General features: G+C 41.6%; 4 protein-coding genes and 1 long non-coding RNA gene across 8 annotated transcripts in view; 3 read left to right on the top strand and 2 right to left on the bottom strand.

Moving 5' to 3' along the window:
* Positions 1-9543, top strand: part of LOC138962400 (protein single-minded-like) — a 71826-nt gene extending 62283 nt beyond the window's left edge. Inside the window, exons 10-11 of the mRNA XM_070334204.1 lie at positions 1153-1300; positions 4393-9543. Coding sequence (XP_070190305.1) covers positions 1153-1300; positions 4393-6559 — 2315 coding nt within the window. The 3' untranslated portion in view covers positions 6560-9543. The remainder of the gene's footprint in view (positions 1-1152; positions 1301-4392) is intronic.
* An 18202-nt stretch (positions 9544-27745) lies between these two features.
* LOC138961197 (filaggrin-2-like) lies at positions 27746-36201 on the top strand. The gene is made up of 3 exons (XM_070332797.1): positions 27746-27919; positions 31963-32779; positions 36185-36201. The coding sequence occupies exons 1-3, from the start codon at positions 27746-27748 to the stop codon at positions 36199-36201; spliced, it is 1008 nt and encodes a 335-aa protein (XP_070188898.1).
* A 7053-nt stretch (positions 36202-43254) lies between these two features.
* On the bottom strand, positions 43255-48251 carry LOC138962398 (uncharacterized). 2 transcript variants are annotated; one of them, XM_070334201.1, is made up of 5 exons: positions 48093-48251; positions 47851-47926; positions 46204-46446; positions 45742-45926; positions 43255-45308 (listed from the first exon to the last, which is right to left on the bottom strand). In XM_070334201.1, the coding sequence occupies exons 1-5, from the start codon at positions 48093-48095 to the stop codon at positions 45246-45248; spliced, it is 570 nt and encodes a 189-aa protein (XP_070190302.1). In that variant the 5' UTR covers positions 48096-48251; the 3' UTR covers positions 43255-45245. The 2 variants fall into 2 exon arrangements, with proteins under 2 accessions (XP_070190302.1, XP_070190304.1); XM_070334203.1 differs by lacking the exons at positions 47851-47926; positions 48093-48251 and adding an exon at positions 46927-47560.
* Positions 48252-48610: 359 nt separating this feature from the next.
* On the top strand, positions 48611-61557 carry LOC138962397 (elongation factor 2-like). The gene is made up of 15 exons (XM_070334200.1): positions 48611-48764; positions 50742-50956; positions 51511-51695; positions 52128-52336; positions 53408-53641; positions 54292-54544; positions 54977-55178; positions 55980-56118; positions 57333-57452; positions 57823-57927; positions 58325-58468; positions 59121-59330; positions 59769-59951; positions 60432-60564; positions 61097-61557. Exons 1-15 carry the CDS (start codon positions 48762-48764, stop codon positions 61288-61290), a joined length of 2529 nt encoding a protein of 842 aa, XP_070190301.1. The 5' UTR covers positions 48611-48761; the 3' UTR covers positions 61291-61557.
* Positions 61558-63790: 2233 nt separating this feature from the next.
* LOC138962396 (uncharacterized) lies at positions 63791-71593 on the bottom strand. Of its 3 annotated transcripts, none has more exons than XR_011454498.1 (7): positions 71044-71593; positions 70531-70706; positions 69692-69866; positions 68877-69083; positions 67952-68060; positions 66938-67049; positions 63791-65540 (listed from the first exon to the last, which is right to left on the bottom strand). It is a non-coding gene; the product is annotated as an uncharacterized lncRNA (long non-coding RNA). The 3 variants fall into 3 exon arrangements; XR_011454497.1 differs by having other exon boundaries at positions 68877-68991; positions 71044-71579; XR_011454499.1 differs by lacking the exon at positions 69692-69866 and having other exon boundaries at positions 68877-68991; positions 71044-71582.
* Positions 71594-72089: the final 496 nt, after the last annotated feature.

Here is a 72089-nt window from a genome sequence, read left to right as displayed (position 1 = left end):
TGCATTATGCAGTTTATTATCAAAAAGACAAATCGTTTGTTATCTATAAGCTTAAGATCTGTTGTATATAGGTAGCACCGAAATGAAATTTAAAACTTGACATGTCAAATATTTGAGGGGAACATGATTCAAAACTGATCACTGCAATTTTCACAAACACCCAAAATGCCTGTGCTGCACTATACAAACGGATAGCGTTGCAAATTTATCTCTAATATTTTTACTTAACTCAGAAATGAACGACATGGTGTACAAAAACACGAAACCATGCATTTGTCCTGTTGCAGGAATTGAGCAAAGTTACACAAATTTCATGAAATGACCAAATATTTCACACACAAAACACATTGCGTACCGGCACGGTTGGCCTAGTGGTAAGGCGTCCGCCCCGTGATCAGGAGGTCGTGGGTTCGAACCCCGGCCGGGTCATACCTAAGACTTTAAAATTGGCAATCTAGTGGCTGCTCCGCCTGGCGTCTGGCATTATGGGGTTAGTGCTAGGACTGGTTGGTCCGGTGTCAGAATAATGTGACTGGGTGAGACATGAAGCCTGTGCTGCGACTTCTGTCTTGTGTGTGGCGCACGGCGTTATATGTCAAAGCAGCACCGCCCTGATATGGCCCTTCGTGGTCGGCTGGGCGGTAAGCAAAACAAACAAAAACAAACACATTGCGTTAAAAAAAACCACCAACCCATTGCCTTATTTCATGAGTTGATCATAGTTTTGCTGACTTCAGTAGTTGAGTAATTTCACACATTTCACACCGACACACAATTGTATATACAACTCAAATATTTCATGTCACAAAAAACATTGTGAAAAATTTGAAGACCCGTCGTTCTCTTTCGTAAAGTGAGCAAAGATTGGCTAATTTCATGATTCAAGCAAATCAGTAGTTTCAAAAATTGAGTATAAAACATACACACCTGTTTGCTTAAGTGTTACTGAGTTGACAAGTTACAACCAAGTATTTTCTGAGTGACATTGTGTATATAACAAAAATCAATAAACAAATGAATAAATACATGAATAAAACCACATTAACTTTCATGTTTACCTTTTACATGAAGATAGCACAGGTGTTTTTCCTAATTTCTCAAAATGAACTGTTTCACAGATTGAGTGTAACATATACATGTGACTGATTTCAGTGTTATTGAAGGGCCAGGTGACGACAAAGTATTACCGGTTCCTGGCCAAGGACGGGGGGTGGGTGTGGATGCAGAGCTACGCCACCATCGTCCACAACAGTCGCTCCTCCAGACCGCACTGTATCGTCAGTGTCAACCACGTTCTCAGGTGAGTGCAGAGTTGGTCTTGACACTGTCCTTATATGATCAAGCGCGTCATTTTTAATTTCCATATAGGGTAAAAGGTGTTATAAAGCTTTGGAAAAACCGGGGAAACCATGTTGCAACTTTCTGAGCATGCGCTTTGGAGAGTTAAACCATTGTGTAATTATCTATATCTAGATACTCTGTGAATTTCAACACACGGGTTGAGTTATGTTTTACGTTCGGTTTGATTTTGTTGGATCTTTTTTTCTCTTTTCATTTTCTTTCTTTTTTTTCTCTGTATTTCCACTTTTAATGTTTTTTTTGTTGTATTTGTTTTTGTGTGTGCTTTGTAGGTTATTTTGTTTTGAATGCGCTATTCTGTCATCGACTTCTGTTAGGGGTTTTGGGGTATGATTTAGAGCTGATTTTGTCAACAACAACAACAACAAAATATTTGGGGGGGGGGGGGGGCTGTTTGTGGTAGTATTTCCGGTATCTTCTACAACTCTGTTAATCAACTGACTAAAATCTGTGGGGGAAGGGGGGTCTCTCCTATTTTGCGTTGACAGTAGCATCCTCTACAAATCTGTACTGTTTTAGTTTTTGTTAATTTTTAAAACGCTTTACATTCCTTTAGATTTAGGCTTCAACTCGAATGTTCACACAACGTTTCATGTTTTACGGTGAAAACTCAGTCTTAAATCGAGTATCTTATTTCTACTGTACGCATGTTTTCCCGGTGTCATCATGAATTATCGAGTAGTTGCTGGGAATTAATATCCTTCAGGGGATCTTCCTTAGCAGCAAACAACTTTCCTGTTGTCCTGGGATCTTCTCAGAATAAAGTATTGTTGTTACCGACATGCAAGCAAAACTACGTAACGTAAGGCAAATATACAAATGTCTTTCAGACATTTACTGAGTGTGATTCCTACTTACGGGCAATTTCCTCAGAAGATGATGGATGAACGGACACTGAAACCAGCCAGACTTTTTTTTTCTCTCAAATTCAAAAAAGAACAAGGAACAATAGTCCATCCCTGCGGCCTTTTCTGTCGACATTTGTTGTTGTTTGCTGTCTTCTTTCAAAATTCTTCTCTTTCCTGAAAAGGCTTTGGAAAAAAGATTAATTGATACCACTACCACACCACACGAGAACACACACATGCACACAAAAAGACCCAGTCCCCCCTTTTCCTTAGTGCCAAACAGGAAAACCAACATCATTAGAACCCTCCAGGCCGCTCGCCTTGCTCCGCGTGCACAAGGACCTGTTTAATGGTGGACGAGAAATCAAGAGATCATCTCGCGAGATGTGTGCACAAGGGGAGTCACTCTGCGATCACCAGCAGCTGTACAAGCCGACGGACAATCGATCACATTTCAGCGGCCGATAGTTCCTCGAATCGTCGCCTTTTTCCTCCTTGCTCCTAGTTTTCTGTTTAGTGTGTTGGCTGGTCGTTAGGTTGGCTTTTGCGTCTTTCGACAGCAGACTGTGTGACCTTTGGAAGAATGTATTTATTGGTTCCGTGTTTATATATCGATGTCTGTTCTTGGAACTATGAATAAACCCTCCCAGGTTTTGTGGCTTCAACTTGTGTTACAACGTCTTTATTTTTATCATCCCCAACTCCTCTCCTCTTCAAGTAAAAATGAACACCTGACTTTTCCTGCGTCTGTCACGCGAAGTATTCCTGGAGAATTTAACTTTTTTATAAGTTAATCAGCCCACGCGCACAAAAATACGGAATTATAATTGTGCCTAGGTGGCATTGGATTATCAAGTGGATTGACATCATTTTAACGACACTTCTCACACACACAAAACAACTTATCGAACTGACACTACAGGGAAACTAGACCCTAATCCGCCCTGAACCATACCTGTCTTTGACTTCGTAATAAATTCCACGAAGGATTCCTTTAGTGTGGCCTCATGTACCCCCTTTACATGGGTACTGAGCCGGGGAAAAAGAAAACTCGGCCATAGCCATTCTACGGCTGATTGGGTGGCCTCTGGTACCCCCTACACAGATGCTGACCTAACCTCCCCACGAGGAAACAGAAAACCCTTGGCCCTGGCCATTCTGCGGCCGATTGTGGGTCGCTTTCAGAAGCCGGACAAGAGTCGACAAACTTGTGTCAAGATCATTTCACCAGGGAATTGATGCCTCCACCGCGGCTGGCCAGGGCCAGCTTTTAAAGAAATCAAGGGGCGGTAAAAAGAAGGGCGAGGGAAGCCAGAGAGAGAAAGAAAAAGGGGGAAGGAGGAGGACGGGAGTAAGGTTGATTGATTCGTGGATTGGTTGCGCAGCTGATGAGTTTCAAGAGACTCTTTTGGGAAGGAGAGGGGAATGGGAGCTTCCTGTTGAAAGGAGCTGTCAATCGCGGGGCCTGGAAACTCTTGTGCAACGATCGCTTCCACAAGTCATTGATTTTTTTTTAACGAAGAAGAAGAGAGGAGAAGAGAAAAATGAAGAAGAGAAAGATTAGAAGAAAGAAAAGGAAGGAAAAGTAGAAGAAGAAAGGAGGAAGTGAGTTTCTTTTCGCTGCCTTCCTGACTTTAGCTTGATGTTGTTCTTTGAGTTTCTTACACTCTTGTTGCGGAAAATTGTTCGTTATTTGTTCAACATTTTGAATCTTTTCTCTTTCACACTCCTTGAAAATCATTCTACTGCCTGCTTCCGTTTTGTTTCTTTCGATTTCAGTTTCTCTTTCCCCTTCGAAACTTCCTGTTCCTTTTTTCTGTGTGTTAACTTTTTGTCAAGTTGGATCTTCCTGGTCTCACATTCACTGTCAGTGTCGTTTACCTACTTGGCGATATTTTGTTTTGGTTTGGTTTGGTTTTTTTGTGGTTGTGTTTTGTTGTGTTGTGTTGTGTTGTGTTTTTTTTAACTATTTGTTTGTTTTGTTTTTATTGTGTGTAGTGTTTTGTTGTGTATTGTTTTTTGGTTTTTTTCCTCTTTTTGTTGTTGTAGGTGGCGTTGTGTTGGTGCTTAATAGGTTGCGATGAAAGAGGTTTAATTGATAATCAAATGACGGCAGTTGTCATCATAGTAAGCTTAGTAAACTGTATCATCACCAACACTAACACCCTATTTTCCCGTGTTGCAGCGAGGTGCTGCACAAGGACTGCCAGATCCAGCTGGAGCAGACCATGTCCTCCAAAGACCTCTCCCCCTACTCTGCCATGTCCGACCGCGCCAAGAACAGCAGCAGTTCTGGAAGCGGAGGCAAATCCAGACCGTGCCGGTCCAAGGCCAGGCGATCCCCATACCCTCAGTACACGTCGGGCACAGACACTCCAGAAGCCGTCAGCCAGGAGTACCCTGCGGAGAAGTCCACCTTCCCGGACTACATGTCGGCCTGCTCTTCCACAGCCGGGGCGGACGTTTCTGCAGGGATGCAGAGCTACCACAGTATGATGTACGGGGCTCACGCTGCTGCCGAGAACATAGACCGCTACAGCGCGCTGTACTCCACGCCTTACCCCCACCCCGGGGTGGCCATGTACCGCGATGCTGCCTGCGTGTACTCCTACCCGACAGCTGCCGCTCAGCGCTACCTCGACGACCGTTCTCCTTACCGGGGCTACGAGGAGCGCTATTACCCGGCCCGGGACCCCGCGGCATATCCCGGGTACCTCTCCTCCAACGCTGCCATCCAGAGCGCGGCAGTGGCAGCCACTAACACCAAACTGTGTCAGGATGCTGCCGCTCTCAGAGAAGCAAGCAGCGCAGGAGGAGGAGGGAGTCAAGGAGGGAGCGGAGTGTTGGTGGGGGGAGGAGGTTCGTACAGCAGTGACTTCAGATCAGTGGGTCAGTGCTCACGGTCCAGTTCCAGAGACAACACCAACAACGCCACCACCGCTACTTCTTCCTCTTCGTCCTCCTACATGGCGCAGGCCTACGCTGCCCCCTACAGCAACCGCTCGGAGTCGTCCGCTTCCGAGGTGGACGTGTGCAGCAGCGAAGAGTACGAGAAGCAGAGACAGTCCGGGGCAGGTCAGAGCTCGGCCTCCACTACTGCTGGCGGGCACCGCTCTACCACTGAACGCGCCTCCACCTCCAGCTCCAAGTACGACTCTCTCGTGGACACTGCAGGGCTGAACAAGGACGCATACAAGAGGAGCGAGAGTGGGAGTGTGGGAGGGAGTGTTCTTCAAGGAGTATCGCCTCCCCATCACCACCATTATCACCAACACCAGCACCAGCAGTCACAACATCAGCAGCAGCAGCAGCATCACCAGCAAGGCACGCAACAACGAGAGTCTGCCGTGCCGCACTCTGTCATAATGAGGCGGCGGTCCTCTACCGCTGCTGCCTCCTATCCTGCCCCCGCCGCCCCCGCCTCCAACGACACCAGCGTCATAACCAATGGCAACAGCATAGGCGGTGGAGGAGGTGGTGGTGGTGGAGGAGGAGGAACAGGCGTGGGAGGAGGAAGCAGCTCCAGCACCATCGTCAACGGAATGAGTGACTACTCCACCGCCAGTACAAACTCCGTCATCAGCCACAACAACAACAACAACAGCAGCAGTACCCTGACGGCGTTCAACCACAAGTCGCCCTCAGGTATGGTCACTACCGGTAGCCTGTCTGCGGGCACCTCCTCCGACTTGAGGGCCGGATCAACGGGCACGCCGGGACAGAACGGGCCCATAAAGCCCTCCGTCCTTACCAGCACACACACACACGCCCACAACTCTACGAGCAACAACAATAACAACATCCACAGCAACAGCAGCGGCAGCAGCGCCAACCTAGCCAACGCCGTGAACGGTACCAACAACCACAGCGTTTGTGTCGGAGGTGTAGCAACAGCAGCAGCAACGGCAGGAACAGATGGTGTTGGTGGTGGTGTGTTAGGGATGAGCAGCCCTACGGGACACGTGGTAGGCGGGATGACAGGTGGAGGAGTGGGTGTAGGTGTTAGCCCGGGTCTGGGCAGTAACACTATGGGCCAGCTGATGCCTGGTGCAGACTCCTCCTCCTATCTCACGGCCAACGACAAGCTGAACAGCATGCGTCTAGGCATGGGCATGGGGATGGGGGTAGGTATGGGCATGGGGATGGGGGGAACGCAGGACTACAGCCAGTGCCTCAAGGCGGCAGCGTACGGTTACGACAACTACTCCAACACCGCCTCCATGTACAGCACGGCCGCTGCAACACTGCAGGCCCACAACCGCTCATACCCCGTCATGCCCCAGGCTAGCTACACCAGCGTCATCGTAGATCCCCAGCAGTATCACGTGGCCAACGGCTACGCTGTGCACTAATTCTGTGTCTCTTTAGGCTGATCTGCTTCTTTGTGTGTTGATAAGGATGACCTGCTTTTGATTTTTATCAACGGGTGTGTTTGTGTACCGGATGTGAATCAATGATTGCCGGACTGAACTGGATTTGGACTGACTATGGAATTCCTCGATTGAATTATTTATGTGGAAAGAAAAAGCTGCAGTGTTGGGTTTCAGTGCGTTTTTAAAATAAAGAGGTTTTCGTTGAAAACTTCGATTGAAGCATTTTGAGAGTCACAGTCGATGACATGATTTTAAAAGCCTCTTCGTGAATGACATGGAAAAAAAACAGAACTTTTGCATGGGCAATCCTCATGTGGTCACAAGCAAGGCATCTCAATAGAAATATTGTTCAAAGTTTGTCATCCGCGACTCGATTCAGTTTCTACACACAAACCTTGTGACGTCTATCTCAGACGGACATCTTGTAGTACTCGTATCACTAACAATATAAATTTTGTTTCTGAAGCGTGTGACAGCCAATAACATTTTTCGAGTGCCATTGTGGATGACCTCGTTCAGTTGTTGCACATGAGTCACGTGGAACATTTTCGTGGTGTCCTCTAAGCTATTGGTGACTTTTTTTCATGCTGCTGTGACCTGTCTTTGCATTGACAGTAGTGGTCACAGATTTTTGGCAGCTTCCTCTGTGAAGACCTTCGTTGTTGTCTGCGCACGCCCGGAGGGGATTGTATTCCCTGCTTTTGTTCTCTGCTTGGACAATACCAGTGCCATTGGTAAGGACACCAGTCTCGGTCACCTAGTCTCGTTGTGGAAGCGAGGTAGGGCGAGAGTATTCAGTCAGTCCTGGCTGGTCGAGACTACATATTTAAAGGACATGAGATCACTCGCGGTTACTGGAGAACGCTCGATAGTCTGTTTTTGTAGGTGCTGTTTACATTTTAATTTTTTTAATTTTTTTGTTATAGAATGTAGTCACTCTGATTTTAAAGAAGAATGTTTACTGTGGTCCTTGAAAAAAAATAGTAAAGGTTTGAGTGTACATGTAACAGCCGAAGAATTGTATTAAAGATATCTGTATATTTTTTGTCTTTATGTAAGATGAATTGTTGCCAGGTTTACTCAGGAAGACTGGAGAAAAGAATTATGACTTAGTGATTATGATAAGAAATCGATGTCCTAAGAATCATTTGTTCAAGAACACTATTCAAGTGAGTTCTGGAGATTCGCATGCAACCTGAAATAATGTGATGGGAAAAGAAGAAAAGAGTACGTTTTACGGAATTTCAGTAAATGTCTTGCATTCGTAATATTGGTGATTTTTTAAGCACCAAAAGCGTATGTCCTTATCATGAGAATTGTTTAGACTTATCTAATATTTTGTTGTGCTCTTTTACTGCTCTGGCTTCTCTATCCTTTCGGTTCTCTTTGTTGAGCGGTGTGTTCTCTTCCTCTCTCTTTATTAATGAGTCTCAGTGCTTTGCAATAAATAATTCAGTAGTGTTTTTATTTAAACGGGGAACAGCAAAAGGGTGAGGAATATTTGGTGGCTTTTTCAATGAAGATTGATGCAAATAAATCCGTGTGCATAAAGCAATCCTTTTTACATTTAGTCAAGTTTTGACTAAATGTTTTAACGTAGAGGGGGGAATCAAGACGAGGGTCGTGGTGTATGTGTGTCTGTGTGTGTGTGCGTGTGTGTGTGTAGAGCGATTCAGAGTAAACTACTGGACCGATCTTTATGAAATTTGACATGAGAGTTCCTGGGTATGATATCCCCGGACTTTTTTATCAGTTTTTTGATAAATGTCTTTGATGACGTTATATCCGGCTTTTTGTAAAAGTTGAGGCGGCACTGTCACACCCTCATTTTTCAATCAAATTGATTGAAATTTTGGCCAAGCAATCTTCGACGAAGGCCGGACTTCGGTATTGCATTTCAGCTTGGTGGCTTAAAAATTAATTAATGACTTTGGTCATTAAAAATCTGAAAATTGTAAAAAATAAAAATAAATTTTTAAACGATCCAAATTTACGTTCATCTTATTCTTCATCATTTTCTGATTCCAAAAACATATAAATATGTTATATTTGGATTAAAAACAAGCTCTGAAAATGTAAAATATAAGAATTATGATCAAAATTAAATTTTCGAAATCAATTTAAAAACACTTTCATCTTATTTCTTGTCGGTTCCTGATTCCAAAAACATATAGATATGATATGTTTGGATTAAAAACACGCTCAGAAAGTTAAAACGAAGAGAGGTACAGAAAAGCGTGCTATCCTTCTCAGCGCAACTACTACCCCGCTCTTCTTGTCAATTTCACTGCCTTTGCCATGAGCGGTGGACTGACGATGCTGCGAGTATACGGTCTTGCTGAAAAATTGCATTGCGTTCAGTTTCATTCTGTGAGTTCGACAGCTTGACTAAATGTTGTATTTTCGCCTTACGCGACTTGTTTTTTTTTAATTATAGTATTTATTTGTTTCTTTCTTTATTTTGTGTTTGTCTTTTTTTTCAATCTTTTTTTGTGGATTGTTTATTTATTAGGTTGCTTTTTTTTTATCAATTTATGGATTTATTTCTTTATCGATTTGAACTTTAAGGTATTGACCGCTTTTAAAGCAGTGATTTGTTTGTCATTTATTTAGACATTTTATTATTTTCCCTAAAGGTGGGGGAGATGTCCACCCAGTGGCAAATATTAAGATGTAAATCATATGACTGAAACGACAATCAAACAAATCTCGTCATACTTATTTATTTTCCGGTGCATGAAGGATTCTTGACTTTGAAGATTCGTGTCGTAAATACAGCCGTTACTTCTCTTTAGGCAGTAAGATTTTCTTTCCATTTACCGTAAGAGATATATAAATGTGTTCAATTAAAAGCGAGTTCACAATTGAAGATGGTTAATGTCTCTCTCTCTCTCTCTCTCTCTCTCTCTCTCTCTCTCTCTCTCTCTCTCTCTCTCTCTCTCTCTCTCTCTCTCCCTCTCTCTCTCTCTTTTCTCTTTCTCTCTCTCTCTTTTCTCTCTATCTCTTTTCTCTCTCTGTCTCTCTGTCTCTCTCTCTCTTTCTCTCTCTCTCTCTCTCTCTCTCTCTCTCTCTCTCTCTCTCTCTCTCTCTCTCTCTCTCTCTCTCTCTCTCTCTCTCTATATATATATTTTTATTTTTAATTTTTTTTAAACGAATTTGGGAGAAGATAACAGAATAGACCCAGAGAATAAAAATCATGTTAACGCGATGGAAGTTATACTCAGAAATTATACGTAAGATGTGCACAATATTTCCGAATGTCACCTTATTTGTATTCAGAGAAAAAAAATGGTATGTTTTGTGCGAAGATGTTTAAATGAAGGAAGTAAAGGTTTTTTTCGGCGTGTGATTTGGTTTTGTTTCGGATTACCAAAGATGTAAAATAAGAACACTATATATCGAGCTGCTTATTTTGCCATTGTTTGTTTGTTTGTGTTCTTTTCAACCTCTGGCATGTTTTGTTTGTGTGTATTTTGTTTTATTCGTCTGTCTATTTTAGTTTATTACTAACGGGGGCAGGGATGGAGGGAAAAAGGGGATGCATGACTGGTGTATGCTATGTGTGCAGTTTTAGTGTGTTCGCTTTTTTTGCTTTACAAATCTTCCACAGTAATAGATCATTATTGCTAGGAAAACCAAAGACAAAAAATGATGACAAAAAAGTGTGTTATATCTCAAGTTCATGTAATTATGGGCTACAGTTTCAATCAATGTACGTATAGGTCTTTATGTCTGTCTTGGCATATTTTTTAATTCTTTCTCAAAGGATAACGTTTTTGTGAGTAGTGCTGGACAAGGTAAAAGTGAAGCTATCACCGACACTTCATTTAGCAAGATTTATTTCGTACTATGACATTAGCTCAAAACTGTGAAAACACGCCGAAACAATATTTTTCAAAACGAGTATCGGCACATGCACGTAAATGACATATGCATAAATAACGCGTGCACATTCACACACACACACACACACACACACACACACACACACACACACACACACACACACACACAAAACCGTCAATAAATTCTGAAAATCCTACTGATAATGTGGATTGTGCGGATAATCTTTCTCTCAGCTTGTTTCTTGAATGAACATTTTTCTCGATTCCTGAAACAAAGCGTGAGGGACTTCCTTCTGTGTTGTTCGCACAAAATAGCTACATGTATGGGGAAAATGAGTGTACACGTGTGTGTATGTGTGTGTGTATTTAATCTTCTTTTTTAAACTTAGCTGCATGAGAAATCATTCACTGTATCGTTTTGCTGGTAATGGTGTGAATGCTGAAAAAAAAATGTCTGGCTGAAATGCAATTTTATTGTCACTCTGATCTGATTGTATTACTTTTGTTCGCATAATGTCAAAATAAAATGAACGAAAAATAGTCTGAGAATAAGGTTTTTCAACTCTTTGTTTTGTGTTTTGTGTTGTTTGGACCGCACACTTTAATCACGAACTCACACACTGACGCACGCGCACAAACACGCACACAAACACACACACACACACACACACACACACACACACACACATACACACACACTGACTGGCGCATAAACACACACACACACACACACACACACACACACACACACACACACACACACGAGACACAGTTTATTTTTTACTTTCACTGCATTAGATAAATGAAATTTGAATAAATAAAATTGAATAAATCAAATTCAAAGGAAACGAAGTAATAACATTTCAAAATAAAGTAAAATACAATAAAAAATATTAAAATTAAAATTAAACAAAATAAGATGTACCTGTTTTACCTGATAGGACAGTGCCTTTTCAAAGTGCATATGGCTCAGAACATGCACTACATTCTAATAACACAGTTTTGTCACTTTCATATGTAGCTTATATTTTAACAGTCAAGGTAACCATACAATAAGAAAAGTCATTCACAAATAAATTTACAAATAATCTAAAAGCGCATATTTCATTCAAATTGCTACTCTGGCGGTCAGAAAGAAAAGAAGACCACCACACTACACGTACAACAGACGTGAGCGAAGAGAGATAACTGTTAAGATCGTCATGCAGCAGGGATGGGAGGCACTGGTCATACCAGGTGGGCTGTGCGGTACCCTTTTGTCCACTACGGGTAGACACGGGTGTTCTCAGTGTCCATAGAGATCCAGGTGCACGGGTAGAATTGTCTGTCGACAAAGGCGTGGTGGCTTAGTCGTTAGGATTTCTTTGCCCCTCATGATCATACTGAAAGTGCGGTCAGGAAATGTGTACACTGATCAACGAGTGGATGTTTTTAAATCTTACATGAATCCTTTTAGTTCAATTTTAAAACTTGTTTTCTTTTTATATGGTTGCGTCTTTCTTCGTGTTCGTTTTCTTCGTTTTTATATTTAGTCAAGTTTTGACTAAATATTTTAACATCGAGGGGGAATCGAAACGAGGGTCGTGGTGTATGTGCGTATGTGTGTGCGTGCGTGCGTGTGTGTGTGTGTGTGTGTGTAGAGCGATTCAGACTAAACTACTGGACCGATCTTTATGAAATTTGACATGAGAGTTCCTGGGTATGAAATCCCCGAATGTTTTTTTCATTTTTTTGATAAATGTCTTTGATGACGTCATATCCGGCTTTTCGTGAAAGTTGAGGCGGCACTGTCACGCCCTCATTTTTCAACCAAATTGGTTGAAATTTTGGTCAAGTACTCTTCAACGAAGCCCGGGGTTCGGTATTGCATTTCAGCTTGGTGGCTTAAAAATTAATTAATGACTTTGGTCATTAAAAATCTGAAAATTGTAAAAAAAAATAAAAATTTATAAAACGATCCAAATTTACGTTTATCTTATTCTCCATCATTTGCTGATTCCAAAAACATATAAATATGTTATATTCGGATTAAAAACAAGCTCTGAAAATTAAATATATAAAAATTATTATCAAATTTTTTTTTTCGAAATCAATTTAAAAACACTTTCATCTTATTCCTTGTCGGTTCCTGATTCCAAAAATATATAGATATGATATGTTTGGATTAAAAACACGCTCAGAAAGTTAAAACAAAGAGAGGTACAGAAAAGCGTGCTATCCTTCTCAGCGCAACGAATACCCCGCTCTTCTTGTCAATTCCACGTGCACTGCCTTTGCCACGGGCGGTGGAGTGACGATGCTACGAGTATACGGTCTTGCTGCGTTGCGTTGCGTTCAGTTTCATTCTGTGAGTTCGACAGCTACTTGACTAAATATTGTATTTTCGCCTTACGCGACTTGTTGTTGTTGTTATTGTAATTCGGTGATCAACGTACTCGAGATTTAAACCGATCAATTGTAATTTCAGAAGTTAATTTAACAAATGTCAAAGCAGATATTCAGTTCAGTCACACGCGTGCACGTGCTTACTGGGCCTTTAAAGTTGACGCCCAAGTATTGTTATTTATAAATAAACCTTGTGTGCATAATGTTAACATTTTATCAGCATCAAAGCATGCAGTGTACAACGCACTGTTCAACCAATGTTCATGCAGCACCTGGAAAATATTAAATGAATTTACTAAATTACTGAGAAAGTAAAATTGACGATGACTTTGGCATCCTTTCAATCAACGACATTCGTGTATGCCTAGTAAGTGTAGTTTAATTACTGTCGTGACAGTTTTCACCCTACAATGTCCGCCAAAGATCATGGAAAACTTCTGTTGCATGTGACGAATGATGAGAAGCACCTTTCGTAATTCAAGAAAACAACTTCTCATTATCTAAAAGTTTCTCGTGCATGTAGTCTGTACATATTTGGCGTTGTAATATATATACATTTAAAACGAAAACACACGAAAATGATTTTTTCATGACAATGTTGACAATGCAGCAGCCTGGAAAGTGCCTTTGGCGCACACTAACATTTCCGACCACTTTCTGATCAATGTAAACCCTTTTCTAGTTTAGATTAAAATGTCTGAACCTTTTCTTGCTCGAATGAGATATTGACCTGGGAACTGTTTGCGAGGAGTTGAAATCGCACCCCCTCCCCCCCCTCCCGCCCTTTCTTTTACATGTACTCTTATCCCTTTGGTTGGTCGCTAGAGAGAAATAGAGTGAGAGAGACAAATTGACAATGACAATGACAAATTCTTTATTTACGAGGGTAGTGGCATAAGCAAACAGGTGCTTTTTTACATCCAGCCCTCGCCCATGGGAGGGTTTAATCTAATGATACGTTTTAAAAATATTGGAATATCAATTAAAGAAGTAATACAAGTCGCGTAAGGCGAAAATACAACATTTAGTCAAGCTGTCGAACTCACAGAATGAAACTGAATGCATCGTCAGTCCACCGCTTATGGTAAAGGCAGTGAAATTGACAAGAAGAGCGGGGTAGTAGTTGCGCTGAGAAGGATAGCACGCTTTTCTGTACCTCTCTTCGTTTTAACTTTCTGAGCGTGTTTTTAATCCAAACATATCATATCTATATGTTTGTGGAATCAGGAACCGACAAGGAATAAGATGAAAGTGTTTTTAGATTGATTTCCAAAAATTAATTTTGATCATAATTTTAATTTTTTTAATTTCAGAGCTTGTTTTTAATCCAAATATAACATATTTACAGGGTGTACCACAAAAAGAGGGACAAAAAGAAACTGTAATAGTTTCTACAAATACAAGAATTTTCGCAAGATTTTTTTCACCAGATGTGGACAACATCTCAAATTTTTATTATACCAAAGCATTTCGAAATCGAAGAACATTTGGTTGCTCTTGTCAGTAATTGATGACATGTTCAATCCAGGCCCCGCGCTGCTGGATGACGTGGGCCACAAAAAGAGGGACAAAATCAAACTCTCATATTTTCTAAGAAAATAATTGTTTCTTTCTGATTTTCAGGTGATATATCCAGAAGACCTGTAAGTTTTATCTGACAGAAGAATGGACCCCTACGATCACTTTTCCGTCGAAGAGAGGACCAAGATTGTGGAACTGTAGTCGCCTACTCTGGTTCAAAGACAGTTTCGACGCGAACACCCTGGAAAGAAAATACCACATCGTCATACTATCACACGCTTGGTTGATAAGTTCAGAAACACTGGTAGTGTGGTTAACAACAACAAAGGACATTCTGGTCAGAAAGAAACAATTATTTTCTTAGAAAATATGAGAGTTTGATTTTGTCCCTCTTTTTGTGGCCCACCCTGTATATGTTTTTGGAATAAGAAAATGATGGAGAATAAGATAAACTTAAATTTGGATCGTTTTATAAAAAAATTATTTTTTTTACAATTTTCCGATTTTTTTATGACCAAAGTCATTAATTAAATTTTAAGCCACCAAGCTGAAATGCAATACCGAAGTCCGGCCTTCGTCGAAGATTGCTTGGCCAAAATTTCGATCAATTTGATTGAAAAATGAGGGTGTGACAGTGCCGCCTCAACTTTTACAAAAAGCCGGATATGACGTCATCAAAGGTATTTATCGAAAAAAAGAAAAAATATCCGGGGATATCATTCCCAGGAACTCTCATGTCAAATTTCATAAAGATCGGTCCAGTAGTTTGGTCTGAATCGCTCTACACACACACACGCACAGACAGACACACACACACACACACACACACACACACACACACACACACACACACACACACACACACACATACACCACGACCCTCGTTTCGATTCCCCCTCGATGTTAAAATATTTAGTCAAAACTTGACTAAATATAAAAAAGCAAACGACGAACAAGCAAACGATTAACAGACTAAACAAACAAACAAAAATATACATACAAACCAACATAACATATTATTGTCAAAGACATAATGAACGTTGTTTCAAGCAAGTAAAACATGTGCAACTTTGAGGGAAGAAAAATTCCGTGAACTGAGGAATCAATGGAACAATTACGTTGCAAGTAATAACGATGTAGCATCGATACATAAGTCATGTTATGAAATTAATTAGGTACATTCATCTACTGAAACGTGTAAACGGTAAAAAATAAGGCATCAACAATATAAGAGAGCGAAAGACAGACAGACAGGCAAACAGACAAATAAGGACAAACAAATAAGGACAGATAGAGAGAACGATAGAAAGACAGAGAGTGTGAGAGAGCTACAGAGAGAAAAGGGGCAAGAAAGACAAACATACAGTGAGAGATAGATATACCGAGACAGGCAGAGTGACAAAGAGAGACACAGACGGCGAAAAAAAAGAGCGAGATAGATAGTGCGAGCGAAGGAGAGAGAATAACGAACAAGAAAGAGCGAGACAGACACAGATTTAGAGACAGAGAGCGAGAGCGTATTCGATCAGCGCAGTGTGTCGTAGGAAGCGAATCATCTGTTACCGCAGAATGATATGATGGTGTCTTAAAACAGCAATTTTTTCACCCATGTATACATGTGCAGCGTGAAAATACCGGAAAAGAAACCGTCAAACAGTCAGTACTACTGGTGTTGATTGTATTTGGTAGTTCTCCGTATCAGCTGTTTCCATTTTACTACACTATATAGTTTGACTAGTTGGTTTGACCAAGCGGTTCGTTTTTTTGGGGATGAATTGTCTTTTTGTCTTGTAGGCGTTAGCGAGTTACAAAATACCTACGCGAAAAGTATGTACATAATAATATGTCATTGCATAATATTTTCTCTCATCTTACAGAAACTCTCAACGTCGTCACTGCGAACGTTATGATGCTATGAAAGAGCCACAAACTATTTGTGTATTTAGTGTTATCGGATTTGTTCAGTAAAACTTGGAAAACAATAACATGAAATTGCATTTCAAGGATTTTCTAGGCCAAAGTGACACACTGGAGGGGTTGAACTCCAACGACCTGACCGGAGAATAAAGAATATTGGCAAACAACAGGTTGCCTGAAATGGAGAGAATTTGATTGTCGAAATATTACTCTCAATTTGAAAACAAATGTTCAAGTCTGTGAATTGTCTTGGTGTTTCAACGTGAATAAAAAAAATAACGAGCTGAAGAAATAGGGGTCATCATGTAAAATCAAAACAGAGTAGGTCACTGCCGTTTTCTTTATTTGAAAAAGAATGTCTAATATGAGAGAAACTTTCAATCAGGACTGAAATGAAAACAATAAACAAATTAACAGCTGCAAAGAATACTATTTCTTAACGTCGATATGGGCTCAGTCATCCCATGTGTCACAAACTTAAATACTCGTATAACTTCAGACGCAATAATCTCCTAAATACGAATAATAGCACATTTCTCGCCTCAGTGCCCCAAACGGTTAAATACCGTTTTAATTATACAGCAAAGGAAGAAAATTCCAAGGAAAGATTGTCGTCTGCCACACCAACCTGTTGATTCAAGCCAATGAAACTACGTCCACAAACTGGGCAAAGGATTGCCAATCGTAGTTTTCACTGAAAAGGAAAGAAATTCGCCTTGAAGATGCTTTAAATGGACTCTGGTGCCAGCATGTAGAAGCTGGCAGCTGCTGTCGTTTTGAAAAGACGGTTGCGCTCCTGTGCTCAAGAAATCCAGTTCATCATATTCAACCAAAACAGAATATGTTGATTGCACGCAAAAAAAGTGGCAATGCTGAAAGAAAAATGTCAATCAGGACTAAAATGAAAACATTGAACAAATTGACAGCTGTTTTCTGCTAAGGACACCATCGATAAGGGCACAGTCTTCTCCCTTGTCACACTGACACTGAAATACTCGATTAATTTCAAACAAATAGTCTCCCAATTTCAAAGAACGGAACGGGAACGTCATACCCCTTAATTAGTCCCGAAAAATTAAATACCGTTAAAAGTTGCCTGCCACTGCGACCTGTTGATTCGAGGCAACGAAATAACGTGCGGAAACTAGGGTAAGGGTTGTGAATCGCACCTTTCTCTCAGTAATTAAAAACATTCTTCTTGAAGATGCCTTTAATGGACTACCGTGCCAGCATGAAGAAGTTGGCAGCTGTTGTGGTATTGAAAAGCGTGTTGGGGTCCTGTGACAGAGTGTTTTGTTCCCACCCTTGACTCCTTCCCGCATGTAACGTGACTGGTTTGCGTGTGCCCCTGATTTCGGCGTCGGGCTTCACCGCAGTTTTTTTCTATGCCTTGGCCTATTTCGCCTTTTGCATTTTCAGTGCTGACGCTCTGCTCTCTCACCCCGTCTTTCACATTTTCTATACCTTTGGCGTTTTTCTGCTTTAGTGCTAAATCTCCGCCTCTGTTACCTGTCGTTCGTTACCTGTCTTTCCTGACAAACGACACTCATTTTTTCTCTGCATCTGTTTCCCTCCGTGACAGAAGTTGGTGCTTGATAGCGGTAATCCTACTGGTCTAATTGTTTATTAGTATTGTATCTTAGGAACTGAAGAACAAAGTTTCAATCATTTGAAAGCTAGAGGATCCGCTATTTTGAATTAATTAATTCGCTAAGTTATGCATGTACAGACTTTTTGTTGTACTCAATAAAATTGAAGAATTATGCATGAGATCTTTCGGGTTTCTTACACTAACTTAGCCTAATGATCTTTGGAGTTCTTGTCCACGAGAAAGAGAGGGGAGAGAGAGAGAGACGGGGCCGACTTATCGTCTTTTTATTACTTCCCTTGCCCGCATGGCTTAACCTGTGTCAGTTGGTCTGCAATGTATCAAAATCACATTTTTGAGGCTTTGAAAATGGTCTCCCCGAAAATGGAAGAAAAGAAAAAGAAAATGAAAGAAAGATCTGACACTCAGCAGGGGCCACAGCCGACCATGACACAATTGACTAAAGAAGACGTCATCCCTCAAAGAAGAGACAAGAGAGGTAACGCCGCCTGTCTGAAACAGAAAAGGGAGTCGCGTCCTTTTGTTAGGCTACTTCACGCTCTGAAGGGGTTGCGTCCCTTAATTTGAAGTTAATGTCCTGTGAACACGAAAAGGCCATCTCCCGCCGCTAGGAGGTGCTTGTTTCCCCGAAGGCTGCTCTCCAGATCCGCTATGGTGCTCGCTAGAACCCTTCTGCCTCATGCTAAGAAGTCATCTTGGACTTTGTGTGGTTGCTGATAACGTAGGTGGCCAGAAGGCTGGCTGACTGGCTAGTTGGCCTGCTGGCTCCCTCTCTCTATGGTTCTCTGTCTCTATCCCACTGTCTACGTTTGTACGTCTGTCCGTCCGTCCGTCCGTCCGTCTCTCTCTCTCTCTCTCTCTCTCTCTCTCTCTCTCTCTCTCTCCCTCTCTCTCTCTCTCTGTGTCTCTCTCCTTAGTTAATAGTAGTATTTATAATCGAATTCCCATTTATCGTTGTTGTCAACAGATTTTTGTTTTTTTCTTTCTTGTCAACCAAAGACCGAATGAAAAAAAGCAGTATTTGTTGTATGTTCCGTAATCGTTTCACAAGAAAAGAAACTTTCTCTCTCTCTCTCTCTCTCTCTCTCTCTCTCTCTCTCTCTCTCTCTCTCTCTCTCTCTCTCTCTCTCTCTCTCTCTCTCTCTCTCTCATTAGTTAATAGTAGTATTTATAATCGAACTCCCATTTATCGTTGTTGTCAACAGATTTGTGTTTTTTTCTTTCTTGTCAACCAAAGACCGAATGAAAAAAAGCAGTATTAATTTTGTTGTATTTTCCGTAATCGTTTCACAAGAAAAGAAACTTCATCTCTCTCTCTCTCTCTCTCTCTCTCTCTCTCTCTCTCTCTCTCTCTCTCTCTCCTCTCTCTCTCTCTCTCTCTCTTCTCTCTCTCTCTCCGTCTCTCTCTCTCTCGCTCTCTCTCTCCCTCTCCCTCTCTCTTTCTCTCTCTCTCTCTTTCTCTCTCTCTCTCTCTCTCTCTCTCTCTCTAGCTCTCTCTCTCTCTCTCTCTCTCTAGCTCTCTCTCTCTCATTCTCTCTCTCTCTCTCTCTCTCTCTCTCTCTCTCTCTCTCTCATCGTTCATGTCCCTATCCCTCCTTGACCTTTTTTCTTCTCCCCCTTTTGCTGCAGTTGTCTTCCCGAACGCGTCGGGCCTAATCTCCAACCCCGACTTCCGGTTTCAGTCGCTGTTATCGACCCTAGAGTGCTCTCCCTCCATCTCCTTTTTTGCGTCGTTTGTTTGGTGGAAAGAATAGGGTTCCACGACGTGAAACAGATAGACCCCAAATGGGCGACTGACGACGACAAAGAAGTATCGTTTTTGTCTGATTTGTAATTAATTAATTGAAAGTGAATTCTGAACTTTTCTGATTTGTAATTAATTAATTGAAAGTGAATTCTGAACTTTGTAAGAGAATAGGAGAAGATGAGCATCGTATCTCTGTTGCAGTCTTTTGGTCTGTCATAAATAACACACACTTTTTTCAAGTTGTTTTTTTTCAACAAAAAGACGCAATTGATCAATGCCTATCAGACTGAGTCCTTCCTTATCAAAACTTGTCAAAAGGAGTTACACGTTGGCCCACACATATACACCCACTCTGTTACAGTTTAAAAATAATCAAGATGAGCGTTAACCAGCTTCAGCGTATATATATAGCGCATGGCTGGCTGGCCTATCCATTTCACTTCTTAATGAGCTGAATAATTGAATACATTTTGAATAACTTGGTAGTGGGTTCAGCGTGTCAGAAAAAGGCCGTGCGTCCGTAACTAATGGAATTATAGTTGCGGTTTCTTACCGGATAGTGACGACGCATTGCATACACCTATTATCGCGATTCATATATGACTTACACAGCGAAGGGCTCAGTGCTCAAGCTTCTTGTCCTTTAACGTATATGTGTTTAGGGTAACAGGAAGAAACTCGCTTCTAACTAATTGGCTGATCGGCTGACCTTCTGGGTTGGCTTGCTGTCTTTCCGTCTGTCTGTTTGCTCGTGCCTGTATGCCTTTCTGTCTGTCTGTCTGTCTGTCTGTCTGTCTGTCTGTCTGCCTGTAGACGTGTGCGCGTGTATTGCACCAAAATTGAAACGTCTTACAATCCGTGCGCCCTTGATAATGTTTTCTCTCTTTATTTCTCACATTGGACGCGACATCTTCACTGATAAATATTTAATATTGCGAAAGCATATCATATCTACATTTAAAACTATGCAATAAGGACAATGTGACTAAAACAAACAGTGCTTAAATTGGGAGCATCTCGTTACTCCCCCGTATCGTTACTCCCCCGGCTCGTTACTCCCCTGGCTTGTTACTAACCCTAACCCTAACCCTAACTCTAACCCTAACCCTAAGGGGGAGTAACGAGCCGGGGGAGTAACGAGCCGGGGGAGTAACGAGCTGATCCCCTTAAATTTGTGAAAGTCACAGTTTATATTCTCAGATCCTCTCTCTAATAGTGTAAGGCAAAGAGCAGTGGATAAAAATAAACAATACTAAGTCCAACTGCACGGTCTTCAACACATCACCCGCACACTGAAGTGACTAGGAGAAGTGAACTGCGCCATTTTGGTGAGGGACAGGGCCCCGGATGCAAGGGGCAACAACGCCAATAAACTTCCTATTAGGCCCCCCTGCCACGCTCCAGCGGTGCCCAACGATGCCAAAAAAGATCATTAAATCGCCACTCATTTGGCGGCTGTGTTTCAGCCCTCATTATGGCCCATCTTGGAAACGCCTCGCTCTTCTGCCCTGCTGGTCAGGGGCACAAGTTATTGGATTGGAATTGTCTCCCTTTGCCCCGAGATGGTTTGTCGCTAATAGAGCCAAGTTCTCTGGCAAATGGTCGTCTCTGCTGGGTGCTGCTGTGACCAAGTCGTTGTCATGAGGAAAGGGGGTTGAGGGGTATTTTAGAAGGGTGATGTTCTGTTCGAAAGTTTGAGATGGTTTGCCGCTAATAGAGCGAAATAACGAATGGCCTTCTCTGCTGGGTGTTGTGTCGAAATCCTCGCTGTGAGGTTTGTGGAATGGTAATGTTTTTGAAGGGTTTTCTGTTTGAATGTTTGTTTTAAGTGTGTTGTTGTTGTTGTTGTTGTTGTTGTTGTTGTTGTTGTTGTTGTTGTTGTTGTTGTTGTTGTTCCTTTATTTTCTACATTTCTTTGAGATAAATGGAACACAAAGACAATCTACATTGCGTTTAGAGCAAACCTTACCAAAGATTTGTCCACCTTCTGAACCAGAAATGAAAGCGCCAAGTACTTTCATCATACGATTAAAAAAAAAATTCAAAATAAACATCTGCATTGGACGCGATAAACGTCGACATTTACAACACACACAAAAACACAAAAACACAAAAACAGAAAATAGAACACGGCCCAGATTTCATTAAAGTTATTGAGACATTGCTGCAAAACAGCCATTATTATTCTTGAAGATGCCTTCCTTGTTATGTCATTCATCTTGCAATTCAAACCACCTCATATCCGTCCAGACTTATAACTATACGGGCATCCTTCAACTTGGACACATACCAAAAACAATGAACATCCGTGGATGCATTGATTTCGCAGATGACATAGGCGTCAGTTACCAAATTAATCCAGCACACAAAAGTTCTCCACTCTGCAAAGAAAGCAGTATGGCTTGTAACTGAGCTTACACTGAAAAGTCTGGGCAGATCTGTGGCTATTTATAAGTCGGTTTACTACATGGAAAGAAAAATATCTTGACATAATGCAAGAGGTTCCTCCCAGAAGACTCATTTTAAGAATAAAAACATTACTGACGTAGCTAAACTGTGCTGATATTGATAGCAGTCTGGGTCCTGTCAGAAGAACTCTGCAGCATTACTCACACACACACACACACACACACACACACACACACACACACACACACACACACACACACACACACACACACACAAACCATGAGAACAACGTTTTCTTTCAGCTGTTAGTGCTATATTTACTTCAATATGAATAAGGCCAAACACAAATATATGTAGGTTTATTTTCCCGCCGACCCTAAAACTTTTTTTTCTGAACGAACAAAAAACTGTTGGCACATTTTGCGAACCATACCGAGACTAAGGGAAGTAACCTCCTTTAAAATCGACTAAATTTAAAAAATAACAAGAAATTCCTCCGAGGTAGGAAAAACACCCCCGTCCTTACCATTCTCACTGCCACCAACTGAGAAGGTTATTTCCCTTTGACCATTAATATGTCCCTCTATAAGTCCTTGTAGAATCTTAATCCACCAATAACTCCCTAACCGTGTGTTTGACTGGTCCCAATTTTTGTAAGGACCGTCTCAGGAATGTATAGAACCTGTTCACCAAGTTTGGTGACGATCGGTCCGTTCATTCTTGAGATCTATATGCGAACACAAACAAACAAACACATCGACCGAATCCTATACACACCCCTATACCGGGGGTGTAAAAATAAATTTTTAAAAAGCCGACCTACAGACCCTATCTTTTTTGGGTCCCGTTACCCTAAACCAACATATATTTTTGTTTGGCCTAATAACAATAACCACAATTTTAAAACAATCAAGATCAGATTTAACCATGCAGTTTTAGAGTGTAGGGCAATGGTTAGTTGGTCCAGCTAAACTTTGCTGACAGTATAGCAATCTCGTTCTTGTCAGACACACACACACACATACACACACACTCACACACACACAAGAAAGAGTTGCGACCGATGTCTTCAAGTAAAAAACAAAATCCTCCCACGCGAACTATAGTGAAGATTTCAGTAAGACTTGGCAAACAATATTTTCTTTATAAAAACAATAACTAAGCGCAACTACCGATTTCTGCAAGTTTAAAAAAAACAAATCCAGCGACGCCAGCTAATAGCAAAGACTTCAGTCAAAATTACCACACAAGAAAAAAGGACTACGACCGCTGTCTTCAAATAAAAAACAAAATCATCCGAAGTCAGCTTTAGCGAAGATTGCTGTGAAACTTACCAAACAACATTTTGTTTATAAAACAAAAAAGAAGTACTACGACCGCTATCTTCAAGAAAAGAATACCTACAAAATCTTGCGACACCAGAGACATAGCAACTTTTTTAGTCAAAATTACCATACAATAAAGAAAGTGCTTCGATTGCTGTCAAGTTGAAATAAAATCGTCCGACGCCAGCTAGCCAGAGCGAAGATTTGAGTTTGCCGTTCAGTCACATTATCGCTTCACTCAGGCACAAGAAGCCGTCACAGCAAACCCAGCCCGGGTCTCGGCGCACACAATGACGACAGGAAGTCACTTCCAGCTACTTATGCAGATGCGGGATCAAGACCCAGGACTGGACCGGAAATACGGAGCAGGGCTGCGAGGGCGCGTTTGGGGCATTATGGGAACGATATTGGCGCTTCCGGTGGCGCTGCGCGTCGTTCTCTTATTGCTTCCGGTGACAGGAAGCGAGGCCTGTCAAAGAGTTTTAGGCGCCATCTTGTCTTCAAATCGCCCACTCGAGCGCAAAGGAATCACATTGGAAAGTAGGGCCGTGTCATTTTTAACTTGCAAGATTTCAGTTTTTGCCAGAGCCGCCAGGTTAGATGACTTCGTGTGTGTGCTTATTCCCGTTCTGAATCTGGGTCGACTTTCTAATGGTCTAGACATTTTGACCAGAACATCTTTGCAACACACTGATGTTGAAACGTTCGAGAACACAGACACATGCACGCGCGCGTGCACACACACATACACTGAAATATCACACACACGTACACACACGAACACACACACACACACACACACACACACACACACACACACACACATACGCACACACACACACACATACGCACACACACGCACACACACACACATACACACACAAATACACAAATATATACACACACACACACACACACACACACACAAACACACACGCACACACGCACACACACACACAGAGATTAGTATCAAAACAGTCATTTTTCCACACAATCAATCCCGTTCTAATAACACCAGCTTTATCGTCGAAGCCGGACTGCGCTCACGCTACAATAGCCACTCCTTCACACGTAATTAAACAATGATGCAGATGATGACTGGCAAACTGTATTTCTGGCGACTCACACACAAAAAAGACATGCACTCTATGCTTGACTGAACCCAGCCAAGTCGACAATTCATGGGCCTGGGATCAACCCAGTGAGGCAGAATGGAACCCCAGGAGAAGCAGATATAACTGCTCACACTCGGATGCCCTGTCCGTTTGTTGGTCGGTCATTCCATGGCCATAAGGCCCGCTGCTTGCCACAGTTCAACGGTAATTGATCAATCTGCTTTTTACGCCTCCCAGGGAATTCCTGCTTGTCTTTTTTTTAATTTTTTTTATCGTCATAGGGTTTGGGATCTTTGAACGAGGCCAATAGTGTGGTGCCAGCATTTTCATGCTTCTATTATCACCTTGTCTGTCTCCGGGTTTGTGTCTTATTGGTTTGGGGGGTATCTATTCCTTTGATTGGGGGGGGGGGGTGAGTGTGTGTGCATGCGTGTGTGCGAGCGTGTCACTCGGTGGGCCCTGCCTGCTTGTGTGAGTGTGTTTAGATATTTACCAAACGTACTTCTCTAGCTTTATGTTCTTTGTAGGTTTCTTCGTGCATGCGCTATCTGTTTGCTTAGACTATGGTGGACTGACATCAAAGGGTGAATGTTCAACCTTCTATTGCATATTGCCTTTCTATGTTTTCGATTTCCTGCTGTAACTGAAATACTGCATGTCTGTTTCCTTATGGCGTCAACGGTCCGGAGGGTGTGGGGGGCGTAAGTTACAAAAATTCCATCGGAAAATGTAGAGATTGAGCTTCACAAAAAGACGGCAGAAGTAGCGCCCAGCTATACAGCAATAATTTTATCTAATGAAATGAAAATATCTGTTTGTGTCTGTGCGTATATCTGGTTGCGTATATCCGTGTGTCTGCCTGTCTGTTCGTCCGTGTCGACACAGTAATGAAGTAAATAACGCATTGAGTCAACATTAAATCGCTACCTACCTCGAACACTTGAATATCGATCCATGAAAATTGGTTTCACTGTTGATTTAACTTCACTTACAAATTAAGGCGAAGGAATCAAATTAATTGTGTGTGATTACTCGTGGCACTGTGGCAGAAGATCAAGTGATTGCGGTGCATGGAAAATCTCACTCGGCAAGGATATGGCTTCCCTTAGTCGTCGATTATTGTGCGAGAGCATACTCGGCAAATACTCTCGGTTTTAAGGATTAAAGGGCGAAATCAAATGGCAAACAAAGGAGCATCCCCAAAACAAATACGACATGAAAGAAATGGGATCAGGGGTGTAAATGGAAGTGGGGTTCCATCGGTCCAAATATTGGTGCCGTGAAGATTGGATTCGGTCCATGTTTTGTTATTGTATTATCTGGTGATGATGACAGCGATCAAATTTGTAAAGGCTTTTGTTTTACATATCATTCTCTCTCTCTCCCTCTCTCTCTCTCTCTCTCTCTCTCTCTCTCTCTCTCTCTCTCTCTCTCTCTCGCTCGCTCTCTCTCTCTCTCTCTCGCTCTCTCGCTCTCTGTCTCTCTCCTCTTGCTCTCTCTTTCTTTCTCTCTCTCTCGCTCTCTCTCTCTCTCTCTCTATCTATTTCTCTCTATCTCTCTCGCACACACACACACACACACACACACACACACACACACACACACACACACACACACACACACACACACACACACTTACACACACTGTGACACACACGTAATGAGAGGATAATACGAAAATGACTAGAGAGGCGGACTTTCACAATTAATTTCCTTCTCCCTTTGTGCAATTAAGTCTATCTTTAATAGAAACCCACATTGCAGGAATGGGGCATTGTCGGTGAGTCACGTGCCAGCCTGTTGTCTGACTCACGGCTTTCACGTCGTCCTGATTTCAGACAAATTCCGCTTGTTTCGGATGTCTTATTCTGCCCGATGGATACACATTTTTGGACACCCATTTTGGGGCAGCTTGCCAGACCTAGCTTAACAGATAGATAACCATAACCATCATCGATATTAATTAGAAATTCGCATGCCATGATCGCTGTCGGGCAGTAAGGTTGCTTCATGATACAAATACTTCCTTTAAGTCTGGTACCAACGCACCAAAGCGTTTCCAGAGCGAGCTGTAAGACAACATTGTTAAAATATAAAGTAATCACCCAATTTTGCTGACAATCCTTTCGTCGATAGATTGCGAATGGGTTTTTTTAACAGGCTGAGTTAAACACGAGACAGTACGACGTATCTTTTATTTTACAGTTACGTCGAGATTCGAGACTGCCCTTTCAAAAGACGCCTGATTTTAAGACGAGGGAAAAAAAACCGCAAGGTCCCTCAACGCACATCACAAGGGTATCACCCATGCCGCCCACAATAGGCAACAGAAGGGGAGCTCAAACACACCCCTGCAGCACCCCTCTTTCCGTCAAAGACAATGACCATTACGCGAACAAAAGCTCGGGCTAAACAAGCCGTGTCATCGTCTGGCACCAAAGGTTCATCATAAAGTGTTCCAGACCTTCATTTGGGCGTATTCATAACGCGTGTTTGACTTGTTCCCATTGAGCAAAGCTTTGTCGAAGGCGCAATGAATGTTAATCAGCAATTTTCCCACCAGACTCTTCTCTCTTCCCGGCCCCGGGGCCAGAGAGTGGAACACATGGTCCTCGCTTCTTCCTCGGCCAGGGTTGTGCATGGTGGCAGGCGGTGCAAGATTCCGGTTCGAACAAAACTTTAATTCCCCTGCAATATCGTGACATATATATTGTAACCGAGTGCCGTAACACTACGATCACCTCGGGAGGCGAAGTGCAATCAAACAGGATTGAAAATGTTAGGGCTAATAAAAAACTTTAATATACAAGGAATGAGGTTCTTGTAGAGCAACTTATGGCGGGGAAAAAGCAAGGCCATATGGGAGGGGAAATTCCGGAGACGGATATTCGCGAGGTGGCGATTCGGAACGTCACCAGGGCACCTATTTTTCACAAAGAACAAGATCAGAAACTATCACCAGAAGAAAGTTCTCTTGTTAGCAAGTCAACCAGTATGCCTTCGAGTAAAGCTCTCCTCTTCAAGACTTCTCAGAACTGAGTGAGCTTCTGCGATATCAGACTGAAAGTTTCGTCTTTGAATTCAATGAAACCTCTTCCGCATTCACCCAAACTCCCTCCTTACAGTCCCCCCGCCTCCCCCCCCCCCTCCCCCTCACCAACGCCCCCATTCTCAACTCCAACCCGAAAAGTCGAGAGGCTCTCAATGTCTCCCGCTTGCAGCAATGTGTGTCAGCAATAACCAATAATCAAGGAAGGCAAATAACGAACCTCAAATACGTTTTAATGAAAAAATGACGAGCGGTGACGCCAGAAGCAAGCGGCCGAAAAAAAGGATTCTTCTAAAAGACGAGGGCGGAGGCATCGTCGTTGCAATGGAACTGTTGGTGGAATACCCCAGATTCCAGTGTTTGCCCATAGTGTGGGCACTCCGGGGGGAGCCCATTGTGGGGCGGTGTGGTGAAGAGGTGGGTAAGTATCAATTAATCACTCGGGATGCGGCGTTGCCTGTGCCACTTCAAGCGTCTGACTTTTTGTAAGCAAGCACTGCTCGGACTTTTTTCTCTCTTTCTCTGAATTCTCAGTTTCTCGAGGCTATGAAATCTGAAGATGTTCTTCGCTGGGTTGTTTTTTTTTCGCCTTTCGCTCTTTTCTTTTCATTCGGGTTGGGGTTTTGTAGAAGTGCCTCACGTATTGGAACTGCAGCAGGTTCTCTCTCTCTCTCTCTCTCTCTCTCTCTCTCTCTCTCTCTCTCTCTCTCTCTCTCTCTCTCTCTCTCTCTCTCTCTTTCTCTCTCTCTCTCCTCTCTGTCTCTCTCCCTCTCTCTCTCTCTCTCTCTCTCTCTTCTCTCTCTCTCTCTCTCTCTCTCTTCTCTCTCTCTCTCTTCTCTCTCTCTCTCTCTCTCTCTCTCTCTCTCTCTCTCTCTCTCTCTCTCTCTCTCTCTCTCTCTCTCTCTCTCTCTCTCAGTATACTCGGATATAAGAGAAACTTACTTGGAAAATGTCTTTGAAATTGGTCAACTCGAAAACTCGTCAATGCAGATACTACTAACACAAAACAAAAGTAGGTTGTGGGCACTCTCCCGGTATACATTTTATGCATTCAGGCATCGACAGCAACTGCTAGGCTAAAATGAATGTGTGTACATGATTTCCGATCGATATGTTTCAACCCTTAGCACTGTATATGCACTTGTTCTTACTTGTTTCTGAGAGAGTATACATTGAAATGGAAACTCTACTCCCCCCTTGTACAAACACAACAGTGTGGTTTACAATAAAAATTCTGAGTTCTGAGTTCTGAGTTCTCTCTCTCTCTCTCTCTCTCTCTCTCTCTCTCTCTCTCTCTCTCTCTCTCTCTCTCTCTCTCTCTCTCTCTCTCTCTCTCTCTCTCTTCCGCATCCACCCACACCCCCTCCTTATTTGTCAGGTTTTCATTAAAACGTATTTGAGGTTCGTTATTTGACTTCCTTGATTATTGTTTGCTGGTTTGTTCGATTGTTTGTTTGCTGGTTTGTTCGATTGTTTGTTTGCTGGTTTGTTCGATTGTTTGTTTGCTGGTTTGTTCGATTGTTTGTTTGCTGGTTTGTTCGTTTAATTTGTTTATTTTTCAGGTTGTTTTATTTGTTTATCATTTATTAGACATTTGTATTAGAAGTAAGGACCGGTTGTAAGAAAAGACGTAACCTTAAACCTCTATCCTTGAAAAATACAATTCCATCATCATCATCTCTCTCTCTCTCTCCATTGAAAACCTGGGGCTTCATATTCCACAAGCAGGACAGTGAAGAGGACGTCAGTCGGGTGACAGGTTACGGACTTGGTCATTGGTGGGCGTTGTTGTACAGATCTAGCTCATTAACTGAATGAATGTTGCAGTACAAAAACACAGACGGGCTGAATAGCCTTGTGGTTTAGTACTTGCAGCCCACGAACGAAGATGAAGTATAAAAACTTGATGACAAACACCCTTGTGCAGATGTACAGTCCTAAAACAAATTATGAAACAGCTACGTCATAAATGAATTTAAAAAATTACAATTACATACATAATTAAATTAAACCGGCGCTGGTAAACTTTCATCACGGCTTCAACAACGTCAGTCTGGATCAAAACTCTGATCCCACGTCCAGGTTTAAAACTCCTTGGACACCTAATTCTACTGAATTCACTGTTTGATAATTATTTACAGACGTTGCCGCACACAGCCGACACAATCACTAGTTTTGTGTGGAATGTTTCGAGCACTGCACACAAACGATACACACACACAGACATAGAGAGAAAACGAAGAGACCTCGCATGACCTTACGCGACCATTCTCACCTCCCTTGACAATGCTGGCTCCGACTTGTCTGCCCTTCACTGGGTCTCCGCCCCGTGTCCGCCATCTTGTTGAATGGCGCACAGGCGTGTATTCATACGCGGCGCTTTTTGGGAAAGAGAGCTAGGTAAGAGATCGTAGGGACGATTATGTTTGACTAACGTTGTTTTCTCTGCTACTCCTTCTTGTTTGCTCGGGATATGTCTTTGCTTTTCCATGTCCTTTTCGATGAGCGGGAATAGAATGGCAGTTTACTGTAGGCCCAAAGCGGCCGGCGTCCGGGATCATCTTGTACTCTCTCTCTCTCTCTCTCTCTCTCTCTCTCTCTCTCTCTCTCTCTCTCTCTCTCTCTCTCTCTCTCTCTCTCTCTCTCTCTCTGTCTCTCTCTCTCTCTCTTCTCTCTCTCTCTGTCCGTGTCTCTCTGTCTTCCTCTCACTGTCTTTTCCTCTCTCTGTCTGTCTCTCTCTCTTTTTTCCCCTCTCTCTCTCTCTCTTTCTCTCTCTCTCTCTCTTTCTCTCTCTCTCTCTCTCTCTCTCTCTCTCTCAAACCGGATTTGTCTTGGAATTCTGCTTTTTGTTTTTCTCTGTTTTGTTCTTTCTCAGTGTCTTACTGTTTGTTTGTATTTTGCTTCTTTGTTTCTTCATGTTTGTTGGGGTATGGTTTGGTGACCTACACAAAACTCACACTGATATGTCTCTCTTCGGCTGTTGGCTGGTTGTCATTACAAAAAAAAAATGAAATAATTGAAACCCCTCATAAGACATGTTCACATTAGTTTGAATCGGATTTTTCTTGCCCAAAATGACCAGTAAGGTACACATTTTTATTACACATTTGCATCTGCAACTCAAACGCGGGTTCTTGTTCATTCGACAAAAGATGTTGAAGAAAATAAATGTTATTACAGAAGTGTAGATACTTAGGTATGTGCCTGGGTTTCTCCCGATTGTCGCAATATGATGACCTTTAGAAAGACTGCACGAAAAAGTTATTTGCTCAGTTGACACTAGCAGGAAGGAAAAATGCCGAGCTTGAGCAAACAAAACAACTGCAATTAAAAAAAACTTCGTCGCAAAAAAAAACAAATAATAAGAGGATAAAACATCCCAATTTTCCCCAAACGACCACCAAAAATACCAGGAGATCGTGACAGCTGGGTGCGGAGACAGAGATGACCGAATAAAACAACCATATATAGGAGGAGGAACTAAAAACGGAGAAGGGAAAACCCAAAAGAAAAGAACATTGAATAGAGCTAGGTAGAACAAACCCGGCCTACCCCATCCTCTTCCCTTTTATCGACTGAATGGGTTAAAAGAAATTACAAAATGGTAAAAGAAATTATTAAATAAAAAAAAAGAAACACACAACCCCACTGCTGTGCAACAGGATCGCCAGCGGAATATGTGTGCAATATCCTCAAAGGAAAAATCGCCCAAAAACATTTGTCCCAAAAACTATTAAGATTACCACACAACAACATCAAAAATTATAGACAAGCACCACTCACGGTGAGAGTAATATCCCCCTCGAACAAAATGTGTCCATTTAAACAACAACCTCTAGTCACTGCAAGGCAAGACAAAGTCTTGAGGCAAGCAACGGGTTTTTTCAGAACCTCTAGATTTCTCAAAGACTCTGTCCACCCAAGCAGACAGAACCGACAAGAAATCCAGTCGAAGACCGCCAGAAACACGGTCAACACAGCATGGTTGCGGCAGCTTCCGGGAGACAAACAGCGCCGCACGGCAACACAAGCTGCAGCAGGAGGGTGCCGCAGGCCTGCTGCGCAGCACCTTTTGTCCGCATCACACCTCCGCCGGCGGCCAATTTTTAGCTGGACCATGGTACCCGGCCGCTGGAATTCAGCTAGATCTCTCTGACTCTGACAATCTGGGTCTTTTTCTGACTCTGACACTCTTTGGGGTTTTGCTTGGGTTTGTCCATGTGGCAGTGTATTGAGTATTTTTGGGTTTACTGACGTGCCTGACCCCCGAATCTAGCAGGCTCTTTAGGGGTTTGCCTGGGTTTGCCTATGTGTATTCTCCTTCTCGGTTCACAATCCAAGGCTTTTACAAGATATAAGTCCATCCCCACACTTGGTCATATACCAAAATTCAACTCACTGACTGCTTGCTGTGGCTTTTACAAAATTAATTCATGTAAAAATTCCATCTGTGCACACAGAGCACACACAGAGCACACAGAGAGCACACAGAGAGCACACGGGGAGCACACGGAGAGCACACGGAGAGCACACGGAGAGCACACAGAGAGCACATAGAGAGCACACGGAGAGCACACAGAGAGCACACAGAGAGCACACAGAGCAAACGGAGAGCACACGGAGAGCACACGGAGAGCACGCAGAGAGCACACAGAGAGCACACAGAGAGCACACAGAGAGCACACGGAGAGCACACAGAGAGCACACAGAGAGCACACAGAGAGCACACAGAGAGCACACGGAGAGCACACGGAGAGCACACGGAGAGCACACAGAGAGCACACGGAGAGCACACGGAGAGCACACAGAGAGCACACAGAGAGCACACAGAGAGCACACGGATAGCACACGGAGAGCACACGGAGAGCAGACAGAGAGCACACAGAGAGCACACACGCACAGAGAGCACACAGAGAGCACATAGAGAGCACACAGAGAGCACACAGAGCACACACAGAGCACACACAGAGCACACACAGAGCACACAGAGAGCACATAGAGAGCACACAGAGAGCACACGGAGAGCAAACGGAGAGCAAACGGAGAGCACACGGAGAGCACACAGAGAGCACACAGAGAGCACACGGAGAGCACACGGAGAGCACACAGAGAGCACACAGAGAGCACACAGAGAGCACACGGAGAGCAAACGGAGAGCAAACGGAGAGCACACGGAGAGCACACAGAGAGCACACAGAGAGCACACGGAGAGCACACGGAGAGCACACAGAGAGCACACGGAGAGCACACGGAGAGCACACAGAGAGCACCCAGGCTGTAAATATTTAGTATGTGAATTAAAAAAATTAGAAAATGGAAGGTTATTTGAACGTTTTATTTATGACAAAACAAAACGTAACATTCACCAGAACTTCGACCCAATGTTCTTTAAAAGTAGATAGACAGATAAACACTAATGATACAAATAATGAACTTAGCTTGGAAAATCTTCTATGTCGCTTGCCAGTCAAATATCAATGACCAAATGAATGACATAGAAAGGAAATGTCATTAAATGATCTTTCTTCTTTGTACAAAAAAACACAAAAAACTCATTGCATAATGGGTGTAAAAAAAATGGGAACATATAGCTATGCGTCAAGTTCTGACCAATGGGATGACAAACGTGATGGAGACACGTTTCTTTTATTCTTTATTTCATTAGTTTTTCTTTCTGTCTGTCTTTTTTTGTCTGGCTTTCTTTCTTTCTATCTTCTTCTGTTTGTATATTTGTTGCATGCCTGTTTGCTTGTTTGTTTGTTGAAATAAATTACTTTATTGGTGTCAGAGGTCCCTTCGAAGCACGATGGGGAAAGGTGATGGCTGTGAGGGCTATGCATGCACTGTGCGGTTCTATACCAAAATCACGACTAAAGGGCTTAAATGTGAAAAGCCGTTAGCTCGCAAATTGACGGCAGAGTTAAGTTCTCAAGGCGTATAAAAGACGCAGGGTGTGTCATTTCTTCAGGTGTATTCACGCCTTTCACTCACCCCCCCCCCCCCCCTCCCCCCACCTCCTCCTGCCCTCAAACGGGACACTGAGAGAACACCTGTGTGATTATCCCTCTAAGTCCAGTTTACTCATAAACTCCCACCCTTCATATCCCCTCCGCGCTTCCCACCAGCACACCCATCCCCACAACTCCATCATTCTACTCATAAACCTACTCACTTCAACAACCAACTTTCAGCAAGTATATTGCTCCATCGAATCTTACAATCTAAACCTGAGAGGCTAATAATGAAATATATACAGCAGCACGAATATCCCGTCAAGGGCTAAACTTTTATATTGCCCTAACTTTCCGGCCGTTAGATTTGTGATTGTGTCTCCGTGCCACAAGTCTCTGGGTGTCTGGGAACTTCGACTAGGGTGGCCCGTCCCCCATCTTGTTCTCTCCACACAGGCGTCTAGTTCATATTCTGCTGGCTGAATGGACACGGGCAATCGTGCCACCACCGCCCCCCTTTACCTTTCTCTTTGTGGGATTCTTTTTTGCGAAGAGTTGACTCCTTGCGTTTTGTACGGGCAGAGAGTTTTTCATTCAACCTCCCCGCTTGGTTTATTATACGACCTTTTCATTCATTTTCCCTTACGGGCCATTTTACTTGGACTGTGCGCTGAGCTACAGGTGTTTGCTTCTTTGCTTTGAGGTGTGGGTATGAGTGTATATGTGGGGGGGGGGGGGGGTTGGGGGGCGGGGCAGCACGGGATTATTTCTCTTTTCTTTTTTTAGGGGCGGAGTGGGTGGTGGGGGGGTGGGGGGGGCTATTCTGAACATATGTCTGATGTGCATTGCGGGGTGTCAATAGATTCTCGTTTCTTTGAAATGATTTAATCGTCTACTCGGGTATAATGATATTACACGGCGGTTTGACATGTCCCACCCTTGAAAGACAGGACGGTCAGTCTAAAAGAAACGAATGGCTGTGAATAAAGACAACAGTGAGAATAATGCAGAACCAATCTCCTGGCACCAAAGAGAGTACAATGCAGTGGAACGGGCAAATGACTTCATTTAAAACTCAGGATGGTCCGTTGTGAACTGAAGCCGGGTTAAATAAGTCCGACCCGAGAGAAGGTCACTGCCAATTAATGGCAAATTACTTCAACAAAATCAGTTAACGAACATGTAGCAATTGTCATCACAAACACTTGTTGTTTTGACCACTGGGTTAATGAAACATAAAAACCAAAGACGATAAAGACCTACCTGCAAGATCAACGTTATGTTGCCGGAAAACTGGAATCAAAGGGCAGGGGCGGAACCAGGGGTTTTTTTCGGGGTTTCCGCACCCCCCCCCCCCCCACCTCTCTCCCACCCCAGCCTAAAAATAAATAAAAATAAAAGAGAGAAAAAATGAAAAGAAGAAAAAGATAAATTTGAAATTAAAGAGAAACTGATGGCTCAGATTGCACCAGAATGCTCCATTTTCCTTGATTTTTATCAAATTTTTTCTGCGGGGGCATACCCCCGGACCCCCCTGGGATACGGCCTTTGTCTTCTAAGTGACGGTTTTGGAAAGTAGTTGGGTAATTTGTTGGCTCAGGTTGCACCAGATCAGTCAATTGTCCTTGTTTTGATCCAAATTAGTCTTCTTACATTTACTTTTTGGAAGGTGTATTAGGGGAAGTTTCTTTGCTCAGATTACACCAGATTGCTCCATTTTCCTTCCTTTTATCAACATTTTCCGGGGGTGGGGGTGGGGGCAAGACCTGGGACCCCCCTTGGAGGTTCGAACGCTTCGCGCCCTCAACTTAACGCTTCGCGTTGTCGAATTATCCCTAAAAGAAATTTGGAAACCCCCCCTTGAAAATGATGTGATCCGCCCCTGAAAGGCTTAGTGTTGCTGGCAAGACATGAGTACTTTTCTTGTGTGTTTTTTCTTGGTTACTGATATTTTTAGGATTAAGGTGTGGGAGTTTTACGAGTCTTTAAAAGGGGTAGGGGTTGGGGTATCCACTGTATATCACATTAAACTGTACAAACAATGGCATACATTATAAAGTTGACTGAAGCCTGTTTGTTGTATCGTGTGCCTGGGGTGTGAATGGTTTGTCAAAGTGTCTCACGGTGACGGCGTGTCTAATGGACGGGGTGTATGGGCCATCACGCAAGGGGCGGTCATGTCTTGTTGCTTAGGACAAACACTTCTCCTTACCGTGGATTTCCTACCCGGTGCCCAGTCTCACTCTTCTCCAGGCACACACACGCACACATAAACAAACATACATGCACACACACACGCACACATTATTAAACATACATATACGAACACACACACACAAACACACACACACACACACACACACACACACACACACACACACGCGCGCGAGGTGTGGCTTGACTTGGGTCTGCTTCATAGGACACAGTTCTGAAGACATATTCTCATATTACACACTGCTCCGACGAAGAGATTTGGATTGCTGTATTCTGCAATTTCTGATTTATCTTCAGTTTCAAGCAATTCATGCACATATTTGTCGTGCAATACAAGCACACGTTTCAAAATTGGGTACCTGGACTACCAACTATCATGTATAGGGAGGGGGTCTTTGGTCGCCTCAGAGGAACTTTAGAGCATCCGAAGACCAGGAGGTTTTCGTAAAATTGCTTGGGGAAAGATCTGGCAAAACATGTTCTTAAAGCAGCATAATGCAGGACCCGCTGTTTTCAGGCTTAGTGCTTCCCTGAACCCCCTCCGTGATTTTTTTAATGCGGTTTGTTTGTTGTTGTTTTTGTTGTTGTTGTTGTTGTTGTTGTTGTTGTTGTTGTTGTTGTTGTTGTTTGCTTCGATGGTGTGTACAGGACGCAGGGACGCACAGTGTGTGGAGCCCCGATAGTATGTGCGATGTCTTACCGGTGTTGGCAGGGATTAAAAAAAAAAGCGAAAATAGACCGAAGGGAGTTCTCCACCTTTCACCGTCTTCAAAACAAAGTCCATGTGATCACCAACTGATTCAAAGCAGGTCAGATTACCGCCGTTGTTTACAATCCCCGCGCGGCATTGTGTTGTGTTCTTTCCGGCGAGGGAATGAGAAAAACAAACAAGGTGAAGAAAGGGAGGGGATCAGTTACAGCTTCTGTGAACCAATTACAAGACAGCTTGCAGACATAACTCTCCAATGATGACCTGTATGATCCATCGTGCAAAAGACGAGGTGGATTAGTGGTTCGAACTATTGTTGTGCAGTCGAACCTGTTCATAACGACCACCCGAGTGACCGACCAAAAGGGTCGTTATGGACAGGTGGTCGCCATGGAAAGGTGTGTACATGTGAAGGTGTGTGGGAAATATTTGTAATGTGATTACTCGGCTGTGAAACCCAACTCCTGTGATATGAGAGGGTAAATTTACATAGTGCAATATCATATTTGATTGTATCCCTTTTATGTTTTATGTTTTATGTGTGTCGTCCTATACAATTGTTGTTATAATCGTTTACAGGCAGACAGGGTGTGCCGAAGAAAAATTTCCATTTTTATGTAATATTTTAATGGACAATAAAGTGCTGTTATTGTTATTATTGTTATTGTTAATATATATATATGTTACAGTAAATTCATCAAACCAGTCAATTTGTAAATTAACTCCGTAAATTTACAAATTTACTGAAAAATTCAGGAAATTTACAAATTTACTGAGTTTGACACCCAGGAAATTTTTAAATTTACTGAAAATTTCAGTAAATTTACAAATTTACTGGTTTGATGAATTTACTGTAACATATATACGAAAACAACTTGTCGAGGATCCTTTGAGGTGGTCGTAATGGACAAGAATTCGTTTTTAAGAGGTGGTCGCCAGGTCAGATTCCTTTTCTGGATTGTTTATGAGTCAGTTAATGTTGTGATTTTAGATTGGTTTTGAAGAAATTGTTTTATGTTGAAGTTTATAACTTTTTTCCACATGCCCCAGGACGCTCCGAGATTGAATAAAAACCTGTTACCTATATAAGAAGCTTAATCAGAAGATTTTAGTCACCTCACGGGCCTAGTTCAGGAACTGAAGACACGCCGATTCTGCTTTTTTAAACAAAATATGTCAAATGGCCTGCGACGCGATTAGCAACTTTCAAGACTTTAACGACGCATGCATTGCAGCAATTATAGGCAGTCCATTCGTAGGTCATACATGGACTTCGACTGATTCCAAGTGAGTGCAAGGATTCGAGGATTCGTTCTAGACGAGCTTTACTTGGCTAGCTTATCTCACCGCTACCTTTTCTTGACAAATCCGGGTGACTTCGTATCAACGATGTCGGAAAAGCATGAGCCTTTTCAGCCCTCCGTTGTTCATGTAGAATGGTGACTGGCTTTATGCTGTCGAAAGTCAGTCTTCGACATTTCAGCGTCAGTGTAACAGACACATCTTTCTTTTGCTTGAGTTCGTGTCCTAGTTGCATACTGTCAATTGTTTCATGTCATGGACTTTGATTAACATTGAATAACACATCTGTCTTAAATCACTGGGAAAAGAAGGACGCAGAATTTAAACATCCAACCAACGATCCATCAGTCAGAAGAACTATGTGTCGGAAGACTGGTTGTGGGCACGGTCAGCAAGTCACGAGCCGAGGAAACTCCTTCCCTCTTGCCTCCGCCCTCCACACCCGCCTCAATCACTTATGCAAATGATGCAGGTAAGGCAAGACGCCTTGGTCGCCCGCTAAAGACAACAACAGCGCGCACCCGCTTCGACAATCGGCGTTCAGATCGATCTTGATCAAGCGCGAGTAACCCTTGCTCTTGTTTCATTAGTGGCTGAAGTCTTCTTGATTACTTGATTACTTTGCTCGATCAAACAACAAATGGATGGTTCGTTAGAGCGGGGTACAATAACAAATGGAAATTTGCTCTTTGATTATTAAACAACAGTAAGTGGGGTTCTTATTCAACTATTCTGTTGTATTATTTTTCTCGATCGCGACCTTTATGTCTATGTATATACGGTTCTTTTCACTGACAGCAACTAGAACAAGGGAATATAAAATCTGTTGTCAAATGCTCTTTCTGTGCCTCCAGACAAAAGCTATAGAATCCGGCCGTTATACAATATCTAACGCCAAATAATATTTAAAATCACAAAACTTAGAACACTGAGAACACCTATAAAGAAGCTAGCGTGAAAGAGCACGCCAGCTTTGCGCCGAAACAGGAATTTGTGTTGGCAGATCCTTAGCCGTCGTCGGAAAGCCCAGGAATCTCCAACCCTTGATTCTCTTGCTCCAAAAACTTCTCACACAAGACAGATTCCCCGCACTAACAAGTCCACAGCTCTGACGATTTGCAAACAATTTCCAGGTCAAATTACGGAAGAACGTCATAATTCCCCCCGCAGATCAGTGTGGTCACAATTTGCAGAGCAGGGATTATTTCGTCGAAGAGGACGCCGGGATTGTGACGAAGGTGGTTCCGGACCTTCCGGGACACGCAGCGAAGGATGGTGGGTTGTTTTTGTTAGACCCAGAAACGACAAAATGGTCAGAGGGCGGCGTTACAATGAGAACGCTTCAACCATCGTCCTGTAACAGGCTGCTGAAACAATAGCCGCGTGTTTTTGATTGGACCTAGCAATGTGTGAACCCCAAACCTGAAAACAAAAATAAAGATTATCCATTTTATCTAAATTCAGACACCTCTCATATAGCTCATTCAAACATGTCTCAGAAGCATCATATTTAAATTTATTCCCCCCTCTGCTTCTTTACCTCTGTAAACTTGTAGAGCTAGTTATTTTTCGTTATTCCCCCCTCTGCTTCTTTACCTCTGTAAACTTGTAGAGCTAGTTATTTTTCGATAATGACCCAGCAACCAAACAAATAACGAGCCAGCAACAGCCTGAATCCTCGATAGTGCAATGGGTTGAGAAGCTGTTCTGTTTTGGTACTACTTTTGCGACTGAAAAGTTCCGAACGCTCTATACGTACGAAATATACATCTCTGGAGCAAACAATACACACATACTGCATTTAAATTAACAACTACAGGCCTGAACACATGAATCTCCATATAAAATCCATGAGTTAGGTTGTTTTCTGAATCTAGATCTGCCGTGCACACACCGTTCATCACAAGCAAATTCCCAAGGCAAGTAACTCATACTCTTGCCGACAAGAGTAGTTCCCCTTCTTTTAACGCAGTTTCTTCGACAACACTGATTGCAATCCGACGGTCAGTTTTCAACAATATTTCATTTTATAAACAGATCACACGCAACCAAATGCACACATCTCATCAATTTAAACAACATAAAGCGGTTTCATACACTATTTTCCCCAAAACAATGAACTTCATACAGTAATTAACGTTGGAACACGGGTGCAAAAGTTCGTCTGCTAGTCCCATTTGACGAAAGAACATTATCCTAAACTATACTAAAACATAAACAGAACACACAATATCTGCCTTTACCGCCACAGCAGAATAACAGCATATCTGTGTACTTGATTTTAGTCTAAAACAGGGAAACTGACAAGAAGTGTTAACAGAATGGAATGATTTGCACGGAACTATACAACCGCGCATTAATCGATCGCCTGCGCAGGTTGACTGGTTGAGTGATTCGGATTCGATCAAACTTTCGCACAAAAACTCCTGTTTTCTTTGAATAACTGAAGAAAGGAGGAATAAAGAGGTTACACACCTCGTCTCAGTGATTATTAAAAATAATGGTCTCAGTTCGCGGTCATGAAAAAGCTCGCTGAAGCTCGCATTTTTCATGATCCGCCAACTTCGACCATTATTTTTAATAATCACTGAGACTCGGCATGTAACCTCTACATAATGACCCAGCAACCAAACAAATAACGAGCCAGCAACAGCCTGAATCCTCGATAGCGCAATGGGTTGAGAAGCTGTTCTGTTTTGGTACTACTTTTGCGACTGAAAAGTTCCGAACGCTCTATACGTACGAAATATACATCTCTGGAGCAAACAATACAAACATACCGCATTTAAATTAACAACTACAGGCCTGAACACATGAATCTCCATATAAAATCCATGAGTTAGGTTGTTTTCTGAATCTAGATCTGCCGTGCACACACCGTTCATCACAAGCAAATTCCCAAGGCAAGTAACTCATACTCTTGCCGACAAGAGTAGTTCCCCTTCTTTTAACGCAGTTTCTTCGACAACACTGACTGCAATCCGACGGTCAGTTTTCAACAATATTTCATTTTATAAAAAGATCACACGCAACAAAATGCACACATCTCATCAATTTAAACAACATAAAGCGGTTTCATACACTATTTTCCCCAGAAAACTGAACTTCATACAGTAATTAACGTTCGAACACGGGTGCAAAAGTTCGTCTGCTAGTCCCATTTGACGAAAGAACATTATCCTAACACGATACTAAAACATAAACAGAACACACAATATCTGCCTTTACCGCCACAGCAGAATAACAGCATATCTGTGTACTTGATTTTAGTCTAAAACAGGGAAACTGACAAGAAGTGTTAACAGAATGGAATGATTTGCACGGAACTATACAACCGCGCATTAATCGATCGCCTGCGCAGGTTGACTGGTTGAGTGATTCGGATTCGATCAAACTTTCGCACAAAAACTCCTGTTTTCTTTGAATAACTGAAGAAAGGAGGAATAAAGAGGTTACACACCTCGTCTCAGTGATTATTAAAAATAATGGTCTCAGTTCGCGGTCATGAAAAAGCTCGCTGAAGCTCGCATTTTTCATGATCCGCCAACTTCGACCATTATTTTTAATCATCACTGAGACTCGGCATGTAACCTCTACAAATCATCCCATGCATCTGGACGCAGCTCTCCAGTGTCCAGAATATCATATTGTCTAGTTGTTCCTAAATTCACCGTTTCTTGCTGTATTTTACTTTTTTTAGAACCCAAAGCCGAATGTTATTTGAGTTTTCGAGAAGATTGCAAATAGCGGTTCGAAGAATACTAAGTTTTAAAAAGCATCAGCCAGTCGCCACTGGCTACCGGCGCTGCATGCAACTGAGCATTTTATATGTGCTTCAATGTTTTTTGTTTTTTTTTAAGTCTTTGCAGCGGTGTACGTGTCATAATACATATACAATTTCAACGAGCAAAGTCAACCACATGCAACAGGAATCCATTAAATGAGGCGCTCGGGGTTCATGATAGGCTACACATGTGTCATAAGCAGTGTGGTTATTTCAAATGTGTGTTTTTTTTAACTCATTATTGCCTTTCATTGACTGTCAATAATTTTGTTTTCAAGCATATTCCTCTTTAACGGATAGCGCTAATTATTATTACATTTGTTTTCTTTTCACTCGGTGTCTATGTTTTCTTGGTGCTGTTATGCAGTGCAGCCGGCTGTTACTACTGAGACAAGAGTGAATGAAATCGTTCCAACGACAGTTCTGTTTCCATACTTCTTGCACGCAACTTTACCAAGGTTCATATGGCCATCTCATCAGTCATCACAGTTTTAATTAATCACAGAAAACCAATACTCACACCAACCTCACGAGAACAAAGACAGCAAGCACAGAAGAACTGGAATAGGCGGACTACTTCCAGCAATCCAATTAAGGGGAGGGAACAGCGCAGTACACGAGCAGACGGCATGCTCAGAAGCCGGAACATTCTGGAAGCTTGGAGAAGCAACATGACGGAATCTTGCACCAACACGCAAGAGCAGGATCGAGGCACGTCTCAACATCACCGGATACCTCCGCAGCAAATTTCTTTTCAGTGTCCCCGATGGAGCATCATCATAAAGTCCATGCAAGAGTGTCTTCGCTGTCATGTAGAGTGAAACCCATCTTTCAAACAAATCTGAGAGAAAAAAAAGCCAGGTCGTAAAATGGAGGGAGTCTTAAAATAGATGTAAATGTTTAGAGGGATGGACAGAAAATCTGAGAAAGCGGTCCCACTGTACTGCAATAAAAAAAAAGTTAAATAGAGTGCGGCAATATAATATTCCTTTGCAAGAGAACGCTTTGCTTGGGAAGAGATCTTCCAACCTCGTGAGGCCGCGGAGTCGCGGTCGATGCAGCTGCAATGGATAGCAACATCTTGCTGTGATGACTTCACAAAAACGTGACTGGATCTGTAAGGCCTATTCGGACAAAAGTCTCCCCCGAAAGCGGCGTACGGATGCCTGAATGGCGGGGTAAAAATCGGTCCTACACGTAAAAACCCACTCTTGCAAAAATATGAGTGAACGTGGGAGTTTCAGCCCATGAACAAAGAAGAAGAAGAAGAAGAAGAAGAAGAAGGACTAAAGTCAAAACCGTAGTCCCCATCCTTCCTTGCGATTTCTAAATTTGAAAGTTCTTATCTCCCTTCCTTCGCAGCTTTCGACGGTTCTGACTTCGCTCGGGAGAAAGTATCAGGAATATGTTCACACAATAAAGACTCTTTTGTTGGGACAGCTGAATACGAACAACCATGGAGAATGACAGTAGGGTTTGCTTTCAAGTTGTTGACAAGATAAGTCTATTGTCGGCGATTCTCGTGCGTGCATACATGCTTGCATTCCTGTGAGCCGTGTTTTATGCTTTGATATTGTATTTATCTTGTTCTTTTCGTCTCTTTTTTTTCCCGTTGGTTGTTTGTTTGCTTTTATTTATTTGTTTTGTATGAAGGGGACTGGGTGGTCTCTCTCTCTCTCTCTCTCTCTCTCTCTCTCTCTCTCTCTCTCACACACACACACACACACACACACACACACACACAACCACACACACACACACAGTGACACACACACATACACACACCGGCAGCAACCTTCCGTTGACAAATTGTTTACTTTCTTTTGCAAAACAGCCCATTTGCATCCAAGACAGATCCTAAGTCAAGAAATCGCCAACGTTATGTTGGAGCAGTTAAACATTCTCCAATGTTTTAAACAGAAAAAAATATCACTTCTGTTTACTACACCGAAGAACGTATACATCTTCAAAGAAATGACAAAGAGAAGATGTGATTATCACACAACTGCAACTGACAGAAGTCTTCATCTTCATTAAAATCTACATATCATATTGTGTTTATAGATCATATGTTATATGACTGGCGAGGCTGTCTTTGATTCCACACAATTGCATTTGGTAGTAGTGATTAGCAGAAGAAAAGTCCACAGAACTAGCGACAGAAAGCACACTGCAAGGGAAATAATTCATCCAAAAAGGAGAGCTTAGAACAGGGTTGTAAATGTGCTTATTCTCTCCCCTCCATCGCCGCAAGCCGTCCTGTTTTTACATTTAGTTAAGTTATGACTAAATGTTTTAACATCGAGGGGGGAATCGAGACGAGGGTCCTGGTGTATGTGTGTGTGTGTGTGTGTGTGTGCGTGCGTGTAGAGCGATTCAGACCAAACTACTGGACCGATCTTTATGAAATTTGACATGAAAGTTCCTGGGTATGATATCCCCATACCTTTTTTTCATTTTTTTGATAAATGTCTGATGACGTCATATCCGGCTTTTCGTGAAAGTTGAGGCGGCACTGTCACGCCCTCATTTTCAACCAAATTGGTTGAAATTTTGGTCAAGTATTGTTCGACGAAGCCCGGACTTCGGTATTGCATTTCAGCGTGGTGGCTTAAAAATTAATTAATGACTTTGGTCATTACAAATCTGAAAATTGTAAAAAAAATATTTCTTTTATAAAACGATCCAAATTTACGTTCATCTTATTCTCCATCATTTGCTGATTCCAAAAACATATAAATATGTTATATTTGGATTAAAAACAAGCTCTGAAAATTAAATATATAAAAATTATTATCAAAATTAAATTGTCGAAATCAATTTAAAAACACTTTCATCTTATTCCTTGTCGGTTCCTGATTCCAAAAACATATAGATATGATATGTTTGGATTAAAAACACGCTCAGAAAGTTAAAACGAAGAGAGGTACAGAAAAGCGTGCTATCGTTCTCAGCGCAACGAATACCCCGCTCTTCTTGTCAATTTCACTGCCTTTGTCGTGAGCGGTGGACTGACGATGTTACGAGTATACGGTCTTGCTGCGTTGCATTGCGTTTAGTTTCATTCTGTGAGTTCGACAGCTACTTGACTAAATGTTGTATTTTCGCCTTACGCGACTTGTTACTACTTTTGTGTGCTTGTGGTGCTGATATTTGCGAGTATTTATGTACCTGCAAAATAAGTACAAGATTTAATACTAACTTATTGATCGGGTTTTTTCTAATAAAAATGAGTGCCTCACATAGTTTAAGTAGAATGCTGTTTTGTTTTCCCTTTCAGCTACTCTTAGCATGGGTAACAGAAAGGTGTACTAAAAACCAAGCACAGTGTGACAGGCAAAATAGATTCATACAAAGTGTAACGTAGTTCCAAATTTTATTTGTATGGGTTGGAAGACATGATACATGAAAAAAATAAATTACTGTCTGATATTGTTTTCCTGTGGTAATGAATTAAACAGTCATGAAAGCAAGCAATTTTATAGTGAACATTATGTTAATACTTGTCAGTCTTTGTTTCATTTCATGTTGTTAAGCTAGCATGGTATAAGAAAGAAGCATAGGTATTGACAACTCTCTCTCTCTCTCTCTCTCTCTCTCTCTCTCTCTCTCTCTCTCTCTCTCTCTCTCTCTCTCTCTCTCTCTCTCTCTCTCTCTCTCTCTCTCTCTCTCTCTCTCTCTCTCTCTCTCTCTCTCTCTCTCTCTCTCTCTTACACACACACACACACACACACGCACGCGCGGGTACCCTCCCTCCCTTTCACCCCCAAATCAGGATCAGGGTCAAGTTTTTCCTAGTAAAAAGTCCACAGTCAGTCTTGCTGTTATTTCATTGTCTGGTACCATCTGCACAGAGAAAAAAACTTGATCAAGTGACAAGTGAAAGTATCTTCACAGGAAAAATATGTTTTTAACTGAAAGAAGCTAATTTAACTCATTTGAATCATTAAAATACATAATACATAGCACAAATAAAACACACGCACACATACACGCACGCACACACACACGCACACACACACACACACACATATATATATATATATATACATACATACAGGCAGACCTACATTATGCAAGCATGCATGTGCGCACACATGCATAAGTATGCAAGCATACACACATAGACACACAAAAGCATGCATGCACACAAACAGACTCTACTCTCTCCCTCTCTCTCTCTCTGAGTCTCTCTATTTATTTCTCTTTCTCTGTTTATCTCTCTCTCTCTCCCCCTCCCTCTGATGCAGGCATACACCATGATACACACAGTACACACCCTGAAGAACTCATCTTGACTGATCTCTCCAGGCCTGTTGAGGTCAGGATGCTGTAAGGCTCGGTACGTGAGATCCAGTATGTGATCATCAGTAATAGCACTGCCAAACAACAGCTTGTACACGCGAAACATCTCATCATGAGTAAGAAGCCCCATTTCATACACGTCTACAAGTTGGAACAGATCTGAAATACAAAAAGAACAGACTTATTTGTGTAAAATTGTAAGTAAATGTAACATATTGGTAAAATATACAGATGCTGATGTGTCTCAACACAGATGTAAATGCTTGAGAGCGCAAGCTCTCTCTCTCTCTCTCTCTCTCTCTCTCTCTCTCTCTCTCTCTCTCTCTCTCTCTCTCTCTCTCTCTCTCTCTCTCTCTCTCTCTCTCTCTCTCTCTCTCTCTCTCTCTCTCTCTCTCCGAACACTCCCACATTAGTTGATAATTCTCCTGAAACTTACAATTTTTCTTTACTTCCGCTGGAGTTTTTGAACTGAGGAGAGACAGCACACTGAAGAAAGTCTTGGGGTGAATGCGCTGCGTTCCTTCATCCAGGTGAGCTTCAAGGATGCTGGCAGCGAACTTGTTCCCCGTGAACTCGGACATGGTCAGACAGTCTGCTAGTGTGATGCCTTCCTCTCCTTTGTATGAGCTGTCGTAGGCTGAGTAGCGTTTCATCAGGACCTGAATCTCCTTCTGGTTGACTTGTAAGACACAACATTGCAATACATTGAATCAATCTCTTGTCAATAAGAGAATGCATGCGTGTTTTTCTAGATATTTCAAATCACATTGCTTACTCATTAAACTCAGTGCACACACAGACACCGGTAACACTGATTTTACCTCATGAAGCAGACTATAGCAGGCATGGCATACTACAAGAAATTTTTCGCATAATATGTACAATTTAATATGTGGAGTCCAGCTATAACGAACCTGGGTATAACGAAATCCCTCTTTTAACAAACTGCCATTGATTTCCCGGCAGACAGCCTTCTATTTCTTACTTGTTACTTTCCGGCTACATCGAACCTTTTGAACTCATTTGCATAACGAACCCCTCTTTTAACAAACACGTTTTCATCGCCCCAGAGCCGTTTTGTCTCTAAAAGTCACAAGGCTACTACGAACTGATGTCAATAATTGTCTCCAAAGACAAAAATACACAAAAATACACAAACACAAGTGCACATCGCGTGATGAACGAACTCTGAACACACTAACAGCGGGAGGTGCACGGAACAGATCGAACCAAAACCGAAAGTTGTGGTGACGTCATGACATTTTGCGATGTACGTCAGCGAAGCTCGTGCACATGTGGTCTGTCTTGCTAAAAACAATGGCTGACGAACATGGTTTCGAAATCTGGAACTGTTTTTTTGTTTTCTCCGATCCGTGACCGAGTGACGCGATATAGAACCACGCGTTCGTTTGAATCAATACTCTCATCAGGCAGTGAAGTCTCCTAAATTGCTCAACGCCGTGGACAGTCCGGAGTGCAGTTATGTCCCGTGAATCAGTGAGCGAGTCAAAGTTTTATCGTGAAAACTGACGCTTTTCATGCACCTCCCGCTGTTAGTTTGCCTCTCTCTATGGATTATATTATGAAGCTGTTGAAAACATGCAGAGATTGTACTCTCCAAGGAAAGATCGATGGGACGATCATTTGAAGGTGATTGGGAAAACTTGTCTTGAGGCCATTTAGGGTTGAAAACTCTACAGCGAATTACTGATATAACGAACTAAAATGTATCTCCCTTGAGATTCGTTGTACCCGGACTCCACTGTACTTGTCTTTGGTGAATTTCTGCATGGATATTCGGGTTTTATATTTAAAAGTACAGCGACAGTCTTTCTCAGTCAAAGTTTTGTTCAAGGATTTTCGCCCTTAGACATGTAGCGATTTCTAATGTTTGTATTCACGCACACACATAAGGACACACACGCACACACACACGCACGCACACACACAAATACAGAGACTGAGAGAGACAGAGACAAAGTAAACAAGAATTCGTACACACACACACACACACACAGCTACTGAGGGAGGGGAGATCGAGAGAGGGAGATCGAGAGAGGGAGTCCATTATCAGTCAACTTACAAGGTGTGTTTGACGTTAACGCGTTTGCATCACCCGAGGGTACGGCATTAGCCTTAGCAGATCCTGCACCATTCCCCTGAAAGATATCAACACGCTAAATACTGTAATATATTACTTGCACATCGTTGAGAGAATGTGATAGTCACCTCTTCAAAAACTAAAGTCTAAAGACGTGATCAAACGTGTCGATTTCTTACAACTTTTAGACGGCTAAACGTACAGATAAGTAAAAACAGCCTTACCATGATAAACCAAAACTGTCCAGCAAATGTTCTAGAAACAATTATTAGGAATTGTATGTGCAAAACACAACACAACTGTTACAACTGCCGATAAAAGTCGCGAGCGAGAAATTGTTTACATGTTGGCAAGTTCGCGTGAAGTTTTGCAAGGGACATTACTCGAAGTTTTCTTCAAGAATTCTCTCCCTTAGACCGTCAGCTCCGAGAACCCATCTGAGTGTGCTAAGAAATCCAGATAAAGTTGTGTTTATTTCTCGGTCAACTCTTACTCTGTACGTTTGTGCGTGTCATTGAACGGTACGTTTAGACTGTATCACTCGTTCGAGCAAAACTCTGGTATTAGCAAGAAAAGTCGTCTGACCTTTTGCCAACCACTACCTCATTTCCAAAAATAGCGCATGGTTATTTTAAAAATAATTTTTGGCGTATGCAGCTTTTTTTTTATTCATGTATTATCTTGAGATTGCACCACCAGCAGAAAGCGGCTAATTATCATATTCAAATTTTGCCAACCTTTTGCAGGTATATAAGCCAGGACGATGCCTTGTTACAGCACAACAAAATGTGAACGACTTCCATTCGCGCTAGAAGCGCCTGTTATTCACTTTTCCAAGAGGCAGGCCCGGAGGGGAACAGTCCCAAGCAGACCAAGACCCAAGCACCGTCAAAATGGTAAATTTTCTCTGAAAAAGAAAGAAAGTAAATTTAAATGTTCCAGTACAATTGTGATTTTGCATTGTGACAGAAAATTACGCACTTGTCAAATCGCAGCATGTGAATCTACTGATTGCACAACAGTGCAGCAAGAATACCATACAGGAATAATAACATTTTTTAACAATTTTGGTGAAGAGTTTCAGCATGATTTTTAAAGTTGTTTGAACATTTGTGACTTCCTAATAGGTGTTGTTTGTTATTTTTTCTTTTCTTACTTGTTTCTTTCTTTTTTACATTTAGTCAAGTTTTGACTAAATGTTTTAACATAGAGGGGGGAATCGAGACGAGGGTCGTGGTGTATGTGTGTGTGTGTGTGTAGAGCGATTCAGACTAAACCACTGGGCCGATCTTTATGAAATTTGACATGAGAGTTCCTGGGTATATCCCCGGACGTTTTTTTCATTTTTTCGATGTCATATCCGGCTTTTTGTAAAAGTTGAGGCGACACTGTCACACCCTCATTTTTCAATTAAATTGATTGAAATTTTGGCAAAGCAATCTTCGACGAAGGCCGGGGTTTGGTATTGCATTTCAGCTTGGTGGCTTAAAAACTAATGAGTGAGTTTGGTCATTAAAAATCGGAAACTTCTAATTAAAATTATTTTTTTATTAAACGATCCAAAAACAATTTCATCTTATTCTTCGTAATTTTCTGATTCCAAAAACATATACATATGTTATATTTGGATTAAAAACAAGCTCTGAAAATTAAAAATATAAAAATTATGATCAAAATTAAATTTCCGAAATCGTTTTAAAAACTATTTCGTCTTATTCCTTGTCGGTTCCTGATTCCAAAAACATATAGATATGATATGTTTGGATTAAAAACACGCTCAGAAAGTTAAAACGAAGAGAGGTACAGTAAAGCGTGCTATGAAGCACAGCGCAACCGAGCTAAACAGGCTCGTCACTTTCACTGCCTTTTGCTCTAGTGGCGGACTACGTTCAGTTTCATTCTGTGAGTTCCACAGCTTGACTAAATGTAGTAATTTCGCCTTACGCGACTTGTTCTTTCTTCTTATTATTTTGTTTATTAAAAGTTAGGGGGTGAATGCAAAGGATACCGGCCTCCAGTCAATGCACCCTGTGTCAATTTCGGAAGGGGGGGAGGGAGAATTACAACTTACAAGGTGCTCAACACTTTGACAACATACGCTGATGTACTCACCAGAACCCTCATGCAGTGGTTGATAACCATTTTTTGTTATCATTTTCACATATCGTCGCTGTAATTCACAAACCTCGTATCTCAATTTTTGCTGTTTTGAGAAAAAGGAAAAAAACTGATTTGATAAACCACCGCTTCACATATAACTTCAATTCATGGGTTAATATTTTCTTTAAAACAGTGCACTACCTGTCTTAAATGTGTGTTGATGTCAGTTATTAATGATACAGGTATATTCAATTGAACAAATATTGAGATATAGGAGCTTTTTATTCAAAGGAGTCATCCGGAAGTGGTATATATGTTACAGTTAATCTGTGAAACCAGGGAATACGTGTATTAACTAGGTAATACATGAATTAACTGACGGAAAAAACCCAGTTTATTCATGTATTACCTAAAATAGTTTAGTTAATACACGAATTCCCTGGGTTCACAGATTAACTGTAACATATATACCACTTCCGGATGACTCCTTTGAATAAAAAGCTCCTATATCTCAATATTTGTTCAATTGAATATACCTGTATCATTAAATATAGCTAAAAATACAACAGCATGAACCCCGTATCTTTCATATTATGACCTACTTTCCGTCAAAGTGTTGCACGAAAACTTGTAACTTTAACTTTAGCGGGATTATTTGCCGCTGACTTCAAAGAAATGAAAATACGAGTTTTCTTATCAAGAACTTTTCTTCACTTTAGAAAGCAGTAATAGAGCTACTGGAGCTACAGTAATATCATTCATTTTGACTACAGGTGAACTTCACAGTGGAGAGGATGCAGGAGGTGATGCGACAGCGGAAGAACATCCGCAACATGGCGGTCATCGCCCACGTTGACCACGGCAAGACCACGCTGACCGACTCACTGCTGGCCAAGGCCGGCATGATCGCGTCCAACCAGGCGGGCGACAAGCGGGCCACCGACACTCGCAAGGACGAGCAGGAAAAAGGCATCACCATCAAGTCCACGTGAGTTTAGTGCTTCTTCAATAATGGTGGTATGTGTTGTTAATGGAGTATCAAGTGTAAATTAAAACACTGGTTTGACTGGGAAGCTATTGCTATTAGTATTACATGGGGTTTTTTCAGATACAGTGGAACTCCTGTTTTATTGACCTCCAAACATCTGAGAAAAATCAGGTCTTAAGAAGACTTTAAAACCACAGACCTGTTGTTTGTCCATGAATAATACAAATGCCTAAATACCAAACGAATCTGTTTTCGTACTTTTGCATGCCAGTTCATCTTTGCCAGTGCACATAAGGCTGTTAACATGATACGTGAAGATATAAAATTAAGACATGCACGGTTCTTAAAAAGGAATGTTAATGTGTCTGTCAATCCTGCAAAAGAATTAAGACCAGACTGGAATTGTGTACTTTATGAAAATTCGAGTTTCCATGTTCAGTGAAGATGAAAGCCTGTGCTCATTTAATCATAGAATAAATTCATGACTGACAATGCACTGCGTGTTACTGTTCATTTTCATTGCCTTAATCATGCCCATTATCTCTCTTTTCCAGGGTCGTGTCGATGTGCTTTGACATGGACAAGGAGGTGCTTCCCCTCATCGAGGATGGAGAGGTTAAGAGTTCAGAGTTCATGGTCAACCTGGTGGACAGCCCCGGCCACGTGGATTTCTCCCCAGAGGTGACGGCCGCTCTGCGAGTCAGTGATGGCGCAATGGTGGTGGTGGACGCTATCAGTGGTAGGTGTGACCTCCATCTTTATGGACCAAAAATGGTGCAGTACAGTTGTGCTTGTAAAGCAGTCAGAAGTTTATTTATGCAGTGATAAGGTTACATTTGCAGAATAGACCCTGTGAAATAAACTACCACCTTGTGGGTCTGACTAGTTGCTAACTTTGATTTTAAATTTATTATTTTTAGAATTCAACTGGTTGAACATTTGAGGTAATTAGTTAACACTGCCTTTGAACAAGAGTTATCATAGTGCACCAATAATAACAATTAGAACATTTTATCATTCCTTTTTAGGAATTTCAAACAAACGTCAATTGCAAATTATCACAGGCTGCAAAAATCATTCAAATCAACAGGAAACAGGTGATAATTAATGTAAGAGTGTCTGTTGACCCCCCCCCCCCCCCCCTTCCCCTGTTTCCTGTCTCTCTCTTCAGGTGTGTGCGTCCAGACAGAGACGGTGTTGCGTCAGGCTCTGTCGGAGCGCATCAAGCCGGTGTTGGTGATCAACAAGGTGGACCGTGCGGTGTTCGAGAAACAGCTGGGCCCTGAGGAGCTGTACCGGTCACTGCGCGCTGTGGTTGACAAGGTCAACGCTGTCGTGTCCATTTATGCTGAGGAGGAATCTCCCATGGGCAGTCTGACAGTGAGTGTTGTTGTTGGGGGTTGTGGTGGTGATTGGTTTTGGTGGTGATGTGTACTGTTTTTGAGTCACTTGAGAAAAAGTGACTCTATGTAATCGGTCAGTGTTAGTCTGTCCGGCCGGCCGGCCGGCCATTCGGCCGGCCGGCCGTAGACACCACCTTAACGTTGGACTTTTCTCGGAAACTATCAAAGCGATCGGGCTCATATTTTGTTTAGTCGTGACCTCCAATGACCTCTACACTTTAACGATGGTTTTGTTGATCTTTGACCTTTTTCAAGGTCACAGGTCAGCGTCAAAGGAAAAATTAGACATTTTATATCTTTGACAAAGTTCATCGGATGTGATTGAAACTTTGTAGGATTATTCTTTACATCAAAGTATTTACATCTGTAGCCTTTTACGAACGTTATCAGAAAAACAAGGGAGATAACTAGCCTTTTCTGTTCGGCAACACACAACTTAACGTTGGGCTTTTCTCGGAAACTATAAAAGTGACCGGGCTCAAATTTTATGTGAACGTGACTCATTGTGTTGTGAATAGCAATTTCTTCCTGTCCATCTGATGCCTCATATAATATTCAGAACTGCGAAAGTGACTCGATCGAGCGTTTGCTCTTCTTGTTGTTTTCTTGTTTGGTCCCTCATTTTGGAGATGGAGCAGAGATTTTAAACATAGTTAAGTTCATTAAGACTGCTGATTTTTGCTTAAATGTGAAATGTTTTCATGAATATCATTGCGACTTGATGTCAGGTGCACAGAAGTTTCTGAGATACTGCTGTGGGAAAATAGAAATTCTTCTTGAAAACTTGATTTTTTTTTTGGATTGTACCTGCTCTTGTTGCACCTGGTCTTTGTCTTTTGGTTATGAAATGTTACTCCCATCTTTTTCCTTGAACACACACACACACACACACACACACACACACACACACACACACACACACACACACACACACACACACACACACACACACACACAATTTTGATGTTAGCAAAACATATATATTGTAAATTTGCTGAAAGTGGGTGAGCCTTTTAATTTTCAAACAAAAAGTACATTTATTTTTCAGTTGGACCCCTCTCTTGGCAACGTCGTCTTTGCCTCTGGACTGCACGGATGGGCTTTCAGCCTGCGGCAGTTTGCTCGCATGTACGCCACCAAGTTGAAGGTCACAGAGGAGAAGATGATGAAGAGGCTGTGGGGCGATAACTTCTACGACGCCAGCACCAAGAAGTGGACTCACACCCAGACGGAAAACAGCGAGAGGGGCTTCAACAAGTTTATCCTGGAGCCTCTGATGAAAGTGAGTGTGTTTCATTGTTGGTTTCTTTTTGTTATTTCACTGGTAAGTTGTTAGAGAAATGGTGTGGTAGGTCTTGAATAGTTGTTTGAGCCCTCTCACTATCAGTTGTTTGGTGCCAAAGTTTGTTTATTTCTTGCCTGGGTTTATTTAATTCTTACTTGTTTTTGTTTTCATTGGTTAGTTGGTGAGATGGTCAACCAATTACTCGGTAGGTTTGTTGGTTGGTCAGTTTTTGAGAAAAGAGTAGTAGGTCACCTGTTGTACACAAAAAAAGATATGCTGAATTGTGCTAGGAGATAATCGTAAAAAAAAACCAGCCACGAGGCTTAAAAATACTCAGTTGAGCCAAAGCAATTATCTACATTTGCTCACTCTCAACATCCTCAATACCTGAGCCACTTCCGCAAATAGGACCTGAGTAACTATAAGTCATAGCATCCACCTTTCGCGTCTCTTCCCTGCAAGCAACTGAACATTTTGTCAGATAAGTTTTCTGTATAATTAGTATTGGTCTGTATGTGCACTTAAAAGACCACTGGGTCGATATATCTGTGAACGTAACGTTTTGTTTTGTCAATAATTAAACGTTCCAACAACATACCTTTCTTGGTTTTTTTATTCTAAAACCCTAGCCTATTTCCCTTTCTCAGATGCTGAGAGCATCCAAAGACGGAGATGTGGAGACCACCATCAAGCTCCTGGTCAAGCTGGGCCTCAAGCTCAGTGCCGAAGAGCAGGAGAAGGCGGGCAAGGACTTGATGCGAACGGCCATGAAACGCTGGCTGCCCGCGGCCGACGCCATGGTGGAGATGATCGTCACCCACCTGCCCTCGCCTGTCAGGGCCCAAGCCTACCGCACCGCCTGTCTGTACGAAGGGCCCCTGGATGACGAGGCTGCCATGGGTGAGCCCTCTCTTGCTCTCGTCCTCTATCGTTCTGTCTCTCTCTCTCTCTCTCTCTCTCTCTCTCTCTCTCTCTCTCTCTCTCTCTCTCTCTCTCTCTCTCTCTCTCTCTCTCTCTCTTCCTTTATTTCTCTCAGGCTCTCTTTCTCTATCCCTCTCTCGTTATATCTCTATCTCTCTCTTTCCTGCTCTTCCTTTCTAGGGCAAGGGCTGGTTGAAAAAGCTTGCTTGAATACTTATTTTTGTTGTCTGCACCAAAACATCAGCACCAACATACACATACACACATGTTTGCTTGCACACACACCATCTGTCAAAAGTGCTGGTCTATGCAATGCATTAGTTTTGAGGCTGAATGGTGAATGGGTGTTATTAGTCAGTGAATTCTTGTGATGAAAGCAAATGCCATAATGTATACATATATCTTTTCCAGCCATGAAAAACTGTGATCCTGAGGGGCCGGTGATGATGTACATCTCCAAGATGGTACCGGCCGCAGACAAGGGACGATTTTACGCTGTGGGTCGCGTCTTCTCAGGCACCGTCGCTTCGGGTCTGCCTGTCAGGATTATGGGCCCTGGCTACAAGCCTGACGCTGCCAAGAAGAAGGACATCTACTTCAAGAAACTTTCTGGGTAAGAATTTGTCCTTGTGAGGCTTGATGAGGAAAAAAATATAAATACCTTTTTGTTTTGTATCCAATCCTCTGTTGTCTCACCCAGGTACATTAGCTTAAATCTTTGCGTGAACATGCAAGCTAGAGATGTGTTACATTTGTTTTGCGCAAGTTTTAGACACTGGAGAAAATCAGTGCAGCTATACATTTTTATATTTCGTGGTGCTCATTATAGAGCGCTTTATCCTTTTCCCAGTAACCCAGTACTTATTGTAAAGCTGAAATCATTGAATTGAGTGCATGCAAGCCTTTTTTCAAATCTTTAGAGCTTTTTGATTTTCAGTGTAGTCTTCAAAGTTACAGAGCTTCTTAAAATTACTGGTTTCTTCAGCTCTTAAATCAATTTAATACACTGACATCTGCTTGTTACTGATTTACAAAATTAAACAATGATCAAGTTTTTTAGGTTCCTTTTCCAAGGGAATTTGACACCATGTATCTCCTGCTGGTAGCTCAGTTGATAGAGCACTGGACTTGTGATCCTAGGGTGACGGGTTCGAATCCCGGCCGGGACGAACACGGGTCAACTTTATGTGCAGACTCAGAGACGGTATCCGTGTTCCACCCCAGTGTGGCACGTAAAAGACCTTGGTCATTCTGCCATAAGTGCAGGTGGCTGATTAAACACGCAGACACCTGGGTAGCGCAACTCTGTTGCTGCTAGCTTACCACTGGGAGGAAGCGACCCGCATTTCCCAGCGATGGGACAATAAAGTAATGAACATGAAATAATGTTGATATTGTTGTGTTTATTTCGCAGAGTGAAGCTGATGATGGGGGGCAGCGTTGCGTCACTGGAGGAGGCCCCGTGCGGCAACATTGTGGGTCTGGTGGGCCTTGACAAGTACCTGCTCAAGACTGGAACCATCTCCACTTTCGAGAATGCACACAACATCAAGGTAGGCAGGTTCTGCTGTGCTGATCAAAACGCACACATGATTTTTCGGGGTGTTCATGTTAAAAAAAAGCCCAAATATGCTGATTCCCATTGATAAAAAAAAAGTATGCAACTTATTTTCCCAGTATTTTACCCTTTACTCTACTTTTTACATTTAGTCAAGTTTTGACTAAATGTTTTAACATAGAGGGGGAATAGAGACGAGGGTCGTGGTGTGTGTGTGTGTGTGTGTGTCTGTGTGTGTGTGTAGAGCGATTCAGACTAAACTACTGAACCGATCTTTATGAAATTTGACATGAGAGTTCCTGGGAATGATATCCCCGGACATTTTTTAAATTTTTTTGATAAATACCTTTGATGACGTCATATCCAGCTTTTTGTAAAAGTGTAGGCGGCACTGTCACACCCTCATTTTTCAATCAAATTTATTGAAATTTTGGCCAAGCAATCTTCGACGAAGGCCGGACTTTGGTATTGCATTTCAGCTTGGTGGCTTAAAAAATAATTAATGAATTTGGTCATTAAAAATCGGAAACTTTTTTTTTGTAAACGATCCAAAAACAATTTCATCTTATTCTTCGTCATTTTCTGATTCCAAAAACATATACATATGTTATATTTGAATTACAAACAAGCTCTGAAAATTAAAAATATGAAAATTATGATTAAAATTAATTGTCCGAAATCGATTTAGAAACAATTTCATCTTATTCCTTGTCGGTCCCTGATTCCAAAAACATATAGATATGATATGTTTGGATTAAAAACAAACTCAGTACGCTAAAAAGAATAGCGATACAAAAAAGCGTGTTATCCTGCTCAGCGCGACATTACCGCACTATTCTGGCTTGTCGATTTCACTGGCTTTGCCACGAACGGTGGACTGAACGAAACTACAAGCATGCAGTCTTGGTGAAAAAATGCAGTGCGTTCAGTTTCATTCTGTGAGTTCGACAGCTTGACTAAATGTTGTTATTTCACCTTACACGACTTGTTTCCAGTTGTGATCAGTCTTATTTGAAGAAGAGACTCATTAAACAAAGGGAAGTAACCATGCTTAACACATACCACACTCACCTCAGGTGCAGTTTTGTTGAACTTCATGTATTTTACAGTACTTCCAGTTGTCTTTTCTTCCGCTGTAAGAATCGTTTTTCAATACTGAATAATCCAACAGACAAAAATCTGAACATGTTTGCATTGTTTTTGACACAGGTGCTGAAGTTTTCTGTGAGCCCAGTGGTGCGTGTGGCGGTGGATGTGGTCAAGCCCTCCGATCTTCGCCAGCTGATCGAGGGCATGAAGAGACTGTCCAAATCTGACCCCATGGTGCAGGTTGGTACACTTTTCCTCTTTGTTTCTCTGTCTTTCTGTGTTTGTTATCTTGTACAATGTAATTTCATGTGCATAAAAACCACAGTATCTACTTTGCATTGGTTCAGAAAAGTCCAGGAGGTAATATAGTATTTCACATATTATTTATTCATCACATGATGGTTTACATTTTACTTCAGTGTTAAAAAATTCTTTTTTCTCAGATACAAACTGGAAGTAAAACTGTTTTTTAACTTTGTTTTTAATATTCTGAACTGTATTTCTTCGTTTTATTTTTTTAAAGAGAAATTTTAAGTCTTACGCCCTCACGGCAAAGCCATTGGGAGGATTTTTTTGGGTTTTTTAAATTGATGAGCGTGTGTGTTTTCAGTGTACGACTGACGGAGGTCAGTACATCGTGGCGGGAGCGGGAGAGCTTCACCTGGAGATCTGTCTGAAGGACCTGGAGACCATGCATGCAGGTGTTCCCATCAAGGTGTGTAGTCTACCTGAAGTCAGTGCCGAACTGTATGATGTCATGCAGAAATTCAGACAAAAACACAAAAATAATAGGTTGCTTTTCATTCTTTGCTTTGTTCATCATAGTTTGGATGATCATTGATGGGAATCAAATGCTGAACTTTAAGAAAATTTAGAACAGAGCTTTTAAGTTGTTTGCAATTGATTTAAGTGGTCACTTTGATTTTATAACGAGTGACATATAATGTTTCTTGAATGTAATAAGTGTCACTGTGGCTGCTATGTCCTTACATGTTAAAAATGCTCCACTATTTTACAAAAGCAATGCTTGGGGTAAAAGGTACTATTGATCATTTTGGACATGTGTTGACCCAGTCTGAATAAATAAAACCTATACTTTTCTGTGTCAACAGAAATCTGAGCCTGTTGTGCGGTACTGTGAGACGGTGACAGCGGTCTCAGAGCAAGTGTGCCTGGCCAAGTCTGGCAACAAACTGAACCGACTCTTCATGACAGCACAGCCTCTGCCCCAAGGCCTGCCTGAAGCCATTGATGAGGTAAGAAACCACCAGTTACAGCGGAATCCCCCTTTAAGACCTTAAACATTTCTGAGAGAAAAAATCAGGTCTTAAAAAGAAGCGAGTGTTAAACCGGGGATAAACTTACAGAGGTCATGAACAGAAAGTCTGAAAAACTGGAGGCCTTAAAATGGGGTCCACTGTATTACGTACACTGGAAGTTCCATTTGATGAGACCTCCATAAGGTTACAAGTCACAGTGCATGTTGCCGTGCTTGCTTTGACAGTGCTAAGGTGCACGGGGGGGGGGGGGGGGGGGGGGGGGGGGGGGGGGGGGGGTCAAAGCGGATGGGGAAAGGGAATTTGAAACCATTGACAGCAGTATTTTGTTTTCAAGACTGTGTTCTGTTCTGAATGCGTTTTGCTTTTCTTCTGTTCTGTCAAATGGCTATCAAACTTACCCACCGTAGGAAATATTTATTGAGATAGCTTCTTTTTTTTGTGTGTGTGCATATGGCAGCAATTCATTTTTGTATAGTTACTGACTTGTTTTGCTTCATACATCAGTCCTGTTTTGGTATTGTTTTTATATCTAGTTCAGCATACTTGGCTGTTTCCCCTCTTAAATCTGCTTGTACATCTCTTTTCTTTGGAAGATTGCTTGCTTAAAAGTTATGCCTTTTACAAACAGGGTACAATATCAGCAACACAAAACGTCAAGGAGAGGGCGAGAAACTTGAGTGACACTTTTGGTTTCGACGTCAACCAAGCCCACAAGATCTGGTGTTTCGGGCCAGAGGGCAGCGGCCCTAACATGCTTGTGGACACTTCTTTCGCTGTCCAGCATCTCCAGGACATCAGGGACACCGTAGTCGCTGGATTCCAGTGGGCTTCTTCTGAGGTAAGAATACGCTGTTTGGTTGTTTGTTTGTTTGTTTGTTTTCTGTCTTTGTGGTGATGTTGTGTTTCTGTGGTACATTTGGGCAATGAAGACAAAGGATTTAAGATTTTCCAATCATTGTCCTCAATCATTTTCAGAGATAAAAAAAGTTTTTGTTGTTGCTGTTGTTTTTTTGTTTGTTTGTTTGTTTGTTTGTTGTTATTGGGTGGGTTTGGTTTTTTTTTTTTGGGGGGGGGGTCTCACATTTTAAGACAAAAGTGTGTGTAAAACATATTCTATGCTCCTTATTAATAGTCTTCATATAGGGGTCACCAGGGCTCAGTCTCTCAGCTAATGCTTGATCATGACTGCACATGGTCGTTAAGTTTATTTTGTTTCTTTTTCTCCCCTGTTGGTCCTTTTCTCCCAGCTTCAGTTAAAATGTGAATATTTTTCCAGGGCGTATTATGCGAGGAAACACTGAGAGGTGTGCGCTTCAACGTGACTGATGCCACCATCCACTCCGACCCTGCCCACCGCGGTGGGGGTCAGATCATCCCAACAACCCGCCGTGCCATGAGGGCGGCCATGTTGACCGCTCAGCCACGACTGCTTGAGCCCGTCTTCTTGGTGGAGGTGCAGGTAAGATCGCTTTGCCGTGGGGTGTTTTGGAAACATGTATAAATGAGTGCGTTTCCTAGCCAGGCTTCGTATCCGTCTGTGAGTGTGTTGGTTGGTCGGTCTCTCTGTGGGTTGGTCGGCCAGTCAGGATGTCTCTATGTCTTATTTCTTTTCTTCTCTTTCCATTATTATTCTTCCTTCGTTATCATCTTTTGTTCTTCTGTCTCAGTCAGTGTTGCATGTGGAATAAAATTCAGCATTTTTTGTCTAAAAAGGAAAGGTTGATGTAAAAAAGTTATTTGTACAAGTCTGGTTGGATGATGAGAATAGGGGCACGAAGCAATGAGTCCCAAGTGTTTAAACAATCTCAATGAATTTTGAACATTAGTGAGCTGCTTTAGAACATACAAATTGTCATCAAGACACAAGTTTAACATTTAGGCAAGATGCTGAGTGTGGACATTCGAATTTCATTGTAACGATGTTGTGACTGTGTTTCAGTGCACAGATGATGTGATAGGAGGAGTGATGGGAGTGCTGGCTAAAAGGCGAGGAAACATTGTTGAAGAGATCCACTCACCTGACTCACCGCTCTGTGTCATCAGGGCTCACATGCCTGTCAATGAAGGATTTGGTGAGCACACATTCATTTCCTACATTTTTGGCCGTGTTTTTTTCTTGCGGGGGTAGTTTTGGCGACGTGAATAATTTGTCAAATGGGATCTCTTCTGTCTACTGGCCTATCTCAGTATCTGTTATTGACAGGAGTCGGCAGTCTTCACATTCTGGTGTGATAAAGGTAGACTAGCAAAATGTGTATGCTACGGTTCATTCTCTATGCATTCTGGGTGATCAGAATAGGGTTGTACATTAGATAAACATTATATGATGGATATTATATCTGTAGCAAGAGAAATTGAGAACATTGTTTACAAGTGTTAAGTTCAGTCTCTTGACCCTGGGGATGGTTTTAGGAACACACATAATGAACCAGCTACAGCCGTCTTCTAGTTGTCTTTGGTGTGCAATCTTCTAGAGTTTAGCCAGAAAAATGGTTAAACTAAATAATCTACACACACTACTATCAGATGAAGGGTCAGTATAATAACTTTACACTTCCAGTCATAATACCCATTATCATTTCCTTTTTCTTCTATCATTTGCAGGTTTCACAGAAGAGCTGCGCGGCAGCACAGGAGGCAAGGCATTCCCTCAGTGTGTATTTGACCACTGGCAGGTGTTGCCAGGCAACCCGCTGGATCCTGCATCACTGTCCGGCGCTGTTGTCACACAAGTGCGCCAACGCAAAGGCCTGCCTGCCACTGTACCAGGCCTGGAGAACTATCTGGACAAACTTTGAATAGAATTTATTTTTTGTTTCAAAGAAAGATCATCTAAAATACTAAATAAAAGAACAGGAAGAATAGCATATTAACAAATATTATAAATGGTTATTGAAATGTCAAGTTCCAAACCCAAACGAGGTTGCAAAAACATGTTTCAATAATTCTTACCGAACACCGCCGCTCTGTCCATGAAGTTAAATTGGTATGTGTTCACATTGTCTAACTGAGAAGATAACAATATCTGTCAGTGTGAACTGAATAAAAAGGAGGATATGTGAAAATAGTTTTGTTTTACCTTAGTCTGCCTGCTAGAGTGCCTGTCTTTCTGTCGTTTCATCTGTCTATGTGTTTATGTGAGTGTATTTTTGAAAGAGAAAGATGAGAAAATTAATGTGCATGATAAACATGCATACCCCAGGGAAGATACATGTTTAAATTTACTGCCATGGTCAAAGGTAACTTATACGGTATAGTTGCATTTCATTTTGTTAAAGCATGATATGAACCGTAACGAAACTGTTAACAAACTTCTTGATACCCAACCATGACGTTAAATCTCTATTGCAACACACACATAAAAATAACACCTGCCTGAACACACGTACTGCACACACTATATGCACACCGTGCGCACACAGATGTACACAGACACACATATATCAAATATCAGATATTGTGAAAGAAACAATTAATGCAGAGACTTTCTTCTGAGATTTGTTAAAATCTCTTAGCAGAGCAAAAGAGAGAGAAAAAAAGTGTCCCTTAACACACACACACACACACACACATGCATGCAAACACACACATACACATGCAATGCACTCACGCACACACACACACCATGCATACTCACACACGCACACACACACGGTCATACACACACATACATATGCATGCACGCACACATGTACACGTACACACACATACACATAACACGCACATACATTTATTTTAGCGACATCTTACAGGTAACATTGAGGTTAAGGCTGTACCCATTCGACCCCGAGAAACTTGAAGTGATTACACTTGTTTAAAAGTGAACTATTCTGAAAGTTCAAGGATTGCAAGAAATAACAAATAAAATAGGGCTTAACGTGCTATTTTTTAAGATAACCTCTTAACTTAAATATTGGTAATCAGACATTTCACAAACAATCCATCTGAAGGAATAACTAAGGTTTCACTGTGGATACATAGGTTACACAAATCAACAATCAAATGCTCACACCTTAAGAAGGATGATAGAAAAACAAAATACAGTTGCTTTACTCAGTGGTAATTTTTTGGAAAAAGAATAATATTGTACCGACTATTGAAACTACATTTCAAGCATGAAAAACAAACAAAAAGGAAATAACGTATGAAAAAGTAACACCAAATTTCTAAATCTGTGTTACCACAGTAAAAATATGAATACCCCTTAAGGTGCTATATTTTGAACTGTGATGCTTCTACTACCTCTAATCCTGTGCCGGACGAGGGGGGATGGGGCTTTGGGGGCTTTTTTTTGTGTTAAATCCGTTGCATATTATTGTTCAATCATTGGCTATACATATGCTTCGGCAAGATCCCCACCTTGAGAAAAAAAAAAAGACAGATTGAGCCATTTCTAAGCTCAGATAGTCCCGTTTGGCTTCTTTGGACCAAAACAATTTCCGGGAGGGCATGCCTAGGAATCTCAGTCGCTTCGCTCATTCGTCTATGTCGTTTCTCTCCCTTAACCCAAGTAAAAAAGTACCACACTATGTACTATAGTATACTATAGTAAAAGTACTATGGTATACTATAGTTTACTATAGTACAAGTACTATGGTACATTGAATTGTACTATGGTATACTATAGTTTACTATAGTACAAGTACTATGGTACATTGAATTGTACTATGGTGTACCATAGTTTACTATAGTACTAGTACTATAGTAAACTATAGTACAAAAGTACTATAGTACAATACATTAGTGTGTACTATAGTACATTGTGGTAAATGTACTATAGTATACTATAGTAAACTATAGTACAGTTAAATGTACTATAGTATTTTGAGCACTTTTTTGCCAAAATGTACTATAGTATACTATAGTATACTATAGTAAACTATAGTTTACTAGAGTACACGTACTCTAGTTTACTAGAGTAAAGTGTAGTACAGCGTGGTATTTCCGTAGTAGTACATTTGTACTATAGTACTTGTACTATAGTTTACTATAGTACAGCGTGGTACTTTTGGCGTGGTACATTTGTACTATAGTACTTTTACTATAGTTTACTATAGTACAGTGTGGTACTTTTGTTGCTGTAGATTTTGTACTATAGTACTTTTACTACAGTTTACTATAGTATACTGCAGTACTTTCTTGAAAAATTACCATAGCCTTAAAAATTGCACTGGATGTAAATGTGGCCCCAATTTTTGCTGAATCAATTGTTTTGTGTGAATTGAATGTGTGTGTGCACGATCAGGCCACTCGCTGCAGTCAATCTGTCACATTTGGTAGGAAAGTAAAGGTTCATCACATGTTTTAAATTTTATTTTCATTTTTTGGCAGAGCATTAATAGTCAAACTTATGTAAGAACATTTTAAAATATCCACTTACATGTAAAAGACACAATTAAATAATAATTTTAAATAAGGTGTCCATCTTGCACAGTGAGTAACCAAGCTGTTGATTTTTGGTAAATGTCCCAATGCAGAAACAGTTTTAATGCAATTTTTTATAACCCTGTTAACCAGAACAAGTAACAATAAAATGCACAAAACAGATTTATTATAGCACTCTTCTTTGTGGGAATTCATCTTTAGCACAACACATATTTTATCAAAATTATCTCCCCTACAGCCAAGTTAAATTTCTATGATTAGCTTTGAAAGTGACCATGCATACATCAGTACATGAAAACTCTGTGAACAATCAAAGGAGACAATGATTGTCCCTATTATTGACCGGAACTCTACCCCAATCTGAACTTGAATAATGCAAACTATCAAGCTGACTTGATGTCATCTAACCCTGTATGTGTGTGACCTTACACAGATAAAGTTATTGAGTTACTTTCTTTCTTTATTTGGTGTTTAACGTCGTTTTCAACCATTCAAGGTTATATCGCGATGGGGAAAGGGGGGAGATGGAATAGAGCCACTTGTCAATTGTTTCTTGTTCACAAAAGCACTAATCAAAAATTTGCTTCAGGCCGGGGCTTGCAACGTAGTACCATATATGACCTTACTGGGAGAATGCAAGTTTCCAGTACAAAGGACTTAACATTTATTACATACTGCTTGACTAAAATCTTTACAAAAATTGACTATATTCTATACAAGAAACACTTAACAAGGGTAAAAGGAGAAACAGAATCCGTTAGTCGCCTCTTACGGCATGCTGGGGAGTATCGGGTAGATTCTTCCCCCTAACCCGCGGGGGGTTATTGAGTTACAACGATCTTGCTTCAAACACATTCAAAATAATACCATTTCTCTGTTATTATTATTATTTTCTGTGAACTTAAAAGTTTATGAGGGTCAATTTTACATGGGTCACATCTACAGGTCATCCAACTTCAATAGCCTGTAAAGTATCAAAAATCTAGCTTTCAAAACATTTCAGAAAAATAAGAACACATGCTTTCGCAACACATCCTTGATATTTGTCAAAAATGTGGTTTTGAAAAAATGCCAAATGTGGTCATGTTTGAAATTGATCAAACCATAGCAGTATGTTAACTTTGTAAAGTCTATCCCGAAAACCATGCAAGAAAACAACAATGTTCAATTCTGTCTACCCATTGTAAGTCAGCCTAATTATGCTCCCCATCAGTGACATTCTCCTGACCTGGTGAGTCAAAACTCACTAAATGTCCAATGGAGAGTTTTCAGCAAGCAACCAGAAAGTATATAGTGTGGCGTTATGTCCCTTTTTTTCAAAACAGGGTTATATATGTGGCACTAATCACATGAAATGTTCTCTGTCCTCCACATCTGTTTGATTTGTGATTGGTGTCCAGATTATTTGCTACAGGCATCTACAGTTTATTGTAGCTGCTGTCCGGTTCCCTTTGCCAGTGATATCTGCTTTCCTGTTCTGTAACTTGTATTTATGTTCGCCGATGGCACCCGCTGAATAGTTTTGGTTGTTCTCCAATGGCATCTAGCTAGGTGCTTTGACGTCTGTAAGTGGTATCAAGGTCCTTCACCATGCAGTCATCTGCTGGAAGTGAACAGGAGGCTCTCTTGCTTATGACACCCACACCAGAGCATGGAATGAAACCTGCAATGACACAGCAGTATGACTATGAGAAAGCATGCAGACTGAAGCAAAGAGGGCCAAACTTTAAGAGAATGATAATGAAACCTAACTTAAAGTGCCGTGGCTTTTAGTGCATATATATCTAACTTTTAAAAGTTGTGTCCGTCTGTGTGTGTATTATGATGACTAAAGGCTCCGAAACAGCTGCACCGACTGAGACGGTGGTGGTGGTGGGGGTTTGAAACGTGCTGGTGCGTGTATGTTTGTCCTTGCGTGTGTGCAGGCATGAATGTCTTTGTCAGTATGTGTGTGTGTGTGTGTGTGTGTGTGTGTGTGAATTTATGAATACAATTGAAGGCACAGTAAGCCTCCCGTAAACCATCACAGATACGGTCAGGCTTTTACACACAGACTACAGTACAAACACCCTTTCATTTAAACACTCACCGATTGAGAACATCCTAGGTGCCCTCCATAAAGAGCGAACAATTTTCAAATAATTTATTTTTGCGTGGTTTATCTTACCCCTGAGCCATCGTGAACCAGTGTGATCCAGTTTCCCTTTTTTCACAATGTAGTCGTCAGTTAGTCATTTGAATGCGACTCCATGTGAGCTTATCTACAATAGCACGTTTTTATGCACGAAACAAACGGCTGTGGTTCACCAAAACTCTAGCAATGGTTTTTGACTGTTGAGAGGAACGGTGATATATGCATAAACCGCCGTCTGCTACGACCCTTGCGTGACCCTGCTTCCGGGCTTTTCTTTTTTCAAACTTTCACAACTTCGAATTGTACTGATCTTGTCTTGATGAAAAAAGAATTCTTTTATGATTAAAGAATGTTTGTGTGACAAGCTGTCAATTTATTATTTAGATTTTAAAAGTTAGGTCTAGCGCAAAAACGCATCACGGTCCAAAAACATTCTGATAATCATCGATCCACGGCTATCGCCAGTTTACATCGATAGAATGAGACCCGAAGGGAAGTAACTCATTTTTGACCTGAGTTCAATCGGCAAAATTAATTCTTTAAAAATTGCTCGCTCTTTACGTAGGGCACCTAGGATATTCCCGTTTGGTGAGCGTTCAAATGGAAGGGTGTTTGTACTGTGTGTAAAAGCCTGACAGTATCTGTGATGGTTTACGGGAGGCTTACTGTCCGGGCGTGATTTCCGGTATTGAATATTCATAACAGCCGTCCAGCACCAAAACGAGGCGCCATTGTTGTAGAGGACCAAGTCCACGAAAATAAATTCTTTGAAAATTTTTCACGCTCGACAGAAAGCAGCCAGGATGTTCCCGTTCGGTGAGCGTTCAAATGGAAGTATGCTTGTACTGTATGTAGACGCTCGGGGAGCTCTGTGATGGTTTACGGGAGGCTTACTGTGCCTTTAATGTATATACATCTATACACACCCAAGAAGATAAGGCGCTCAGCAGGTCTGCACTCATGTTGATCCATTATGTCGGAAACAGGCAGAATTGGATCCTCCACCCGACAGTCACTGAGCTACAGTGCTGCTCTCAGCTGTAAGCAAGAGAAAGCAGCTTGAGTGTTTCATCGCATATAATTCCAGTGTTTGCATACTCCATAGCGATTAGCTGAAACTATTTAGCTAAAACATTAAACTATTATCAGTGGAATACCAAAAGGGTGGCATATGTCATCCAAAATATAAGGCAATTTAAAGTGTGATTGACGGGACAGAAGCGTTTCAATGATACAAATAGAGAACACTACATAGTCTACTGTGTGTTACTGGGTTTACACAAGTAAAAGTGAATATTTTTTCTCCTTCTGTTTCTTCGTTCATGGGCTTAAGACTCCCATGTTCACTCATGTGGATTTTTACGTGTATGGCCGCCATTCAGGCAGCATACGCCAATTTCGGGGGAGGCATGCTGGGTATTTTCGTGTTTCTATAACCCACCGAACTCCCACATGGTTTACAGGATCTTTTCCGTGCGCACTTGGTCTTGTGCTTGCGTGTACAATGCGCCCGTCGTGAATATTTCAACAGCAAGCCATGAAGTATTCTGTTTTCAATTCCTACGTACCGGAGAGATAACCCATGTAGTAACTAAACCATACACGCACATATGGGCATATCATTGAGGTCATGGCAAGCTGGTCTGGCAGGGACCTTATATATTCCACTGCTCATGATTACAAAGTCACAGATGCAAAGTCATTCTCGTAACACGTTTGGGCTTGCCATTTTCTCGCGAGTGTTTTGAGAATGAAGTTTGTCTCGGAGATTTTGCATAAGCAATGGAAAATGACATCCCTGACAGACATGTTGTTTGAACCAACCTCATTTACATGATAGACACGCCTGTGTGAAGAGATGGTTCATTTATCACATCATGACACATGGGTGGTATCTCTCAGGTAGGCAAAACAATATATATCTAAATGCACCAATTTACCTCAAGCACTCAGCAGGTCTGCACATATGTTGATCCATTAGGTCAAAAAACCACCAGAACTCGATATGTTGTCCTAAAGTCACAGATACAGTGGAACCCCCCAAGGATCCTGAAAAAATAATTAAAAATGAAGAGCCAACACTTGTACAAATTATCTGTCTTTGTACATACAAGCACATACACAAATAAATCTGCTTGCACTATGCTGGCTTTAGGCATGTGTAATAAAATTATTTTGGGGGAGCTTCTCGATTCAACCGGGAACTTTTGTTGTTGTCAAAAGCAATTTAAGCCTCAAACATTCTCCCACTCTAAGACTGAACTATGCATTCAGTATGTGTTGATATCTGACTTAAACTCACAAAAATAACAAAGGCTAGTTTGTAAAAAGACACTGATTTGAAAAGAAAATTTAAATTCAATTACATATTATTATGTATTATATAATCTGTTCTGGGGCTTTTTTCCAGGTCTTTTAAAAAAGGATGTTCACAAACAATAACAAACACATTTTCAATCCAATGAATGTTTGCAGCACTGTCAGCCGGACAGAAATGACAGTATGTTGACAAAGCCATGATAAAAACATAACCTGCAGTCCTACCTTAGCGCAAAGAAGTATGAATGGTCTCTGTGTACTCTACAATCTCTGACTGTGGCCCTATGTAAAGGTCGAAAAGAGCTGGCTGTGCTTGGCCATTAAGAAAAATTTCAGTTAATTCAGATTTGTACAAGGAGAGCATAAAAGCATATATTCACAGCATGTATGTCTTGTTATTGCTATAGGTCTATATATCTATGCCACAATGACACAGCAAATACGTACATTCATACAGACATATTCATTTACTCATATAATTTAAATTATATAGCACCACAGGAATATGTTAATATCAAAATCTAATATGAAATTTCCTACACACACCCATGAAGTTCAAGCCCTAAGCAGTTCTGCACACATGTTGATCCAGGAGGTCCAAACACACCCTGCACTTGTTGTCCAACAGTCACTGCTCCAGTGAAACCCTCCATTTAGGACCCTGAAAGATATAACAAGTTCCATAAAGTGATACAAAACTCTTTGTTGTTGTCCTTATCTGCTGAAGGAGCACCTCCTGTCGCTTCACAGCATCTGTAACACAAGAGAGGACTGAGTATCCAGCCAGAAATTTCATGACTGTATTTTTAGAATGATGATCAACAAAACTTTTTAGGGGCTTTTAAAATGATATGACAAATATAAAGTCAGATGCACTTCACCCATTGTTATACTTAAACATAGAACTAAGGCTTGCTCATACAGTGGAACTCCCCTTGTTAGACCTCAAAATATCTGAGAAAAATAGGCCTTAAAAAGGACCCCTGGGTGTCTTAAAAAGGCCGTTGATTGATGATTCACAAAGGTTATTCACAGAAAATATGAAAAAAGCAAGGTCCTAAAAGTGAGTGTGTCTTTAAGTGTGTGTGTGTGTCTGTGCATCACAATTAAGGGCTAAACAAAAACAAACACACACCCAAGAAAAGCAAAATTTGTTTGAAAATTTGATCAAACTCCAAGACAGTGAATCAAACAAGAAATGTCCATCACTGATTCAGACATATTTGAATGTATGTGTGTGTGTTGCAAACATTACACAAAAGTGGATCATAAATACCAAATTCAGCTATGCTAGTACCGTATTGCAAATTACATTAAATTTGAAATGAAATTTTATAATTTGTTGTTAATAATTTACTTACTGGTTAAAGAGTACAACTTTTCACAATTTCAGCACAGAGAATGGAATCCTTGGTGTCTGCTTCCTTTTCTATCTGAATGACTCATTGGTACAGCCATCTGTCATCACCCTGCCGACTGTTTTTTTGACCTGGAGTCCAGAAGCTTCTCCACCAACTCAGGCAGTTTTGTTTTTCACTAAAAGTAAAAGAATAAAGGTCAAATAGATTTGCACAAAGGAATAAAAAGAGGTTTTCTAGTAATCCAAATAAAGCATGCAGAAATAAAAACACAAAAAGTAACATCAAACAGTTTTGCCTCTTGTGCCCCCAAGACACTGGAATAATTACAGGCCACCAGATAGGCCGTCCATCACTGAAAGTGAACAGAAAAACTTGATGTTTAAATATGTGTGTGTGTGTCAGTGTGTGTGTGTGTGTCAGTGTGTGTGTGTTATACAAGTGGTACGGGTAATTTAAAGGCATATGTACGCGCTCCCGTGTTTACAAAGTGTAGTTTGCCCATAATCGATGTCAAACGCACCATAAGACCATGTAATGACGATATGTCGCCATGCGCGGACCATATACATGCATTACAGCTTGTTCTAGCCTCTGAAAAAGTGAGGATGTCAACAAAGACGCGGAGTTATTTCCCTTGCGTCAACGTTCCCTCTGTTGGCAAATCTATAAATAGGACGATCTAGATCAAAATTCAAATATCTCAACATTTAAGGGGTCCTAGACCACAATATCTTGCAGGGAACTTAATTTAGCATGTCTCCAGCTGTTGGTAAAGCAATTAGCGTGTATAGTCATCGAGTACATATGGCTTTAAGACAAGAGTTTAAAATGTCACTTACTTGTTGTCCCTGTCAGTGTAAACTTTCAGCACAAAGAAGAATGGAAACATTGGTGTTTTTGTCGGTTCCGTTCCAATTGAATGATTTGGTACAGCCATGCCATCAAGTTGATCAACCAGCTCACTGTTCCTGTTACCAGTTCAACCTCTTTTCCACATTGCCGACAGATTTTTAATCTGAAAAAGTCATGTATACATGTTTTCAAAATGGGAATTTACAAGTAAACAGTTAACGAAATAGTCCGCTTCTGTCACGTACTCCCCACGAACACCACTATGTGGGGCAGCCAGATCCAGATAGAATCAACAAACAAGTAAAACTCAAAGTAAAAACATCAAACTCAAACTCAAAGAGAAAAAAACCAACCAGACGGCCCAATGGTCACTGTAATTGTATCAGATTCAGATTCTCACAATGGTATAAACTTTGCAAATCTCAAAAATAGTCGGATACGGGTAGTGACAGTGATAGTGAAAAAGAGTTGTGGGAGCTGTAAAGAATAATTATACGTACTCCTCACTCGATAGTCGATGACTTGGCAGTTACAGTTGCAAATCACTCGATAACTCCTGAGCGAATCTGGATACGATTACGTGGAAAACTCTTGAAGGCTTACTTCTCAGTCCAGATCCATCTTCTGCTCTCTGAATTATGGTTACACTCTCTTGGTGGGTTCCTTTCGTGATGTTGTAGCCCGCTTTTTTCCAATCTCCCTGGTGCAAACTCTTTCTTGTGAGTTGAAGTTCGTTCGTTGAAAATCAGTTACTAGTGCTGTCCCTTGATTTACTTCGGAGTGGTCTCCTCTTCGATTTTAAAGGGACATAACTCTCGCATGCTAACCCTTTCTTCGTATCGAAAGTAGCCGGCTCAGTTTGTTTTTGTTTTTGTTTGGTCTTGTGTTTGATGACTTTGCTAGTCCAATATTTTATGTATATATATACTCAACCAAAACTTAAATGTTTTTACTAGCTATTCAATTTTATGAGTTACAGTTCCTTTTAGGTACTGCTCTGTTCATTTTAGCATGTGCATAGATATGCAACGCACACAAGTGTGTGTGTGTGTGTGTGTGTGTGTGTGTGTGATGGTGTGTGAGTTTACGCAGTATGTGTGTGTATGGGGGATGTGGGGGGGATGTGGGGGTATATGTGTGTGTGTGTGTGTGTGTGTGTGTGTGTGTGTGTGTGTGTGTGTGTGTGTGTTTTGGTAACGTAAGCGAATGTCAGCGGTTTGTGTGTGTGCATGCGTGTGGGCGTGAGTGCGGCATGTGCGTGTGCGTGCGTGCGTGTGTGTGTGTGTGTGTGTGTGTGTGGGTGTGCAGTCTTTTGCTTACGTTTACAATTATTCTCTGTATATGTTCCAAGGCAGGGCGGACTAGGCAAAGAGGAGAGAGAGGGGGGGGGGGGGGTTGCCAGTGGTGGTCCAGGGGGATGTTCTCCCTGGCGGGGTCAAGGGGCAGAGCCCCTTGTGGGGGTCAGGGGGCCTGCAAGGACAGGTTGGAAGATGAGGCTAAGCCTAAAACCTTTATCCTGACGTAATAAAGTTAATTATGATCTCTC

The sequence above is a fragment of the Littorina saxatilis genome, linkage group LG3 (assembly GCF_037325665.1).
Source record: "Littorina saxatilis isolate snail1 linkage group LG3, US_GU_Lsax_2.0, whole genome shotgun sequence".
Lineage (NCBI taxonomy): Eukaryota > Metazoa > Mollusca > Gastropoda > Littorinimorpha > Littorinidae > Littorina > Littorina saxatilis.
Note: the sequence above shows the minus strand (reverse complement) of the source record. Positions and strands in the feature narration are given on the sequence as shown.

Bases quoted from the DNA above. Each gene is read 5' to 3' on its own strand.
- LOC138962397 (XM_070334200.1), top strand. The intron at 59,331-59,768 runs GTAAGAATACGC...ATATTTTTCCAG, and splicing joins TCCAGTGGGCTTCTTCTGAG to GGCGTATTATGCGAGGAAAC. The intron at 59,952-60,431 runs GTAAGATCGCTT...ACTGTGTTTCAG, and splicing joins TCTTCTTGGTGGAGGTGCAG to TGCACAGATGATGTGATAGG.
- LOC138961197 (XM_070332797.1), top strand. From the start codon at position 27,746: ATGACGAGCGGTGACGCCAGAAGCAAGCGGCCGAAAAAAAGGATTCTT. The intron at 27,920-31,962 runs GTGGGTAAGTAT...CTGTGCACACAG, and splicing joins TGGGGCGGTGTGGTGAAGAG to AGCACACACAGAGCACACAG.
- LOC138962398 (XM_070334201.1), bottom strand. The intron at 46,447-47,850 runs GTAAGTTGACTG...GTGTCTTACAAG, and splicing joins GTTAACGTCAAACACACCTT to TCAACCAGAAGGAGATTCAG. The intron at 45,927-46,203 runs GTAAGTTTCAGG...TTTGTATTTCAG, and splicing joins AGCGGAAGTAAAGAAAAATT to ATCTGTTCCAACTTGTAGAC.